We start from the raw sequence: 56,713 nt of genomic DNA on the forward strand, positions 1-56,713 counted from the left end.
AACCAGACTACGGTTTGCAACTGCACATGGGGACAAAGATTGTACTTTTTGGAAAAACATCCTCTGGTCTGATGAAACAAAAATATAACTGTTTGGCCATAACGACCATCATTATGTTTGGAGGAAAAAGGGGGAGGCTTGCAAGCCGAAGAACACCATCCCAACCGTGAAGCACGGGGGTGGCAGCATCATGTCGTGGGGGTGCTTTGCTGCAGGAGGGACTGGACAATGACTCCAAGCATACTTCCAAAGTTGTGGCAAAATGGCTTAAGGACAACCAAGTCAAGGTATTGGAGTGGCCATCACAAACCCTGACCTCAATCCTATAGAAAATTTGTAGGCAGAACTGAAAAAGTGTGTGCGAGCAAGGAGGCATACAAACCTGACTCCGTTACACCAGCTCTGTCAGGAGGAATGGGCCAAAATTCACCCAACTTATTCTGGGAAGCTTGTGGAAGGCTACCTGAAATGTTTGACCCAAGTTAAACAATTTAAAGGCAGTGCTACCAAATACTAATTGAGTGTATGTAAACTTCTGACCCACTGGGAATGTGATGAAATAAATAAAAGCTGAAATAAATCATTATCTCTACTATTATTATGGCATTTCACATTCTTAAAATAAAGTGGTGATCCTAACTGACCTAAGACAGTTTTTTACTAGGATTAAATGTCAGGAATTGTGAAAAACTGAGTTTAAATGTATTTGGCTAAGGTGTATCTAAACTTCTGACTTCAACTGTACATGTTGTGGCTGGGGAATAGGCATACATTATTGTTAATTATAGGCAGAGCACTGCTTATTCTCATCGGTCACAATTGTAGCTGAAAATAAAACAGCCTACTTTTTCAAATTCTTTTCACTCAAATAATAAATCAAAATCAGCATGTATTTATTGCATGTAAGGGTTTCTAATGGCATTAGATTTGCATAGTGGCATGTCTGGGAATTGTTTGGGAACAAATGGGTAAAAGGCCAAAATAATTGCATTTACTTGTTAGGCAACCAGCTGCAATTGGATTCTGAATTTGGTCAACATTTGGGCAGAACCAACATACAATTCAACTTGAGAATGTATGTACACTCAACTTTTCAATTTGAGAATTTATTCTACCTTATTTGCATATTTCTCAATGTACATTGCCTTTCGAGTGTATTGTAGTTACCACCCATGACTCTTATTTGTTAGCAACAGACACATGGTTGTTGTATTCAATGGATTTCAGTCCTGCAGCCTTCACCAAGTGAGTGTCTAAGTGAATATGTTATCTTTAAAATGAAACTCTTTATGACAAGGGTAAGTTATAAGGAATTGGCGACTATGCTACAGGACTGCTTAGCTAGTGCTGAATGGACTATGTTCCGGGACTCCGCCAATAGCATCGATGAGCTAACCACCTCTCTCACTGGCTTTCGATAGGAAATGCATCACTGACTTTGTCCCCACAGTGAAGGTTTGCTGCTTCCCCAATCAAAAGCCCTGGATTAACACTAAGGTTGGTGCTAAGCTAAAGGACAGGGCTACCGCACACAGGGCTATCGCAGTCAACCCAGAGGCTACGGCTGAGGACACGAACAAGTGCAAGAAGTTCTGCTACGACCTCCTCAGAGCCATCAAACAACCAAGAGTTCAATATATAGGAACAAGGTGAAATCCTATTACACAGGCTCAGACACCCGTCGCATGTGGCAGGGGCTACAGTAAATTATAGATTACAAAGGATGACCCAGCCGTAATATGCATAACGATGCTTCTTTACCAGACAAACTCAATGCATTTTATGAACGCTTCGACAAAAACAACACCAAGCCATGCATGAGGTTCCCCACCGATCCAGGGGACTGGGTGGTCTCGCTTTCCGGGGCCAACCTGAGTTAATTAGGTCAACACTTGCAAAGCAGCTGAGCCGGACGGAATTCCAGAGCGTGTTCTTTGAGCATGCGCAGAACAGCTGGCAGGTATATTCACTGTCATTTTCAAGCTCTTCTTGTCCCAGTCTGTAATCCCTACATCTCAAGCTGACCACCATCATTCCTGTTCCCAAGAACTTTAATGCTACCTGTCACAATGACTACCACCCTGTTGCACTCACATCTGTAATCATGAAGTGCTGGTTATGGCACACATCAACTTCATCATCCCAGGTGGTGAGGGTATGCAACATCACCTCTGCCACGCTGACCCTCAACACAGGGGCCCCACAGGGGTGTGTGCTTAGTCCCCGCCTGTACTACCTGTTCACCCATGACTGCATGGCCACGCACGATTCCAACACCATCATCAAGTTTGCTGACGACAACCTGGTAGGCCTGATCCCCGGTGACGAAGACAGCCTACAGGGAGGAGGCCAGTGACCTGGAAGTGTGGTGCCAGGACAACAGCCTCTCCCTCAATGTCAGTAGGACCAAGGAGTTGGTCGTGGACTACGGGAAATGGGGGGGGAGCAGGCCCCCATCCACATCGACAAGGTTGCAGTAGAGCGGGTCCAGAGCTTCAAGTTCCTCGGTGTCCAAATCAATAAGGACTTGAAGCTGCAATATGTAACTTTTTGGGCGACCCGACCAAATTCACATACAGTGCCTTCAAAAGTATTCATCCCCCTTGGTGTTTTTACTATATTGTTGCATTACAACCTGTAATTTAAATAGATTTTTATTTGGATTTCATGTAATGGACATACACAAAATAGTCCGAATTGGTGAAGTGAAATGAAAAAAATTACTTGTTTCATTAAATAAAAAATAAAAACTGAAAAGTGGTGCGTGCATATGTATTCACCCCCTTTGCTATGGAAGCCCCTAAATAAGATCTGGTGCAACCAATTACCTTCAGAAGTCACATAATTAGTTAAATAAAGTCCACCTGTGTGCAATCTAAGTGTCACATGATCTGTCACATGATCTCAGTATATATATACACCTGTTCTGAAAGGCCCCAATGCATAGTGCAAACTGTAAAGTTTGGTGGAGGAGGAATAATGATCTGGGGCTGTTTTTCATGGTTCGGGCTAGGACCCTTAGTTCCAGTTAAGGGAAATCTTAACGTTACAGCATACAATGATATTCTAGACAATTCTGTGTTTTTAACTTTGTGGCAACAGTTTGAGAAAGGTCATTTCCTGTTTCAGCATGACAATGCCCCATGCACAAAGCAAGGTCCATACAGAAATGGTATGTTGAGATCTGTGTGGAAGAACTTGACTGACCTGCACAGAGCACTGACCTCAACCCCATCAAACACCTTTGGGATGAATTGGAACGCCGACTGTGAGCCAGGCCTAATCACCCAACATCAGCGCCAGACCTCACTAATGCTCTTGTAAGGTGAATGAAAGCAAGTCCCCGCAGGAATGTTCCAGCATCTAGTGAAAAGCCTTCCCAGAAGATTGGAGGCTGTTTTCGCAGCAAAGGGTGGACCAACTCCATACTACGGGATTGGTGTCCCTAAACCGGGATAGTTGTTGCTGACGTGAGCTAATGTGATGTTGTGTCTTTGGCTATGCCGGATTAAGTGATATGACATGCTATTCTATAAAATCTTTTCTCCGTAATTAATATTACCCGATTGAGCTAATCATGTAAATGTAATTAACTAGAGAGTCGGGGCATCATGAAATAATATTTATAGAGCTGTTATCTTCCGAATAAACTCTTAAAGACCTAGTAATATTTTACATCAATAGCAGTCAATATTAATCGTCACCTTAATTCAGTCTCATCTGAAAGTTGTAAATTCTTGGTTATCTTCACGAACCCTGGCTAACAAGTTGAATCAGCAATACAAAATTGTGTTTAATTATTTATTTACTAAATACCTAACTAATCACACAGAATTACATACAGCATCTTATGCATTCTAAATTACCGCCCATTTGGAAAAGGAAAATGCAATAAATATTTACTCTGAGCTGTGCTTCGGTAGGTTGGTGGTAGATGGAAGGCCGTGTTGTCAAACCGAGTCCTTTGAAGAATGTCTCTGGTGGTCAATTGGATAAGTTGTAGTAACGTCGTTGTGTAGTAGACGGGATACTCTGTCTGTTCTATCCTAGCCCGAGTTTGCTGTTGCTAAGTCAACGGCTATGAGGTATCACTTCTGTAGTGAATAAGAGTTTAAAGTTTATACCATTCGCAACCAAAGCTCACGTTGAGGTTGGCTTAGTTCTGTAGTTGACATGTTAGTCCTTTTAACGCAGAGGTTGCAGACCTCACGTACTTGGAACAGGAGGTTACATTTTCGTCAAGGCTTTATATAGTGGAGCGAGAAGGGTGTTTCTGAAAAGTTTTATAACCCAGGTCTTTTCACAGGGGCGGGCCACTGATTGAGCAGAGCCCTAACCGTATGAAAACCCCAATCTCTCATTTGGAAGCTAAAATTACATTTAATCTCTTCACCAATAATTTTATATTCAAGCATTTCAATTGAACAACAATTCCATGTGACTCCGATAACTACAATGTGCAGACTTTCCACGGTAGAGTTTATGTCATCCTATCATTGATGAGAATGTCCCAGATGACAACCGAACTGACATCATATCGATTTGGTTGGATTACCCAAATATAGTTAATTTCCCCCCACCTTCTGATGTTCCCAGAATCTCTATGTTAACCAAGGGGTTTTCAAATTTCACATAAGTAGAGTAGAGAGAGGAAAAAGGGGGGAAGAGGTATTTCTGACTGTCATAAACCTATCCCCCAGGCCAACGTCATGACAGTGATTAGAATGGCGTTGCAAGTTTCAGCCAACTTTCCAGGACATAGCCATGTCTTATATGCTTCAATATTGTTTTGAAATTTGATTTGATTTGATTTATGGGCAGAAAGCTTACATTCTTGTTAATCTAACTGCACTTTCCAATTTACAGTAACTATTACAGTGAAAAAAAGACCATGTTATTGTTTGAGGAGAGTGCACAACAACAAAACACTTTTATCACGGCAACTGGTTTGATACATTCACCTCTGAAGGAAAATAATGTTCTTACATTCAGAAATCTTGCTCTGATTTGTCATCCTGAGGGTCCCAGAGATAATAGGTAGCATAGTTTTGTTTGTTTGTTCTAACTTTAAGCATCAGCTGTCAGAGCAGCTTATCGATCACTGTACCTGTACACAGCCAATCTGTAAATAGCACACCCAACTACCTCATCCCCATATTGTTATTTATCCTCTTGCTCTTTTGCACCCCATAATCTCTACTTGCACATCATCACTCCAGTGTTAATGCTATATTGTAATTATTTCACCTCTATGGCCTATTTATTGCCTTACCTCCTTACTCTTCTACATTTGCACACACTGTATATATAATTTTCCATTGTGTTATTGACTGTACGTTTGTTTATGTGTAACTCTGTGTTGTTTTTGTCGCACTGCTTTGCTTTATCTTGGCCAGGTCACAGTTGTAAATGAGAAGTTGGTCTCAACTGGCCTACCTGGTTAAATAAAGGTGTTCTCAACTAGCCTACCTGGTTAAATAAAATGAAATAAAATGAAATAAATACATAAAATGTAAAAAAGGATTACATTTTTATATTCAAATGTAGGAACTGGGTTCTGTAGTTTGAACCCCTGCTGTCTCTGTCTATATTCTCCTACATTAATTTCACATTTCCACAAACTTCAAAGTGTTTCCTTTCAAATGGTATGAATAATATGCAAAGCCTTACTTCAGGCCCTGAGTTACAGGCAGTTAGATTTGGGTATGTCATTTTATACAAAAATGTGAGAGAAAAAAAAGGGTACGATACTCAAGAGGTTTTAATTCCCATGATTTTTGGAATGAGATGTTCGACGAGCAGGTATCCACATACTTTGGTCACGTAATGTAGGAATGAATGGTGTCACGGTGATCGATGGCTTTGCACATTCATACATTCAACAGTCTTGTTCGGCATTGCAGCCCACAGTGCAGGCAACTGCCAGACTGAGTGATCTACAAATCACCTTGAATGACCTACAAATGACCTTGAGTGATCTACAAATCACCTTGCATCATAAATAAAGACTCATTATGATTTGTAGATCAGTCAGCCACAATTGACCCATGATACATCACGATTTTGATTCTCTAGACACTGCCATTGGGTGCGTTCCACAGACATGACAACTTGCTATAACACAGGATGTGGTTAGCTGATACTTAAAATACCTATCCAGGAGTTGTAAGTTCTAATGGTTCTTTCAAGACAGCTGGGAACTACGATTTTTTGGGGGAGTCAAATAATGAAGTCAGTGATCTTTGAAAAGATTGAAAGTCTGAGCTCTAGAATAATGCCAGAGTTTCCTATTTGGTATTCCGACCTGAATGACAGTTTTTTCCAGTCGGAGCTCATTTTTTCCTTAATTCCCAGTTGTCTTAAATTAACTGAGGTTGGAAGTCCGAGATTTCCGAGTTCCCAGTTGTTTTGAACGCGGCATGTGCATAGGAATGTGCTCATTGAATCTGTCAGTTTATTTCACAGTTGATGACGTTGCACGCAACCATTGGGTGATGGATGCAACCTCTGACCTTTGTGTGACGGAGTTGAACCGAATCTCGCGAGAGCTGAGGTATGCTAAACATTTGAGAACAAAGCTCCGTGAAATCAGCAGCATTTAGCGTTACGAACAGGTCCAAATCGCGCAAAAATAAAAGTAATTCGTTTACTTGAACACAAGATCACAAAAAGTTTTGTATTTTGCATGTTTCAAGATTCGTTCTGTTTCTCTGATCCTACCCTCTCATGTTCATGCTATTTCAGGAGGTATTGAGGCATATTTTTGCGTTCTAGTGGTTGTAACGGCGTTCTTCGTTTGTAGAAAGAGAGTCGGACCGAAATGCAGCGTGTAGGTTACTCATGACTTAAATGAAAGAATGCGTACATGAAATAACTCAATAACATGCAAAACAACAAACGGAACGTGAAACTAATTACAGCCTATCTGGTGACTATAACACAGAGACAGGACAAACACCCACGAAATACAACGCGAACTCAGGCTACCTAAATACGGTTCCCAATCAGAGACAACGATAAGCAGCTGACTCCAATTGAGAATCGCCTCAGGCAGCCAAGCCTAACTAGACACACCCCTAATCAACACAATCCCAATTACTACAAACCCCAATACGAAACACAACATATAAACCCATGTCACACCCTGGCTTACCCAAACATATACCAAAAACACAAAATATAATGACCAAGGCGTGACAGTGGTTATATAGGTACTCTGCCAAGCTGGGTAAATGAAATTTTAAAAAATGCAATCAGTACATGTTCAAAAACGTAATCAGCGTTATGTTAATAAGCGGACATCAACATGTTAATTATACAACCATGTTAAATATTGATGAATAGAAAAGGAATTAATGATTGATAGTTCAATATTGTATATATTAAATAATATCTGGAATAATAGTTGAATTTTCATTCCAGTAGATGGCAATGTCCCCATGCTGATCCAAGTCTGGGGTCTGAAGATTCAGAAACAAAAAAGTTTATGAACTTGAAATGCATCCTTGCATTGGTAGATGTGCTGTACATTGTTATAAACAGTAATGTTACACTGCTATAAACTGTTATTATCGCTGTTGTTGACTGTTATAGACACGAATAACATTATACTGTTATTACGTTGTTATAACAACAGACATACTGTGAAGGTCTTTATTTAAAAAATATATATATTTGGAAAGTTTACATCAATTGGACAGGCAGCACATGTATCTGTTTAATTATTACTTGATTCAAAATTTATGGACAGAAATGTTGGTTGAAATAAGGGAAGGGTGTAGTCTGTACAGTGCATTCAGAAAGTATTCAGATCCCTTCCCCTTTTCCACATTTTGTTATGTTACAGCCTTATTCTAAAATTGATTAAATAATTTTTTCCCTCATAATTCTATGCCCAATAACCTATAATGACCAAGCGAAAACATGTTTTTAGAAATTTTAGCAAATGTATTAAAAATGAAAAACAAAAATACCTTATTTACATAAGTATTCAGACCCTTTGTTATGAGACTCGAGATCAGGTGCGTCTTGTGTCCGTTGATCATCCTTGAGATGTTTCTACAACTTGATTGGAGTCCACCTGTGGTAAATTCAAATGATTGGATATGATTTGGAAAGGCACACACCTGTCTATATAAGGTCTCACAGTTGACAGTGCATGTCAGAGCAAAAACCAAGCCATGAGGTCTGTAGAGCTCTGAGACAGGATTGTGTCCAGGCACAGATATGAGGAAGGGTACGAAAAATTCTGCAGCATTGAAGTTCCCCAAGAACACAGTGGTCTCCATAATTCTTAAATGGAATAAGTTTGGAACCACGAAACCTCTGGCCGCCTGGCCAAACTGAGCAATCAGGGGAGAAGGGCCTTGGTCAGGGAGGTGACCAAGAACCTGATGGTCACTCTAACAGCTCGAGTTCTAATGTGGAGATGGAAAAACCTTCCAGAAGGACAACCATCTCTGCAGTACTCCACCAATCAGGCCTTTATGGTAGAGTGGCCAGACGGAAGCCACTCTTCAGTAAAAGGCACATGACAGCCCGCTTGGAGTTTGCCAAAAGGCACCTAAAGGATTCTCAGACCATGAGAAACAATATTCTCTGGTCTGATGAAACCAAGATTGAACTATTTGGCCTAAATGCCAATTGTAACGTCTGGAGGAAACCTGGCACAATCCCTACAGTAAAGCACGGTGGTGGCAGCATCATACTGTGGGGATGTTTTTCAGCGGCAGGGACTGGGAGACCAGTCGAGGGAAAGATGAACAGATCAAAGTACAGAGAGATCCTTGATGAAAACCTGCTCCAGAGCGCTCAGAACCTCAGACTGGGGCGAAAGTTTACCTTCCAACAGGACAACGACCCTAAGCACACAGCCAAGACAACACAGGAGTGTCTTCGGGACAAGTCTCTGAATGTCTTTGAGTGGCCCAGCCATCTCTGGAGAGACCTGAAAATCGCCATGCAGCGACACTCCCCATCCAAACTAACAGAGCTTGAGAGGATCTGCAGAAAAGAATGGGAGAAACTCCCCAAATACAGGTGTGCCAAGCTTGTAGTGTCATACCCGAGAAGACTTGAGTCTGTAATCGCTGCCAAAGATGCTTCAACAAAGTACTAAGTAAAGGGTCTAAATACTAATGTAAATGTGATATTTCTAAACACCAGTTTTTGCTTTGTCATTATGGTGTACTGTGTGTAGATTAATGAGGGGGAAAAAACGATTTAATCCATTTTAGAATAAGGTTGTAACGTAGCAAAATGTGGAAAAGGTCAAGGGGGTCTGAATACTTTCCAAATGCACTGTATTAACGAGTGATCTGCTACTGTATAATACAGGGTTGGTATAATGTAAAGTTAAAGTAAAATCATGACAAGCAAATCTTATTTTTTAACTCAGGTTTTATTCAAATAATATTTTTTGTTCTTCTATTAATTTAATTAAGAATTCATGTATACAGATTTGATTTATTAATGGTAACTAGGTTATCATGGCTATGTGTAATAGCATTGAGAACCCCTCTGGGACCAGAACTGACTTCACTATTACTGAACCGATATACTAACTATTATATCCCCAACTACACAGAGAGACAGCAATACATATCAAGACTGTTTCAAGGACAGCTTTTTTCCATCTACGTAACATTGCAAAAATCAGAAACTTTCTGTCCAAAAATTATGCAGAAAAATGTATCCATGCTTTTGTTACTTCTAGGTTAGACTACTGCAATGTTTTACTTTCCGGCTACCCGGATAAAGCACTAAATAAACTTCAGTTAGTGCTAAATACGGCTGCTAGAATCCTGACTAGAACCAAAAAATGTATCATATTACTCCAGTGCTAGCCTCACTACACTGGCTTCCTGTTAAGGCAAGGGCTGATTTCAAGGTTTTACTGCTAACCTACAAAGCATTACATGGGCTTGCTCCTACCTATCTTTCTGATTTGGTCCTGCCGTACATACCTACACGTACGCTACGGTCACAAGATGCAGGCTTCCTAATTGTCCCTAGAATTTCTAAGCAAACAGCTGGAGGCAGGGCTTTCTCCTATAGAGCTCCATTTTTATGGAATGGTCTCAGTCTCAACCTTTAAGTCTTTACTGAAGACTCATCTCTTCAGTGGGTCATATGATCGAGTGTAGTCTGGCCCAGGAGTGTGAAGGTGAACGGAAAGGCTCTGGAGCAACGAACCATCCTTGCTGTCTCTGCCTGGCCGGTTCCCCTCTCTCCACTGGGATTCTCTGCCTCTAACCCTATTACAGGGGCTGAGTCACTGGCTTACTGGTGCTCTTTAATGCCGTCCCTAGGAGGGGTGCGTCACTTGAGTGGGTTGAGTCACTGACGTGATCTTCCTGTCTGGGTTGGCCCCCCTCCTTTGGTTGTGCCGTGGCGGAGATCTTTGTGGGCTATACTCAGCCTTGTCTCAGGATGGTAAGTTGGTGGTTGAAGATATTCCTCTAGTGGTGTGGGGGCTGTGCTTTGGCAAAGTGGGTGGGGTTATAGCCTTCCTGTTTGGCCCTGTCCGGGGGTATGATCGGATGGGGCCACAGTGTCTCCTGACCCCTCCTGTCTCAGCCTCCAGTATTTATGCTGCAGTAGTTTATGTGTCGGGGGGCTAGTCTATTATCTCTGGATTACTTCAAATCAAATCAAATCAAATGTATTTATATAGCCCTTCTTACATCAGCTGATATCTCAACGTGCTGTACAGAAACCCAGACTAAAACCCCAAACAGCAAGCATTGCAGGTATAGAAGCACGGTGGCTAGGAAAAACTCCCTAGAAAGGTCTAAACCTAGGAAGAAACCTAGAAAGAAACCTAGAGAGGAACCAGGCTATGGGGGGTGGCCTGTCCTCTTCTGGCTGTGCCAGGTGGAGATTATAACAGAACATGGCCAAGATGTTCAAATGTTCACAGATGACCAGCAGGGTAAAATAATAATAATCTCAATGGTTGTAGATGGTGCAACAGGTCAGCACCTCAGGAGTAAATGTCAGTTGGCTTTCCATAGCCAATCATTAAGAGTATCTTTACCGCTCCTGCTGTCTCTAGAGAGTTGACAATAGCAGGTCTGAGACAAGGTAGCACATCCGGTGAACAGGTCAGTGTTCCATAGCCGCAGGCAGAATAGTTGAAACTGGAGCAGCAGCACAACCAGGTGGACTGGGGACAGCAAGGAGTCATCAGGCCAGGTAGTCCTGAAGCATGGTCCTAGGGCTGAGAGAGAGAGAGAGCATACTTAAATCCACACAGGACACTGGATACGACAGGAGAAATACTCCAGATATAACAGACTGACCCTAGCCCCCCGACACAAACTATTGCTGCATAAATACTGGAAGCTGAGACAGGAGGGGTCGGGAGACACTGTGGCCCTGCCTGACGACACCCCCGGACAGAGCCAAACAGGCAGGATATAACCGCACCTTCTTGAAGCACAGCCCCCACACCACTAGAGGGATATCTTCAACCACCAACTTACCATCCTGAGACCATCCTGAGACCATCCCGAGTATAGCCCACAAAGATCTCTGCCACGGCACAACCCAAGAGGGGGCGCCAACCCAGACAGGAAGATCACATCAGTGACTCAAACCACTCAAGGGACGCACATGGAAGAGCACCAGTAAGCCAGTTACTTAGCCCCTGTAATAGGGTTTGAGGCAGAGAATCCCAGTGGAGAGAGGAGAACCGGCCAGGCAGAGACAGCAAGGGCGGTTCGTTGCTCCAGTGCCTTTCTGGTCACCTTCACACTCCTGAGCCAGACTACACAACAACAAAGACTTAATGGTCAAGACCGAGTTTGCGTCTCTCACATGGATAGGCAGTCCATTTCATAAAAATGAAGCTCTATAGGAGAAAGCCCTGCCTCCAGGTATTTGCTTAGAAATTCTAGGAACGTGCGTCTTGTGAAAGTAGCGTATGTGTAGGTATGTATGGCAGGATCAAATCGGAAAGATAGGTAGGAGCAAGCCCATGTAATGCTTTATAGGCTAGCAGTAAAACCTTGAAATCAGCACCAGCCTGCACAGGAATCCAGAGTAGAGAGGCTACCACTGGAGTAATATGATCGATTTTTTTTGTTCTAGTCAAGATTCTTGCAGCCGTGTTTAGCACTAACTGAAGTGAATTAACAGTTGACAGTAGGGTTTCCTCCCAAAAATACCCTAATGATGCAAATCTTCATGGTATGACACCAGATCCTATTAGTACAGTCTCTGAGGATTCAAAATGTTCCTCTTTATTGGAGACAACTTATATAGAATTAACAATATGCTAGCAACACGAATGAAGACAGTTGGTGGGGAAAGAGAGAGAGAGAGAGAGAGAGAGAGAGAGAGAGAGAGAGAGAGAGAGAGGAAGCATGCCTAAGATCACACAGTACACCAGGTAAGACATCCAGTTCCTAGCCCCTAGGCACATAGGTTATTGCAGCATAAATATTGGGGACTGAGACAGTTGGAATGGGCCAATGTGAAAATGTTCTCTTCAAAACATGTTTAAATCGTGTTCTGTTAAGAGTTGACAGCAGTTATCTGCCGCAATTGTTGCACCCCCTATTACTAGCCTGTTCAACCTCTCCTTCGTATCGTCTGAGATCCCCAAAGATTGGAAAGCTGCCGCAGTCATCACCCTCTTCAAAGGGGGAGACACTCTAGACCCAAACTGTTACAGACCTATATATATTCTACCCTGCCTTTCTAAAGTCTTCGAATGCCAAGTTAACAAACCGATCACCGACCATTTCGAATCCCACCGTACTTTCTCCGCTATGCAATCTGGTTTCAGAGCTTTCAGAGTCATGGGTGCACCTCAGACACGCTCAAGGTCCTAAACGATATAACCGCCATCGATAAAATGCAATACTGTGCAGCCGTATTCATTCACCTGGCCAAGGCTTTCGACTCTGTCAATCACCACATTCTTATCGGCAGACTCAACAGCCTTGGTTTCTCAAATGACTGCCTCGCCTGGTTCACCGACTACTTCTCAGACATAGTTCAGTGTGTCAAATTGGAGGGCCTGTTGTCCGGACCTCTGGCAGTCTCTATGGGGGTGCCACAGGGTTCAATTCTCGGGCCGACTCTTTTCTCTGTCTACATCAATGATGTTGCTCTTGCTACTGGTGATTCTCTGATCCACCTCTACGCAGACGACCCTATTCTGTATACTTCCGGCCCTTCTTTGGACACTGTGGTAACTAACCTCCAGACGAGCTTCATTTAAGCATTTACATTTACGTCATTTAGCAGACGCTCTTATCCAGAGCGACTTACAAATTGGTGCATTCACCTTATGACATCCAGTGGAACAGTAGTGCATCTAAATCTTTTAAGGGGGGGTGAGAGGGATTACTTTATCCTATCCTAGGTATTCCTTAAAGAGGTGGGGTTTCAGGTGTCTCCGGAAGGTGGTGATTGACTCCGCTGTCCTAGCTTCAATGCCATACAACTCTCCTTCCGTGGCCTCCAACTGCTCTTAAATGCAAATTAACCTAAATGCATCCTCTTCAACCGATCGCTGCCCGCACCTGCTCACCCATCCAGCATCACTACTCTGGACGGTTCTGACTTAGAGTATGTGGACAATTACAAATACCTAGGTGTCTGGTTAGACTGTAAACTCTCCTTCCAGACTCACATTTAGCATCTCCAATTCAAAATTAAATCTAGAACTGGCTTCCTATTTCGCAACAAAGCATCCTTGACTCATGCTGCCAAACATACCCTCATAAAACTGACAACCCACCAATCCTTGACTTCGGCAATGTCCTTTTCAAAATAGCCTCCAACACTCTACTCAGCAAATTGGATGCAGTCTATCACAGTGCCATCCGTTTTGTCACCAAAGCCCCATATGCTACCCACCACTGCAACCTGTAGGCTCTCGTTGGCTGGTCCTCGCTTCCTATTTGTCGCCAAACCCACTGGCTCCAGGTTATCTATAAGTCTTTGCAAGGTAAAGCCCCACCTTATCTCAGCTCACTGGTCACCGTAGCAGCACCCACCCGTAGCACGCACTCCAGCAGGTATATTTCACTGGTCAACCCCAAAGCTTATTTCTCTTTGGCCACCTTCCTTCCAGTTCTCTGCTGCCAATGACTGGAACAAATGGCAAAAGTCACTGAAGCTTGAAACTCATGTCTCCCTCTCTAACTTTAAGCATCAGCTGTCAGAGCAGATCACAGATCATTGCACCTGTACATAGCCCATCTGTAAATAGCCCATCTCATCCCCATATTGTTTTTTTGCTCCTTTGCACCCCAGTATCTCTACTTGCGCATTCATCTTCTGCACATCTATCACTCCAGTGTTTAGTTTCTAAATTGTAATTACTTCGCCACTACGGTCTATTTATTGCCTTACCTCCCTAATCTTACCTCATTTGCACACACTGTATATCGATTTTTTTCTATTGTGTTATTGACTGTACACTTTTTTATTCCATGTGTAACTATGTGTTGTTGTTTGTGTCGCACTGCTTTGCTTTATCTTGGCCAGGTCGCAGTTGTAAATGAGAACTTGTTCTCAACTGGTCTACCTGGTTAAATAAAGGTGAAATAAAAAATAAATAGTTTAAAACGATTAAAAATTCCAGCAACAGTGATGTTATTGTTGTGTCATTATAGTAAAAAATATATACAGAAAATATATATTTGTTAATTTATTTCGTTAATATATTGTTCGTTTACATTTTTTTATAAATACATGTTTAAGTCACTTTAAACTATAAATCAGAAAAACATCTTGTAACAGTCGTGTTACATTTTTTCAGGGGGACTTTTATTTAGACATTTTGCCGAATGATCACGTGACCTTAATGTCGCTTGTTTCACATTGCCAGAGAACAGCGAGTTTTGTTACCGCTGATTCCATTGAGCTGATTCCCCCTTCACTACATTGCTAGGCTACATTATAACCTCGAATGGATACATCTGACGGGCATTACAGGCTACATTATAACCTCGAATGGATACATCTGACGGGCATTGCAGGAGGGACAAATAACGGTATTTCTATTGAAGGGAGTATTGGCAGATTATGAAATCTGACCATTGCATACAATATATGTATTTTATGGAATTTCCATTTGTTTGCAATGAAGACATCTCAGATGGAGAAGATAAACGGACACAGGAAAGAAGCGGTATAATATGCACTCTTGCAAGCATCTCTTAAATAACATAATTTCGGCGAAAATGGTCGCAGAACTTTTGAGTTTTCCTTTAACTCATCTTTCAAATATATTTTCCTGACACCATAAGCTACCCTGTTGCGATACTGAGCTATGGTAATGGGTGAAACAGTGGGCGTTCATAGCCAGGGCCATAGTCGATAGTTATAAGGCAATGAAAGGAAACGGCTTTGCATAAATCCTACACCAGGACTGCTGCGTGAAGATGAGAGGCTTGCCCTTCTACCAAGAGGACGATTACAATACATCCACTGGGCATGACCAAAACATTGATATGGGACCTTGAAATCCATGCCTGAATCTCTTTTGTCCTATCTGCCCTTGGAGGGGGCGAGATAGAGGAGACTTTCCTCTTTGACTCAATATAAAGGAGAAGAGAGCGTTCACATCTGAGAAATGGATAAACTCACCGTCATATCAGGATGTCTCTTTCTAGCAGCTGATATCTTTGCTATCGCCAGTATTGCCAATCCGGACTGGATCAACACAGGAGATGCAGCTGGTAAGTTAGGTGAGCTAATTTAACTTAATTGACTATTTACTTGACAGCCGTGCACACACCATCTGTCTACCGTTGGTGTCTAGGCTGCTACAGCTGACTGTCAATAATGTGCATTGACACACTATTCTTCTAGAAATTCACTTCACATTGGCCAAACTTTTTGAATCACACTTTTTCCAAATATAACACTTTGGCATTCTGGTGTCCTTCCTCTTGACAGGTCAAGGGAGCTCCAGAATGTACCGAGGCCTTATCTAAGACCTTCTAAATGTTGTGTTACACCTATAGCCTTCCTGCTCTCTTTCTCCCTACATCCACATCATCACTCTCCAAAATACAGCTGCTGATAAATGATCTGCCCTCTACTTTTCCGCCCCACCATGCTCCTATACCCCATGTCCCTTCAAGGCATATATGCCTTCCTGTACCAGCTACTCACCTCCGTTGACAAATAGTGTGTCAGACTGAGCGATGTGAAGTGAGTGCCACTTATCCAGCTATGCCCTTGGAGGTCTGTTCAGCTCTCCACTCACTCTCTGTCTGTTATATGCATCTGACACAGACCGACTGAGGCATTGGCATTTCATCTACAGTCACCAGTCTGAGGGCATGGTAAAGTGAAGTGCAGCAGCAAAGGTAGGCTACTGCTTTTTTGTTGTTGTTGCTACAGCTACAAAACAGGCTACTTGGAATGAGCTGGTGACCTTTAAGCTACAGCTGTAGTCAGCAGATTGTAGCTCTGTGCTGTGGCCTACTGCATAAACGATGGGGTGACATTTTCCCCTGGTTGGTGTGAGGTAGGAAGATGTAACTTATTGAGTCCTGTGTTTAGATTTTAACGGTATCATTTGTGATCATACTTTTTAATGTTTTTATACATCATGTACACCGGGACAAAGAATTAAAACATAGGAAGGACCAAACTAGAGATAATATCCCACTTCCCTCCCACAAGACCACCAACATCACATAATGATGATGAGGTTTTAAAACATGGTTATAACAATGTTATAACTGTCTTATGTACCCAGCACATTGAGAATTTATGCAAACCTGAAAATGTACAATTTATAGCCTACATTACACTGTTACAACAGTCCATTAGCATTCAGGTAGAACACACAATGCACAGAAGGAACAGAAACATGCTTGACTTCCCTTGTGAGACTTCCTCCTTTCATCCCACACAACAGAGAAGGTATGAAATCAAGCAGGGTTAAAAGCCTTTTGTTCCAGCCTAATTTGCCTGCTAGTAATTACCAGGTGGAGAGAAGCATTGTTTGTAAATGGAGATGTGTGGAGTCTTTCCTGATGAGGTCCGCTGGGAGGTAGAATTCTTTCAGATGAAGCACTCACAACTCAATTATCAAGGAAATTGCCTTGACTGGAAGGCCCTGTTTGTATATCTGAGGTCCAAACATATTGTTTTGTTCATGTGAAATGGGTAAATGCATAGACCTAGTTGTTCCTGCCAATTAAGTTAATTTGCCAGTCTAGCATTTTAGCAGCACCCAGATGTTGATGCTCATTGCTCACAGATAAGAAGATTGGAAAATGTTATTATAAATCCAAAAGTCTCTCTTTCATCCCCTGAACTTTATCCTGGAAAGTCAGCATCATGGTTTATTTGTTGACAGCAAACCTCTGTCCTCTCTAAGTAGTTATCCAGGAGGTGAATCTTTGAACAAGTTTATAGAGGTGTGTGAGTTATACTAACGTGCCTCCTGGTTGTTACACAGGTATTCTGTAGTGAAGTCTGTAACAGCAGGGGACTGACTGGGGCTGCATGGGGAAGTGTTTACTAACTACAGACATTGGCCCACAATCACACACAGTCACACACACCTCCCTGTGTCTCAAAGCCCTGGCTATCAGACAAGCCGGATGTGTTACGCATCTAAAACAGTCCCAATAATTAGAAATGGCCTCCAAGAGTGCCAAGGAACAAAAAGTAGCATTTAGATCATTGACAAGCTATGGAATGGGTGTGTAAGCTTGCTAAAGAGAGGGAAATATTGTGTCATGACAGGATATAGTTAGAATAATAGTAGAGAGAATGATTTATTTCAGCTTTTATTTCTTTCAGCACATTCCCAGTGGGTCAGAAGTTTACATGCACTCAATTAGTATTTGGTAACATTGCCTTTAAATTGTTTAACTTGGGTCAAATGTTTCGGGTAGCCTTCCACAAGCTTCCCACAATAATTTTGTCCCATTCCTCTTGACAGAGCTGGTGTAACTGAGTCAGGTTTGTATGCTTCCTTGCTCGCACACACTTTTTCAGTTCTGCCCACACATTTTCTATAGGATTGAGGTGGCCGCTCCAATATCTTGACTTTGTTGTCCTTTAGCCATTGTTCCACAACTTTGGAAGTATGCTTGGGGTCATTGTCCATTTGGAAGACCCATTTGCGACTAAGCATTAACTTCCTAACTGATGTCTTGAGATGTTGCTCCAATATATCCACATACTTTTCCTTGCTCATGAAGCCATCTGTTTTGTGAAGTGCACCAGTCCCTCCTGCAGCAGCAAAGCACCCCCACAACATGATGCTTAGGTTATGTTATGTTATGTTAGGTTACGATATAGGACTCGTTTTACTGTGGATATAGATACTTTTGTACCTGTTTCCTCCAGCATCTTCACAAGGTCCTTTGCTGTTGTTCTGGGATTGATTTGCACTTTTCGCACCAAAGTACATTCATATCTAGGAGACAGAACGTGTCTCCTTCCTGAGCGGTATGATGGCTGCGTGGTCCCATGGTGTTTATACTTGCGTACTATTGTTTGTACAGATGAACGTGGTAGCTTCAGGCGTTTGGAAATTGCTCCCAAGGATGAACCAGACTTGTGGAGGTCTACAATTTATTTTCTGAGGTCTTGGCTGATTTCTTTTGATTTTCCCATGATGTCAAGCAGAGAGGCACTGCGTTTGAAGGTAGGCCTTGAAATACATCCACAGGTACACCTCCAATTGACTCAAATGATGTCAATTAGTCTATCAGAAGCTTCTAAAGCCATGACATAATTTTCTGGAATTTTCCAAGCTGTTTAAAGGCACAGTAAACTTCTGACCCACTAGAAATGTGGTACAGTGAATTATAAGTTAAATAATCTGTCTGTAAACAATTGTTGGAAAAATTACAATTGTTGAAACAATTGTTGGAAAAATTTACCGACTTGCCAAAACTATAGTTTGTTAACAAGAAATTTGTGGAGTGGTTTAAAAATGAGTTTGAATGACTCCAACCTAAGCGTATGTAAACTTCAAACTTCAACTGTATCTAAACTAATGAAAGGGTTTATCTTCCAAACAAATCAGCTAAAGTAAAAAAAACACCATTGATGGGAAGTTTTCCACTCAGATCTCTGTCCGGTACTATAACATGATCTGTATCAGGGCTGTTCATATATTATTCATCTTCCATTCATTTGTGATTCTGGTCATTGGGAAGCAAACTGGACCACTAGAATGAGTGAGGAAACATGACACATTAGTTTAGTTTAGTAATGATTAATTATATTCATTAGGATGCTATGTCAATAGCCATGGCATAACAGCTGTGGTCAACGTTACATACATTTACACTAGGCCTGCATGTGTGTCTTGACATCACAGGCGGCTGGTGGCGCCTTAATTGGGGAGGATTTTCTTATAGTAATGGCTGGAACTGAATAAATGGAATATAGAATACATCAAAGAGATGGTTTCTATGTGTTTGATAACATTCCATTCAAGCCATTATTATGAGCCGTCCTCCCCTCAGGAGCCTCCTGTGCTTTACATACTGAACACCGAATGGCAAATCACTAAATTGCTATTACTAAGCCTCAGTGCTGGCATCTAAGGACAAAGTTCCAATCTTTGGCAGCATACTCACATCAAGGGCAGTATACTATGTCCTTAAACCTTTGAGGGATGCTCATCATATAAGTCCATACTCATTCTCTCCTTCCCCTCCCCTCCCCTCTTTAGTGATGTACAGTATGTTCTTGTTTCAGAGCCATAATGGGGTATTTGTAAGTCTCAGCAGGACTGGACCGATCTGTCCAATTACTAAATTCCTCTCCATCCATCTCTCTAATCCAATAGATAAAAAATGGTTGTGCCAAGGCCACTGTTAGTTCCTCTCTCCTCTAGCCGCTCTTTCTCCATCCTCTGTTCTTCTCTCCGCTCTGCCAAAGCCTCTGTTCCTCTCTCTGCTTCGTCCCGAGCCACTGGAAATGACAAGGTGCTGGCAAACTGCTCGCCTCATGAGAAACAATGATTTAATTTTACATTTCTCTCTTAAAAATCTATACTGGTGAATTGTCCTTAATAGATGACGAGGGGGTTGAGTGTTGCTGAGTTGACATACAGTGGCAAGTCAAAGTATGTGAACCATTTGGAATTACCTGGATTTCTGAATAAATTGGTCATACAATTTGATCTGATCTTCTTTAAGTCACAACAATAGATAAACACAGTTTGTTTAAACTAATAACACACAATCAATCATACGTTTTCACGACTATATAGAACATACCGTGTAAACATTCACAGTGTAGGGTGGAAAAGTATGTGAACCCTTGGATTTAATAACTGGTTGACCCTCCTTTGGCAGCAATAAACTCAACCAAACATTTTCGGTAGTTGCGGATCAGACCTGTACAACAGTCAGGAGGAATTTTGGACCGTTCATCTTTACAAAACTGTTTCAGTTCAGCAATATTCTTAGGATGCCTGGTGTGAACCGCTCACAAGGTCATGCCACAGCATTTTAAATGGGGTTGAGGTCAGGACTCTGACTGGGCCACTCCAGGAGGCGTATTTTCTTCTGTTGAAGCCATTCTGTTATTCATTTGACTTTTACTTACTGTGTTTTGCGTCGTTGTCCTGTTGCATCATCTAACTTCTGTTGAGCTTCAATTGGCGGACAGATAACCTTACATTCTCCTGCAAAATGTCTTGATAAATTTAATTCATTTTCCCGTCGATGATAGCAAGCTGTCCAGGCCCTGAGGCAGCAAAACAGCCCCAAAACATGATGCTCCCTCCACCATACTTTACAGTTGGGATGAGGTTTTGATGTTGGTGTGCTGTGCCTTTTTTCCCCACCAATAGTGTTCTGTGCTCCTTCCAAACAACTCCACAGAATGTCCACAGAATATTTTGCCAGAAGTGCTGTGGAACATCCAGGTGCTCTTTTGCGAACTTCAGACGTGCAGCAATGTTTTTTTCTGGACAGCAGTGGCTTCTTCTGTGGTGTCCTCCCAGGAACACCATTCTGGTTTAGTGTTTTAGGTATCGTAGTCTCGTCAACAGAGATGCTAGCATGTTCCATAGATTTCTGTAAGTCTTTAGCTGACACTCTAGGATTCTTCTTAACCTCATTGAGCATTATGCGCTATGCTCTTGCAATCTTCTTTGCAGGACGGCTACTCCTAGGGAGAGTAGCAACAGTGGACGGATGAACATCCAGGCTTTTAGAGATACTTTTGTAACCCTTCCCAGCTTTATGCAGGCCAACAATTCTTAATCTTAGGTCTTCTGAGATCTCTTTTGTTCGAGGCATGGTTCAGATCAGGCAATGCTTCTTGTGAATAGCAAACTCAAATTTTGTGAGTGTTTTTTATAGGGCAGGGCAGCTCTAACCAACATCTCTAATCTCATCTCATTGATTGGACTCAAGGTTAGCTGACTCCTGATTCCAATGAGCTTTTGGAGAAGTCATTAGCCTAGGGGTTCACATACTTCTCAAACCTACACTGTGAATGTTTAAATCATGTATTCAATATAGACAAGAAAAATACAATAATATGTGTGTTATTAGTTTAAGCACACTGTGTTCGTCTACTGTTGTGACTAAGATGAAGATCAGATCAAATTTTATGACCAATTTATTCAGAAATCCAGGTAATTCCAAAGGGTTCACATACTGTTTCTTGCCACTGTATTCTGAGTTGGGTCAGGGACAGACAGGAAGGGTGGAGTTCGTATACGATCTTGTTGTTGTCGAAAGCGTTATGTCTTCAGCAGGCCTAACTAACTGACATAATTGGACCCACCAGGCTTTGGGGCAGGAGAGCAGAGGCTCTTAGGCAGTGAGTTACTTTCTGATGTAAGGCCTCTCTTCCCTCTCTCTCCTTTATCTTATCTCTCTCTGTGGTGTCAGGGGCTCTGGTCCTGAGCCATCTGAGTCTTACGCCATTGATTGATTCCTCAGGGACCCCTGGCATTGGTTCAGGGCCTAGGAGTCCCACTCTTCAGCCTTGTCATTATACCAACCCTCCTTGAGCTCTACTTTGTGTGGTCACAGGGGACTGGAAGTGGAAACTGGTGTCACCAGGGAGGTCATTAGTCCAGTCGTGATGTAATGCCGTCATGCCTCATACAGATCTTAGCTTATCTAATGGTGACACCATCACAAGTTGAGGGATATTTCATAACTGATGCAATCTGCTGCTCTGGGTTATGCTTCTTCTAATAAAACAATATGTACATCTTGTGGTGGGACAGCACAGTTGACCAGCGAGAGTATGCTATGTGTGTGATGAAAGATACTCTCCCTCTGTGTGTCTATATGATTAAGCACTCTCTCTGTAGGTGCTCTGACAGCAGGACTGCTGGTCGTGTGTGATCTAACCCTGACTGATCTCTGTCTCTCTCTCCCTAGGTTCCCTGACAGTAGGCCTGGTGCGGCAGTGCCAGACCATCCACGGTCGTGACCGGACCTGTATCCCCCCGCGGCTGCCCCCAGAGTGGGTCACCACCCTCTTCTTCATCATCCTGGGCATCATCTCCCTCACGTTGACCTGCGGCCTGCTAGTGTTATCACACTGGTACCGTGAAGCCACTCGTTACGCCCGCTGGATTGCCTTCACTGGGAGTATGTTTCATTTGGACTTATTTAACGGTTATTCAACCAGGCTGGTCAATGGAGAACCAGTTCTTGTTTACAGTGACGGCAAAGAGACAAAAACCACAATAGGATAAATACAGAAACTAGCCAACAACCCTTTCATTCATGAGTGGGGCCAGACATAACCCCCCATTATCCCCTATGTGGGCTCTGGTTAAAGTAGTACAGACTAGGGAATATCCATTAGTTGGCCTACAGCTTCAAAGCACCTTAAGATTCTTGTTATATCACTAATGGATGTTAGCGAATGGATTTGAGATTAATGTCACTTGGGTTTCATTTTAGGAAAAGCTTTTGTGTGGTAACTGTGTCTGTGCTGAGTGGCTCCTTGAACACGTAGGCTACAGTAAATGGGTCTGTTGCTATTTTAAGAGGGAAAGAGACCATGGGGCTGCTATTAGCAGACCTAAAATCAGTAGGAGGGATTTTAGTGGTCCAAGGGATATGACGGAATAACATTCTTAGTTATTATTATACTCCGATAGGTTATTTTAGCTGAATCATTATTGGGCAAAAATGACCTTGAGGTATAATAATAAAGTAATGACAATGTAATATGACAATGTAAATTGTTGAGCGCTCATGTGTAAAGATATATATTGTTAAATATCTATGGTCTATTTTGATATTATGGTCTATTTTGATATCAGAGGGGTGAGTAATGTCTGAATTAGTTTATTCTGGGAGTTATTGATCATAATGACTAGACATAACTGTGTGGTTTTAGGTATTCAGACTATTCACACTACATGATAACATGACATACAGTATGTCACTTAGATCAGGCTACAATGCCGATGAAAACGCAATATAGAATTTAGCCTGACATTGTGTACACTGTTGCTGCCTATTTTTTCAATGTTGTAAGAGATATTGCTCCCTAAATTGTATGCACTGTGAATAGTGTTTTTAAGACGACTGTGTTTCTAAAATGTTTTCTCTCTCCTCCACAGTGATCCTGTTTTGTATGGCGGCTCTTATATTTCCTATAGGATTTTACATCGATGAGGTTGGGGGACAACCTTATAAACTACCCAACAACACAGTGGTGGGGTCCTCATATGTACTCTTTGTTCTATCTATATTTTTCACTATAGTGGGACTACTGTTTGCAGGAAAGGTCTGCTTGCCTGGGTGACATATTGGACACTTAAGTGTCCCGCTTGCGTCGCCTCATTAGCTAGCTTTTGAGGTGGCACCATCGGCTAAGACGCTTAAGGAGGGCGGCTACGTGTGTTTTGTAAGGCAGAGGTCCTGAGTTCACGCCAGGTATGGGCCAAATCGCGAGGAAGTGGTACTGGCTAAGCAAGCAGCGTGACAGCATGACGTTTGAAAATGGATGCCTGGAAGGGAAAAATAGGAACTGTGAGAAACACACTTTCTCTGTGTTTGTGGAACTCTCTGATGCACCTTTGGATGACAGGTCTCTACAGCCCCTAGCCCTGGTCCCATAAGACAGGTAGTAGGCACTAGCTTTTCTGTGGTCATAGATATGGGAGGAATGGACACCTATCCAGTCCCTTCACAGATCAGTGAACACAGAAGTTTTGTTCCACGAATAGAGTGCCTTTTCGGGTAGTGTACCTTTTTATTTCACCTAATTTTAACATTTTGTCATAAAAAGCACGTTTTAACGTCATAAGAAATATGTTTCTCCAACTCCTTTTGAAAAAAAAATATTTAAAAAGGAATCATTTCACCATATTTAAACGAGAGTTCAGTTGACGTAACAGGGTTGACCTTAAACCTGAGCGACATGAATCACTAATCAAATGAAATAAATAATAAATCTTCAGAAATCACTTTGTCAAAGCAACAAATGTTATTAGGGCTTTACATTGGTTATGAACACTTGGGGAAAGTTGGGGATGTTAAGTGGGTTAAAATCTTTAAGTCGGACAAAAATGACATGGGACATGCCAAAATGATCACAATTCAGGATAAGACCCAGATGCACAGTTCGAATCACAGATATTTATTAACAAAACGGGGCAGGCAGACGACAGGTCAAGGGCAGGCAGAGGTCGGTAATCCAGGGCAGAGACAGTAAGGTACAGAACGGCAGGCAGGGTCAGGGCAGGCAGAGGGGTCAAAACTGGAAAAACAAGAAAAACGGGGTAGACAGAAAACAGGAGTATGGGGAAAACACGCTAGTAGGCTTGACGAGACAAGACGAACTGGCAACAGACAAACAGAAAACACAGGTATGAATGCACAGGGGATAATGGGGAAGATGGGGAAACACCTGGAGGGGCTGGATACAAGCACAAGACAGGTGAAAAAAAAATCTGAAAATTGGGATTTTCTGAGAAAACCAATGTATTTTAATTTAAAACACACTACAAATATTTTTTTAAATGTTTAGTTAGAGTGTAGATGTATATAGTGCCTTCATACCTCTTGATTTATTCCACATTTTGTTGTTACATACAGCCTGAATTCAAAATGGATACACACAATAGCCCATAATGACGAAGTGAAAACATGTTTTTAGAATTTTTTGCAAATTCATATAAAATGTCATTACAGAAATATATATTTTACAGAAGTATTCACACACCTGAGTCAATACTTTCTAGAAGCACCTTTGTCAGCTGTGAGTTTTTCTGGGTAAGTCTCTAAGAGCTTGCCATACCTGGATCGTGCAACTTTTTCCCATTATTCTTTTGAAAATTCTTCAAGCTCAGTCAAATTGGTCCTTGACACATCATACTAAAATGAGTGTCTCGGATTTACGTAAAGAATAATACAAAATGCTCTGAGACCAGGTTGGTTATAGAGCAGCAAAGCACAGTTCAGAGCCAGCTACTGGCAAGCAGGGACAAGGTTGGGCTGCTGAGAAGGTTACCTCTCTCTCCCACTGGCCCACTGTTGATAAAGGTCAAGCAGCAGTCATTCAAAAGCCTTTCTGCTCTGACCTTCCCTCCACGCACAGCACAGCACACCACTGCTATTATCAGCCCTGCGGAACACTTAAATCTTGGATTATTATTTTTGTTGTGTCCTGTATGTAGGCTGCTGTGTCCTTGGCTGGGATTAATTCCATTTGCGTCTTGCCAGCTATGCACCTTTTAAAAGCTTATTTATTTCAGCGTCCACGGAGATCACATTCACAGTAAGCACGGCATAGGTCTGCTCAATCAGAAATGTAGGGCAGGGCCCCTTCTGATTTGAGCCCCACCTGTTTAGCAAACATTTTTGCTGTTGCCTGTTTTGCATGTTATTTTGGCATTAATATGTGTCACATATCAGTTTGCAATGTAAAAAAAAAATCATTGAGTTAATAACGCCACATACAAACATGGTCTCTTTTTTGTTTTCTTGAGTAAGGCAGCTCCAAAATGCTGGTGTTTCAGTCTAGCTCAGTGCTTTCTGTGGTGGGGCAGCCAGCGAAAAATAAAGAGAGTAGGGGTTTGTAATGTTTGCTAGTTGCGCCGTGATTGGCTCAGTGTTCTGTCACTCATGGGAACACTACGTCGCCGCAAAATCTGAATAGGGGAGCTCGAACATTTAAGCCCCTTGGGTGCTGCCATGGAGTTACATTATACGTGCCATCCAAGAAGGCTCAAGGTCATTGGCCACAGATAAAATTACGTTATATCTACCGTAGCTTTGATTGGACTGATCAGGTCAACATCATACTTTCAAAATCTTAGCTAGCAAGCATGAATCACATCGAACATCTACTGGCAAATCCTTTTCAATCCTTGTCATATGAAGAGAAATTATAGATAAAAAGTATCGGTGCTCATCGGATATTGGACATAAACATTACACAACAAGTTGGAAATCGCAAATTCAACATTGAGTGGTTTGGAAGGAATCAGTGGCTAACTGCAAGTGTTGCAAAGCAATCACTAGCCTGCTATTCAGTGGAGAGGGTGTGTGGTCCATGTCTGGGTTTAAGGGTCTCTTTTACAAGCTTAAAAGGATAAACATTCACATGCAACACCATGGACTAGAAAAGGTTGAATACATTGGCCATGCTGTTAATCCAGCATGACTTTGCCACATTCAAAACAACTGGGAAGATGCGTTTTGAACGGTCATCCAACTCGGAATTCCAAGTCAGGAACTCAGGCCTCTTTCTAGAGCTCCAACCTGAAGATCACTGATGTCATAATTCAACCTTGTTTTTTCCCTCTGAGTTCCCAGTTGTCTTGAAAACCCCATAAATCCAAAGAATGACAGGTTTTGATGACAAAATTTGCCCACAAGAAAGACCACCAACACCACCTTCCTGTTCATGTAAGCACAGCACAACAAAGTGAGTCCAAATGTCTTGTATGCTGCTGCATAAATGATGTAATATACCAGGGAGATATGTAGACTGTTGCTAAGAAAGTAATACTAACTGTATGTTGTGTAGTAAACTGTTAGTAGCCCATGTGCCTCACCCTAATAATTTGGTCCCTTTCCCCCTCATAACTTAGACTACTGTTGTGACTTGGTGGTGCACATGTAGCCTATAGCCTGTTTTAGAGAAATTCCATCATCGAATATTGTAAGAGTTTTCATTGTCTGCTTATATGCCTCCTTTATTCCCTTTGTTTATCCTACAGTTCTGACTTGGTGTACAGGGAGAATACTGTAAGAACAGGTTCTGAATTCTGTCGCTGCACATTTCAAAAGTGCTGAACAAATTGTTATATTGACTACGTCCGTTTTAGCATGCTCATTTGGTATTTTATTAGGATCCCCATTAGCTGTTGCAAAAGCAGCTGCTACTCTTCCTGGGGTCCACACAAAACATGAAACATGACATAATACAGAACATTAATAGACAAGAACAGCTCAAAGACAGAATTACAGTTGAAGTCTGAAGTTTACATACACCTTATCCAAATACATTTCAACTCCGTTATTCACAATTACTGACATATAATCCTAGTAAAAATTCCCTGTCTTAGGTCAGTTAGGATCACCACTTTATTTTAAGAATGTGAAATGTCAGAATAGTAGAGAGAATTATTTATTTCAGCTTTCATTTCTTTCATCACATTTCCAGTGGGTCAGAAGTTTTACATACACTCAATTAGTATTTGGTAGCATTGCCTTTAAATTGTTTAACTTGGGTCAAATGTAGCCTTCCACAAGCTTCCCAGAATAAGTTGGGTGAATTTTGGCCCATTCCTCCTGACAGAGTTGGTATAACTGAGTCAGGTTTGTAGGCCTCCTTGCTCGCACATGCTTTTTTAGTTCTGCCCACAAATTTTACTCGTTTTACTGTGGATATAGATACTTTTGTACCCGTTTCCTCCAGCATCTTCACATGGTCGTTTGCTGTTGTTCTGGGATTGATTTGCACTTTTCGTACCAAAGTACGTTCATCTCTAGGAGACAGAACGCGTCTCCTTCCTAAGCGGTATGACGGCTGCGTGGTCCCATGGTGTTCATACTTGCGTACTATTATTTGTACAGATGAACATGGTACCTTCAGGCGTTTCGAAATTGCTCCCAAGGATGAACCAGACTTGTGGTCTACAATTTTTCTTGGCTGATTGGCTGATTTCTTTGGATTTTCCCATGATGTCAAGCAAAGAGGCACTGAATTTGAAGGTAGGTCTTGAAATACATCCACAGGTACACCTCCAATAGGCTAATTGACATAATTTGAGTCAATCAGAAGCTTCTAAAGCCATGACATAATTTTCTGGAATTTTCAAAGCTGTTCAAAGGCACAGTCAACTTAGTGTATGTTAACTTCTGACCCACTGGAACTGTGATACAGTGAATTATGAGTGAAATAATCTGTCTGTAAACAATTGTTGGAAAAATGACTTGTGTCATGCACAAAGTAAATGTCCTAACCGACTTGCCAAAAGTATAGTTTGTTAACAAGAAATTTGTGGTGGTTGAAAAACGAGTTTTAATGACTCCAACCTAAGTGTATGTAAACTGCCGACTTCAACTGTACATACATTTCTTAAAAAGGTACACGTAGCCTACATATCAATGCATACACACAAACTATCTAGGTCAAACAGGGGAGAGGCGTTGTGTTGTGAGGTGTTGCTTTATCCTTTTAAAAAAACAAAACAGGTTCTGTTTATTTGAGCAATACGAGATGGAACAGAGTTCCATGCAATAATGGCTCTAAATAATACTGTACGTTTTCTTGAATTTGTTCTGGATTTGGGGTCTGTGAAAAGACCCCTGATGGCATGTCTGGTGGGGTAAGTGTGTGTCAGAGCTTTGTGTATGTTGACTATGCAAACAATTGGGGATTTTCGACACGTTAATGTTTCTTATAAAAATAAGTGATGCAGTCAGTCTCTCCTCAACTCTTAGCTAAGAGAGACTGGCATGCATAGTATTTATATCAGGCCTCTGATTACAATGAAGAGCAATATTTGTCGCTCTGTTCTGGGCTGCAGCTTAACTAGGTCTTTCCTTGCAGCACTGGACCACACAATAATCAAGATTAGACAAAACTAGAGCCTGCAGAACTTGATTTCTGGAGTGTGGTGTCAAAACAATCAGAGCATCTCTTTATTACGGCCAGATCTCTCCCCATCTTTACAACCATTGAATCGATATGTTTTGACTATGACAGTTTACAATCTAAGGTAACGCCAAGTCATTTAGTCTCCTAATTTCTTAATCAGAATTACAGATCACCTCTTATCCACTCATCACTCCCTAATGCCATAGTTTGTACATCTCAATTGTTAGTAGAAACCACCTTTGTTTAGGCAAGTCAGCCATGTCAGATATGTTTTTTTTTTAAACCGGCAGTAAATGAGGCTGAATGAACTGTTTTTCTGCCAGACAAGGCTCCGCTGATACCACTGCTACATCTGGCTAAAGATTCACTTGAGATGCACCCTCAGTCTGCTCTGAGCATTTCTACTATGGCTTTTGCTTTGAGTACATCCACTCATGATACATACTTCTTTCCTATAGCCCTTCACTTGCCCAAGTTCTAAAATGAAACCCCTTGACCGCTAACAGCCATTCAGAGTGACTTGTGGTTGAGGCCTGTAGTTCTAGTACGTTTAATTTCTCATCCTATAGGACCACAATAATACAATTTGGTATTTGGGGGCATTTGTCAATTGAAATGTAGTGACTTATCACACCAAAAGATGGCACTAAATCTCAACTGTTTTGCCCATAGACTAAACCACATGGCATTTTGGATGAAAAAAAAAATACTTAAAGAACAATTATTCCAGAGAGAACTTAATTTGTAGTGCCAGATACGAGCACATACAAATCATTAGAAAATTAAAGGTACAGTTCAGGGCCAGTTGGTTATCCAGTTCTTGTGACATCTGCCTCTTGGGTTAGGTTACAACATGGAGAGGCCAGCCGTGGCCTTGTGGTCCGTGCTGCAGGGTGGCTAGGCGGGCAGCTAGCAGCAGCAGCAGGCCAGTGAGGACCTCCAGGCAGAAGGAGAGCCAGGCCAGGCCGAGGGACCAGCCGAAAGAGGTGCTGACCACCTGGGCCAAACGCTCAGCCCCCACCAGCCTCTCAGTCTCAGCCATCGCCTGTTGGGAGTAACTGATGTACAGGCTGACACCAGAGAGGGTCAGAACACCTGAGGAAACACACACACACATAATTTGATGTAGCTGGGGTTCACTTTGAAGCATGTCAGCAAACCTGGGGAGACAATAACAGTAAGTCATTGCTAATATACCAAAGGCGCACACAAGCAGTTGGAGAGGGAGATTGAACATTATTTTCATGTAAGCACAAGTATGTACAAGTGCTAACAGGGTACACTTGGCTTGGAGAGAAGGATCGCCTGAAAGGCGGTAGCATTGGAGGACAATGACGCCACAGTCACTTAGACAGCTTCTTACACATAAAAGAGTAGGATCAAAAGGACAGCCAGCGAAAGAGAAGAACACTTGAATGTTGTATTTGGTTTTGTCTTTACAACCCACATATCACAATGAGAGAAACAAGAAGTAGACTGAAGCATGCACCATCTGATGATATCGGAGTTTAAGAGCCATCAGAGTCCTGTTATGTTGCCATGGAGGAAACTCCTGTCTTTGGTTCCGGCGGAATAGGAAAAGTCAATAAACTATAACGTCTTTGTATCCAGCTCCCTGCACCCAGCAGCCCAAATCACCACGTATTGCTGGCAGGGGGGCTAGGTGGGCATAATTTGAATTTATCCCTATGTCACCCAAGGGTGTCAAGAGCTAAGAGGGAGGAAGGAGTAGAAGGTGTGTGAGTGAGAGAGTCAGTTATTATTGAGTTGACCTACAATCCTCAAATGGACCATCAGACAGCCTTATTTTTCCCTCAGACTCCATCTACACTGGACTGACTGGCGACTAATACAAAGATACTCATAAAATTCCAGAAAACCAGAGCCATCAAGCCAGGAACATTAGAAAGAACATCAGTGACAATTACACAGAGGGCTTATTCACACAGGACTGAAATAATAAAAGTGATCCGAATGACTTACAATGAGAAAACCAGAGACAGCACCACAGGGAGTATAATCAACTACCTATCAGCCTGCTCAATGATTGGTGGATATGGTTGCTGGCTACGACAGAGACATCGTTTGTTAGCAGAAATGAACAGGAAATTGAAATAAACAAGTTCTGGATATTCCCTATTGACACGGACCCCAGATGACAGAGGCTCGCCTCGTAAGAGACTGCTCCTGATTACTTACGAGGTGTGGTAGCCTTGTGGTTCGTACGAGGCTAGAGGTGTGGTAGTCTTGTGGTTCGTATGTGGCTAGAGGTGTGGTAGTCTTGTGGTTCGTACGTGGTTAGAGGTGTGGGTCTCTCAGACACTTATAGATTCCAAGCATCACCCAGGTGGAGTCTACACTTTCGCTGGTGGATGTTCCAGCCTACCGACAGAGGATGAGTAGTTGTGAACTTCAGAGACAGAGATGCCTGATAAAGAGCTCCAGTCCTGCTTGTCTGACTGATGTTTCTCCCTACCTGGCTGTACCATCGATGCCATCTCCACTCAAGCTATTCCTTTATTTAACTGCATTCTCATCTAGCCATAGTTATGACCTGTTAAATCTACTCAGCTCCGTTCAGAATCACTAGAAGCAGCAGACAAGGAAATCCAATTTCACCTTTGCTATTCTTACTCATGGAACCCCTGGCTCAGGCAATTCATCAATCGAAGGAAATAACACAAATTTCCCCAAAATCTACTGATCACTTAATATCATTACACGCTCGATTATACACTGCTCAAAAAAATAAGGGAACACTAAAATAACACATCCTAGATCTGAATGAATGAAATATTCTTATTAAATACTTTTTTCTTTACATAGTTGAATGTGCTGACAACAAAATCACACAAAAAGTATCAATGGAAATCAAATTTATCAACCCATGGAGGTCTGGATTTGGAGTCACCACACTACAGGCTGATCCAACATTGATGTAAATGTCCTTAAAACAAGTCAAAATGAGGCTCAGTAGTGTGTGTGGCCTCCACGTGCCTGTATGACCTCCCTACAACGCCTGGGCATGCTCCTGATGAGGTGGCGGATGGTCTCCTGAGGGATCTCCTCCCAGACCTGGACTAAAGCATCCGCCAACTCCTGGACAGTCTGTGGTGCAACGTGGCTGGTGGATGGAGCGAGACATGATGTCCCAGATGTGCTCAATTGGATTCAGGTCTGGGGAACGGGCGGGCCAGTCCATAGCATCAATGCCTTCCTCTTGCAGGAACTGCTGACACACTCCAGCCACATGAGGTCTAGCATTGTCTTGCATTAGGAGGAACCCAGGGCCAACCGCACCAGCATATGGTCTCACAAGGGGTCTGAGGATCTCATCTCGGTACTTAATGGCAGTCAGGCTACCTCTGGCGAACAGATGGAGGGCTGTGCATCCCCCCAAAGAAATGCCACACCATGACTGACCCACCGCCAAACCGGTCATGCTGGAGGATGTTGCAGGCAGCAGAACGTTCTCCACGGCGTCTCCAGACTGTCACGTCTGTCACATGTGCTCAGTGTGAACCTGCTTTCATCTGTGAGGAGCACAGGGCACCAGTGGCAAATTTTCCAATCTTGGTGTTCTCTGGCAAATGCCAAATGTCCTGCATGGTGTTGGGCTGTAAGCACAACCCCCACCTATGGACGTCGGGACCTCATACCACCCTCATGGAGTCTGTTTCTGTTTCATTTTGCAGGGCTCTGGCAGTGCTCCTCCTGCTCCTCCTTGCACAAAGGCGGAGGTAGCGGTCCTGCTGCTGGGTTGTTTCCCTCCTACGGCCTCCTCCACGTCTCCTGATGTACTGGCCTGTCTCCCGGTAGCGCCTCCATGCTCTGGACACTACGCCGACAGACACAGCAAACCTTCTTGCCACAGCTCGCATTGATGTGCCATCCTGGATGAGCTGCACTACCTAAGCCACTTGTGTGGGTTGTAGACTCAGTCTCATGCTACCACTAGAGTGAAAGCACCGCCAGCATTCAAAAGTGACCAAAACATCAGCCAGTAAGCATAGGAACTGAGAAGTGGTCTGCGGTCACCACCTGCAGAACCACTCCTTTATTGGGGGTGTCTTGCTAATTGCCTATAATTTCCACCTGTTGTCTATTCCATTTGCACAACAGCATGTGAAATGTATTGTCAATCAGTGTTGCTTCCTAAGTGGACAGTTTGATTTCACAGAAGTGCGATTGACTTGGATTTACATTGTGTTGTTTAAGTGTTCCCTTTATTTTTTTGAGCAGTGTATATTTTACTATATCTAGACAAAGTAGCTCTATGGCTCCCAAACACTGAATGTATCTATGATATGCAATGCTTCATCTCAAGCTATAAAAAGATATCTAACCAAATCATCCCTACTGCCTCTCAAGACGCCGATGGTGGACTCCATCTCTACTTAAGTAATACCAATTGTTTCCCAATTTAAATAATTGGGAGTAGATATAGTTCCTTCCTCAGATTAAACCCTTGCCAGAAACTTTAACAGAACGCTCAAATCAATTCAATCCGACCTCAGTAAATGAAATAATATTTCAGTTGTTTTAACTGGCAGAATATCTATTATCAAAATGAATATATTGACACGGCTGAATTTCTGTAGTTCAATGATACCCATTGACCTGGAAGAGGTGGTCTACACTGAGATATCCAGTTATCCCTTAATGTAAACTAGAGAAGATTAGTTCTGCAAAATGGCAACCATCTCACTCTCTCCCATTTAACCAGTGGGAGGGGGGTGTTGGCGGGTGTATGGTTACTAACGGGAGGAATGCGTCGGGGTTGTCCTTGTATGCATTTCTTTGATAGTTTTTCTTTTACACCTGTAATCCCCCCCCCCCGCTGTCTAAGGGGTGTACTTGTACATCAATCTGACTCAAGCTACAGAAAAAAAACAGATAGAGTCCTACCCTATGAGCTGTTCTGGCTCGGGCAACCAATGCTCGTCCAAGGCTACTTACTGCTGCAGAAGCACTTTGGGTCAGTCTGACCCGGAGTCCCTCTTCCTGAGGGGATTGAAAGGACCTTTGTGTTGTGAGGCTTTAGGGCCCCCTTAGCCATAAAGCTCACTGATGGTGGTGTGTATTTAACATTTTTATTAAGCCCATGGAATTTGTTGAATTGAGCATTTGGCAGATGAGACAAGACCCTCACATAAACACAAAGAGACAAGTTTTCCAGTAAATTGGAGACGTTTACAAGAAAACATGCTTGATGGAGGAATTAAAGAAGATAAAATCAAAGATAAGAATGACCGGGAGAAGACAAAAGAAGGATGGAGAGAAGGCACAAACACAACAGCGCCACACGTAGAGTGACCACAACAGAGAGAGGAAGACACAAGGCACACAGACCAAATTCACAAGGAATCAGTAGAAAGCCAAATCACTGAACAAAAATATAAAACACAACATGTAAAGTGTTGGTCTCATGCTTCATGATCTGAAATAAAAGATCCAAGAAATGTTTCATATACACAAGAAGCATATTTGTTACAATACCTGTCAGTGAGCACTTCTCCTTTGCCAAGATAATCCATCCACCTGACAGGTGGCACATCAAGAAGCGGATTAAACATCATGATCATTACACAGGTGCACCTTGTGCCAGGGACAATAAAAGGCCACTAAAATGTGAAGTTTTGTCACACAACATAAAGCCACAGATGTGAAGTTTGAGGCAGGCATGTTCATTTCTCTACTATAAGCTACCTCCAACTTCGTTTTAGTGAATTTAGCAGTACGCCCAACCGGCCTCAAAACCGCAGACTACATGTTTGGCGTCGTGCAGGCGAGCGGTTTTCTGATGTCAACATTGTGAACAGAGTGCCCCATGGTGGCAGTGGGTTTATGGTATGAGCAGGCATAAGCTACGGACAATGAACACAACTGCATTTTATTGATGGCAGTATGAATGCACAGAGATACCGTGAAGAGATCCTGAGGTCCATTGTCGTGCTATTCATCCCCACCATTACCTCATGTTTCATCATAATAATGCACAGCCCCAAGTCGCAAGGATCTTTATACAATTCCCGAAAGCTGAAAATGTCCCAGTTCTTCCATGGCCTGCATTCTCACCAGACATGTCACCCATTGAGCACGTTTGGGATGCTCTGGATCGACAGCGTGTTCCAGTTCTCGCCAATATCCAGCAACTTCGCACAGCCAATGAAGAGGAGTGGGACAACATTCCACAATCCATAGCCAGATCACCTCTATATCATCATTCATTGAATCAGATGGCTCATTCATCACAAAATCCACTGATATTGCCAACTCCTTTAATATTTTTTTTCATTGGCAAGATTAGCAAATTTAGGCATGACATGCCAGCAACAAATGCTGACACTACACATCCAAGTATATCTGACCAAATTATGAAAGACAAGCATTGTAATTTTGAATTCCGTAAAGTAAAATATTGTTTATCAACAATGACAAGCCACCGGGGTCTGACAACTCGGATGGAATATTACTGAGGATAATAGCAGATGAAATTGCCACTCCTATTTGCCATATATTTAATTTAAGCCTACTAGAAAGTGTGTTCCCTCCTACCTGGAGGGAACACAAGTTATTCCCCTACCTAAGAATAGTAAAAAACTTAACTGGCTCAAATAGCCGACCAATCAGCCTGTTACCAAGACTTAATAAACTTTTGGAAAAAATGTTGTTTGACCAGATACAATGCTATTTTACAGTAAACAAATTGACAAGACTTTCAGCACGCTTATAGGGAAGGCCATTCAACAAGCACAGCACTTACAAATGACTGACGACTGGCTGAGAGAAAATAATGGGGGGAGCTGTTTTGTTAGATTCAGTGCGGCTTTTGACATTATCAATCAAAGTCTGTTGCTGTAAAAACGTATGCGTTATGGCTTTACACCCAATGCTGTATGGTGGATAAAGAGTTGCCTGTCTAACAGAATAGAGGATGTTCTTTAATGGAAGCCCCTCCAACAAAACCCAGGTAGAATCAGGAATTCCCCAGGGCAGCTGTCTAGGCCACTTACTTTTTTCAATCTTTACTAAACATGCTTTCAGCAAAGCAGCAGGGTAGCCTAGTGGTTAGAGTGTTGGACTAGTAACCGAAAGGTTGCAAATTCAAATCCCCGAGCTGACAAGGTACAAATCTGTCATTCTGCCCCTGAACAGGCAGTTAACACACTGTTCCTAGGCCGTCATTGAAAATAAGAATTTGTTCTTAACTGACTTTAAAAGGTTTAACTTTTTTTTTTTTTAAGTGTGTGCTGATGACGCAACACTATACACGTCAGCTACCACAGCGACTGAAATGACTGCAACACTTAAAAAAGAGCTGCAGTTTCAGAATGGGTGAAACTACAGTCCTAAATATTTCTAAAACTAAAAGCATTGTATTTGGGACATAATTCACTAAACCTCAACTAAATATTGTAATGAATAATGTGGAAAGACCAAACTGCTTGGAGTAACCCTGGATTGTAAACTGCTATGGTCAAAACAAATTTATACAACAGTAGCTAGGATGGGGAGAAGTCGGTCTATAATAAAGCGCATTCTAAACAGCACTATCCACAAGGCAGGTCCTACAGGCCCTAGTTTTCTTGCACCTGGACTACTGTTCAGTCGTGTGTTCAGGTGCCACAAAGAGGGACTTGCAATTGTCTCAGAACAGGACAGCACGGCTAATATTAATAATATGCATGTCAATCTCGCCTGGCTCAAAGTGGAGGAGAGATTGACTTCATCACTACTTGTATTTGTGAGAGGTATTGACATGTTGAATGCACCGAGCTGTCTGTCTGAACTACTGGCACAACTCGGACACCCATGCATACACCACAAGACATGCCACCAGAGGTCTCTTCATAGTCCCCAAGTCCAGAACAGACTATGGGAGGCGCACAGTACTACATGGAATTCTATTCCACACCAAGTAACTCATTGCTAGCAGTAAAATTAGATTTACAAAACAGATACACCTTATGGAACAGCAGGGACTGTGAAGCAACACAAACATCGACAGATGCACACAAACACACGCACTATACACACACGTACACATGGATTTTATGTAATAGATATGTGGTAGTAGAGGCCTGAGGGCACACATTTAAAATGTTGTATAATCTGTTATGACTGTATTGTAATGTTTTTAAAATGTATTACTGCCTTAATTTCGCTGGACCCCAGGAAGAGTAGCTTCTGCGAAGGCAGCAGCTAATGGGGATCCATAATAAATACAAATAGGAAGGAGGTGTCATACTGCATGAGGCAAATGGTGGTCACACCAGATACTGACCAGTTCTGATCCACGCCCCTACTTAAAAAAAAGGTATATGACCAATAGATGCATATCAGTATTCCCAGTCAAGTGAAATCCATAGATTAGTGTCTAATGAAGGTATTTCAATTGAGTGATTTCCTTATTTGAACTGTAATCAGTTGAAATTGTTGCATGTTGCGTTTATATTTTTTGTTCAGTGTAATTCCAGCCTTGATTCCATTTCACACATTGCCATGTGCTGTTGATTAGGTCTGAAGGCATTTAGAGTCTTGTTCCTTAACTCAGTTCTCCTGCATCACAAGGCTTTCTTTATCAGGGTTATTCTAGGCCTAACTGGCAGTGTCACGGGGAGAGAAAGGGCACCAGTAGAGTTAGAATTAGTAGAATCTAGAATGTTCCTTCCACTCATTCAAATTGTGTGGGGACGCCCATCGGTCAAGAGCGGAGTGTTGGCTGAAGCTGCTGCATTGGTCACACTTGATTAAGTAAAACAGTAAACAACGCTCTACCCTCAAGTTCATAATCTATTAGGCCCCTTTTCTGACCAGAGTTAAGCGCACGTAAAACTAACGTAATTCCCATTTTAGGCACTTCTCTCGCTATGTGTATTCTGACCTTGAATCTAAGCAGGAGAACAGCATGAGTATTCTGACCTTGAACCTAAGCAGGATAGCAGCATGCTATTCACCCGCTATTTGTTCGGTGTGGAAATCTAAGAAATGAAGTTGTAACGGAGGTGTGTCTACAGATAAACCTTAGTCTGACCTTGGTTTAGTCGCCTCATTATTCCACTTTTACGCGCGAGGACTCCATGAATAAGGTCGAGCGAACCTGCCCGTTCCAAGAGGAAAAAAGCATATACTTTATTTTTTGCTTGGAGACGAATGTGAAACCAGCTATACGGAAGCAAACTGAAACTCAACATGACATGTAATGCGGCCCCTTTTCCACAGTGAAAGAGGCTACAAATAGCTGTGCCGTTGTTACGAATTTTAAATGTGCCCGCATAATTTGCGTGGATGAAATTTGGACAACCAAACTATAGGCTTCTGTAGGGCCGAACCTGCAGAGTTAATGCATGCTCATTATAATGTCTTAATTATAGCCTATGCCCGGGCTTTTCTCATGTTTTATTTTACAATGTGTGTAATGTTAAATATCAGCACTATCGGGGAGCCACCGTCAGTAATACCCACATACATTTATAACTCACTTCAGGGTTAGTTTTCTTCCATTTGTAGCTTATATTTTGCATCATTCCGTTTCCCTTTCATTCCTCTGTCACGTTCGTGTAATTGTTCCTGATGGTCGCTAGCATTTGTGGCTCATATTAGGCTAACGTTGTGCAATCATTTGGGTCACGTAGCCTTTTTGAATCATTGAGTAAATCATACCACACGTATCAGGTTAAGCCTGGAACCTTGCGCACGGTTCACGACGAGTGGACCGTTATGTTTCATGATTAGTGAGAATTAAGGTAAATTCATAGGACTATTGATCAAACCCTATTGTACACTTTTTTCCACCTTTGAATATTTTATGGATTATACTTGAATATGACAATTTTCAGGATTAATCAAACCACTTTTTTTATTCATCAATATATGTAGTGCGTAAAGGCTCTCTAACCGGTTTATGATTCCTAACCCTAAAATATACCTTATTAATCTACAAGATCAGAGTATTTTTTATATCTACCAGTTGGTGCTGAAACGGAGACGCATAGAGACGCATAGATGGCATTCTTTCATTGATCCCTATTTTCTGAACCCATTCTCTCGATGTATTCAGTATTCTAGTCTTTCGATAAAATTATAATTAAAAGGTATACAATATTTAAAGGGATGGCTTAAGATACATGTACTGAAAAGTTGTTTTACATTTATTCAGCGCGCGCAAGGGAACCACGCCTGCAAATCCCGTTATGCAGCTTCACAAGGTAAATCTGAATACCAACTACTGAGAAGTGCGTCGGAAAGGCGTGTGCAATAGTAATTTCCTAAATCAGAATCGGGCCCCTAAAGAATGAGGTGCTAAATCCTGGTAATGTTGTCCAACGATGAAAAGGAAAACACTTTCCAGTGTGTTGTCCAATTAATTGATATTCCTCTCAGAGGACATACAGTACTGTGTACTTGCACTTTCCATAGAGAAGGTCTTTACAACTCTAGCGCCAAGTGACTCTCGATAACGATAATAAAGGATATACTGTACGGTTGAGAAGGTAATCCTCATAACTGGATTGGTAATCAACAGGCTAGGCAGGGGTGCCATCAAGCCATCTGTGGTCTGTTCCTTTCTCTCCACCCCCCTCACTATTACACAAATGACTTATTTCAGTGGATATAACCAAATCATTGCTCTCCTCAGCAGCCCCCTTTCATCAAAATGAAATTAGGAAGTGAAAGTGTTTAAAAGCAGAGGGATATTGCAGTGTTGGCCATCCCCAAAGATCAGTAACAGATATACTAATCCCGGTAATCCATCTACTATCTGGGAGGCAAACAAACTAACGTTTCCACTAAGTACAGGAGAGAGATGTAGGGCTGAATAGACTTTTTCTTTTTTTCCTACTGTATTATTGACTGTATGCTTTGTTCATTCCATGTGTAACTCTGTGTTGTTGTATGTGTCGAACTGCTATGCTTTATCTTGGCCAGGTCGCAGTTGCAAATGAGAACTTGTTCTCAACTAGCTTACCTGGTTAAATAAAGGTGAAATAAATAAATACAATTTAAAAAGATGGACTGGCGGGCAGTGGAGAGAACATCCATCTTAAAATATTCTTCCTCTGTGGTCAAATCAAACCCATTGGTATCAGTCTAGCTCCAACCACATGGAGATAGTTTAGTGTGTGTGGAGACTGACATTGTGGTAAATAACATTGCCGACAATAACAAGACCTTTCCAAGTCGTTCTGTGATGCAGAGCCAGATGGTGTGAGACCTTCTGTATCTGTGCTCCAATTAACCACACCACCACCCTCTCACTTCAACTGTGAAACTACAGGGGTGAATCTCAATGATCTAAAATTACCCTGATGCCTCCAATTGTCCTCCTTTGTACGATTGAGATGCACACAACTCTAAGTGAATGGGCTGGCTCTAAAGCAGTCTTTCCCAACTCCAGTCCTCGAGCACACCCAACAGCACATATTCACCTAAAACTCACCTAAATCAACTCATTGAGGGCTTGATGATTAGTTGACTAGTTGAATCAGGTGTGCTTGTCCAGGGCTTCATCAAAAATGTGTACTGTTGGGGTTACTTGGTACAGGAGTTGGGAAACATTGCTCTAAAGCAGAGGTTGGCAAATCCAGTCCTCAAGGGCCTGATTGGTATCACTTGTTCTCCATCCCTAGCAAACACAACTGATTAATCAAATTGCATTCTAAACTGAAGATCATGATTAGCTGATTATTGGAGTCAGGTGTGTTAGCTGTGGCAAAACTGACACCAATCAGGCCCTCAAGGAATTGCCCACCCCTGTTCTAAAGACTTTATGGATGGGAGTATGTTGCATAGGAGTGCATTTGGACATGTAGGAGTCAGGGAACCTTGCCCTTGTCCCAGATCTCCTTGTGCTATCATGTCAACTTCGTGTCATGCCAAACATAACAATGAGTAACAAGGCGTTGGCATGGTAGCACAAACAGAGTAGCACTAAGACTAGGAGTTAGGGCCCTAAGGATGAGTGATGATGGATGACACACTTACTGCAGAGGATGAGATAGGAGGCGGTGCCAGTGAGGAGGGTGGGGCTCCGGGCCAGGGAACTGATCAATCCACAGATGCCTCCGAACACCAGCAGGACCAGGCTTAGAGGCAATAGGACCACAATCGCACTGTGCATGTCTGGGGAAACAAACAGACACACAATATTCCAACCATAGGAGCACTTCTATCACCAACACTTGAGACACAGATTGCAGCTTCATCAATAAGAGAATCTATTCAAAAAGGCAATAGCTGTAAATGTTTTATTCTATAATGTCTTGTTTAATAAGGTGATCACGGACAGGTAACTCACTCAACATGTGCATCTCAGGTTCAGAGTAGTTGGGGGAGTTAAATGTGTAAGAATACACCTTCTGACCTGAAAAGATGGATAAACACATTCAAAGGACCAAATGGATTATCCACAGATTTGATTCAGTTTTCATTGTGACAATAAAACAGTGTCTTGCTACAGGAAAAATTACAACAAATAATCCTAACTGATACTATAAAAGGCATCCATCTAAGAAAGACATTGGTTTCAAATGACTTCATCCAAATGCATAGGAATGCATACCTTCATAAGTTATCCACAATCCGGAATGGGAATCCGAAACGTCTGTATCGGTCCGGTTGGTTCTGTTCACCTCAATAATGTACCAGTAGTCGCTTCCGATCGCCGTAGCCAGGAACGCGAAACTGAGGATACCGAAGATGCCAGCGGTGATCACCAGAGAACTAAAGGACAGCTTCATCTCGCTTGATTGATGTAAAGTACAGTATTTGCTCAGATAATAAAAAAAACGTGTGCATCGAGTCAACCCCCAACCGGTATAGGGACTGGTAACATGCCCTATTTGTACGCACTGTTTCTGTGGTTGACTAGAAGGGTTAATGCCAGTAAAAGGCGAAAGTACTATAGAGTATAGTTAAATTAAGTAAATTATCACAACTAATCAAAATCATCTCCACTGGTAATCTTTATTTCCATGTCTTCAGGATGGCGCGCTTTCCCGGTATATCCTGCAAATTCACCGCCCAACAGAGATTAAACAACGAAGTTACGAGGTTGAGGCGTGAACCATTACTGATGATGGTTGACCACTACGCTGAGGGATAACATTTTTTTTTCTGAGCAGCAGCAGAGTACAAGCAGGCGGGTCCTTTTATTTTATGTGCACCAGGCGCACAAGTCTCTCGCTCTCCCTTTTACGCATGGCTATTACGCACATCTACTAGTGCACAACACCAACATATTGTAGCGATCCGCAATGCTTAGGGTGTTTGCCTTTCACTCCAGCGACCCGGGTTAGCTTCTCTACCCCAACATTCACTACAATTTGTCAGCAGGTTTAACAGCAGATCCTCACATTCCAAGTTTATATAATCAGTTCTAACAAATGAACACAATATATGATAAACGTATCTTCAGATAATACATTTTTTAACTCAAAGATATGCCTGTATTTACAGTGCATTTGTAAAGTATTCACACCCCTTGACTTTTTCCACATTTGGTTAAGTTACAGCTTCATTCTAAAATGTATTCAATCAATTGTTTTCATCAATCTACACACAATACCCCATAATGACAACAAGGTTTTACATCAATTTTTTCATGAATTTTTACAAAATTACATAAGTATTCAGACCCTTTGCTATGAGACTCGAAATTGAGCTCAGGTGCATCCTGTTTCCATTGATCAACCTTGAGATGTTTATACAACTTGATTGAAGTCCACCTGTAGCAAATTAAATTAAATGTACATGATTTGGAAAGGCACACACACACACACACACACACCTGTTTATATAAAGGTCCCACAGTTGGCTGTGCATGTCAGAGCAAAAACCAAGACATGAGGTCGAAGGAATTGCCCGTAGAGCTTCGAGACAGGATTGTGTCGAGGCACAGATCTGGGGAAGGGTACCAAACAATTCTGCAGCGTGGAAGAAGGTTGGAACCACCAAAACTCATCCTAGAGCTGGCGACCCGTCCAAACTGAGCAATCAGAGAGGTGACCAAGAACCCAATGATCACTGACAGAGCTCCAGAGTCTCTCTGTGGAGATGGGGGAACCTTCCAGAAGGACAACCATCTCTGCAGCACTCCACCAATCAGGCATTTATGGTAGTGGTCAGACGGAAGCCACTCCTCAGTAAAAAAGGCACATGACAGCCCACTTGGAGTTTGCCAAAAGGCACCTAAAGACTCTCAGACACTGAGAAACAAGATTCTCTGATCTGAGGAAATCCAGATTTAATTATTTGGCCTAAATGCCAAGGATCATATCTGGAGGAAACCTGGCATCATCCCTACGGTGAAGCATGGTGGTGGCAGTATCATGTTGTGGGGATGTTTTTCAGAGGCAGGGACTGGGAGACTGGTCAGGATCGAGGGAAAAATTAACAGAGCAAAGTACAGAGAGATCTTTGATGAAAACCTGCTCTAGAGCGCTCAGGACCTCAGACTGGGGGCGAAGGTTCACCTTACAACAGGACAACGATCCTAAGCACACAGCCAAGACAATGCAGGAGTGGCTTCGGGACAAGTCTATGTACTTGAGTGGCCCAACCAGAGGCTGGACTTGAACACGATCAAACATCTCTGGAGAGACCTGGAAATAGATATGCAGCGACATTCCCCATCCAACCTGACAGAGCTAGAGGTGATCTGCAGAGAAGAATGGTATGTCAAACTTGTAGCGTCATACCCAAGAAGACTCAAGGCTGTAATTGCTGCCAAAGGTGCATCAACAAAGTACTGAGTAACGGGTCTGAATACTTATGTAATGTCAGCTTTTTAAAATAATTTGCATAAAAATCTAAACCTGTTTTTGCTTTGTCATTATGGGGTATTGTGTGTACATTGATGAGGGGGGAAATGATTTAGTACATTTTACAATAAGGCTGTAACGTAACAAAATGTGGAATAAGTCAAGGGGTCTGAATACTTTCCAAATTGACATTATACGAGACGTTTGACCTCAATGTCACCTGATGCATGTTCTTCTGCATTATGATTTTTCTAGCCAAGTTGCAGGCTGTTAAGAAATAACATTCTCAGCATTAGTATAGACCTATTTTTGAACCTGTGACTTTTCAGTTACTGGCCCAATGCTCTAACATGTGTTATTTTTATTGTAATGTAAAAGTATTTCAGTGTTTATAATGACTTTAAGAACCTGTAATAATACTCTAAGACCAATAAACTAAACTACAATACGGTTCAAAATATATATACTAATATGCAGAAATCGCTAGGCTATCTCCTGGTAAAAAAAAAAAAATGATTTCACCTTTATTTAACCAGGTAGGCTAGTTGAGAACAAGTTCCCATTTGCAACTGCGACCTGGCCAAGAAATAAAAGCAGTGTGACACAGACAACAACAGAGTTACACATGGAGTAAACAATTAACAAGCCAATAACACAATAAGTCAATGACACAGAAATAAAGAAAGTCTATATACAGTGTGTGCAAAAGGCATGAGGTAGGCTTGGATTGCGTCCTACCTGACAGGTCGCTCCTACCAGGTGGCGTGGCGAGAATCTGTCTCCTCACCACGTGCTCTCACCACTGGTGTCCCCCAGGGCTCTGTTCTAGGCCCTCTCCTATTCTCGCTATACACCAAGTCACTTGGCTCTGTCATAACCTCACATGGTCTCTCCTATCATTGCTATGCAGACGACACACAATGAATCTTCTCCTTTCCCCCTTCTGATGACCAGGTGGCGAATCGCATCTCTGCATGTCTGGCAGACATATCAGTGTGGATGACGGATCACCACCTCAAGCTGAATCTCGGCAAGACGGAGCTGCTCTTCCTCCCGGGGAAGGACTGCCCGTTCCATGATCTCGCCATCACGGTTGACAACTCCATTGTGTCCTCCTCCCAGAGCGCTAAGAACCTTGGCGTGATCCTGGACAACACCCTGTCATTCTCAACTAACATCAAGGCGGTGGCCCGTTCCTGTAGGTTCATGCTCTACAACATCCGCAGAGTACGACCCTGCCTCACACAGGAAGCGGCGCAGGTCCTAATCCAGGCACTTGTCATCTCCCGTCTGGATTACTGCAACTCGCTGTTGGCTGGGCTCCCTGCCTGTGCCATTAAACCCCTACAACTCATCCAGAACGCCGCAGCCCGTCTGGTGTTCAACCTTCCCAAGTTCTCTTACGTCACCCCGCTCCTCCGCTCTCTCCACTGGCTTCCAGTTGAAGCTCGCATCCGCTACAAGACCATGGTGCTTGCCTACGGAGCTGTGAGGGGAACGGCACCTCAGTACCTCCAGGCTCTGATCAGGCCCTACACCCAAACAAGGGCACTGCGTTCATCCACCTCTGGCCTGCTCGCCTCCCTACCACTGAGGAAGTACAGTTCCCGCTCAGCCCAGTCAAAACTGTTCGCTGCTCTGGCCCCCCAATGGTGGAACAAACTCCCTCACGACGCCAGGACAGCGGAGTCAATCACCACCTTCCGGAGACACCTGAAACCCCACCTCTTTAAGGAATACCTAGGATAGGATAAAGTAATCCTTCTCACCCCCCTTAAAAGATTTAGATGCACTATTGTAAAGTGGCTGTTCCACTGGATGTCATAAGGTGAATGCACCAATTTGTAAGTCGCTCTGGATAAGAGCGTCTGCTAAATGACTTAAATGTAATGTAAATGCAATAAATAGGCCATAGAAGCAAATAATGTCAATTTAGCAGATTAACACTGGAGTGATAAATGAGCAGATGATGATGTGCAAGTAGAGATACTGGTGTGCAAAAGAGCAGAAAAATAAATAAAATAAAAACAGTATGGGGATGAGGTAGGTAGATTGGGTGGGCTATTTACCGATGGACTATGTACAGCTGCAGCGATCGGTTAGCTGATCAGATAGTTGATGTTTAAAGTTGGTGAGGGAAATAAAAGTCTCCAACTTCAGCGATTTTTGCAATTCGTTCCAGTCACTGGCAGCAGAGAACTGTAAGGAAAGGCGACCAAATGAGGTGTTGGCTTTGGGGATGATAAGTGAGATATACAGTGGGGAGAACAAGTATTTGATAACCTGCAAAATCGGCAGTGTTTCCTACTTACAAAGCATATAGAGGTCTGTAATTTTTATCATAGGAACACTTCAACTGTGAGAGACAGAATCTAAAACAAAAATCCAGAAAATCACATTGTATGATTTTTAAGTAATTAATTTGCATTTTATTGCATGACATAAGTATTTGATACATCAGAAAAGCAGAACTTAATATTTGGTACAGGAACCTTTTTTTGCAATTAAAGAGATCATACGTTTCCTGTAGTTCTTGACCAGGTTTGCACACACTGCAGCAGGGATTTTGGCCCACTCCTCCATACAGACCTTCTCCAGATCCTTCAGGTTTCGGGGCTGTCGCTGGGCAATACGGACTTTCAGCTCCCTCCAAAGATTTTCTATTGGGTTCAGGTCTGGAGACTGGCTAGGCCACTCCAGGACCTTGAAATGCTTCTTACGGAGCCACTCCTTAGTTGCCCTGGCTGTGTGTTTCGGGCCGTTGTCATGCTGGAAGACCCAGCCACGACCCATCTTCAATGCTCTTACGTTGGCCAAGATCTCGCGATACATGGCCCCATCCATCCTCCCCTCATTACGGTGCAGTCGTCCTGTCCCCTTTGCAGAAAAGCATCCCCAAAGAATGATATTTCCACCTCCAAGCTTCACGGTTGGGATGGTGTTCTTGGGGTTGTACTCATCCTTCTTCTTCCTCCAAACACGGCGAGTGGAGTTTAGACCAAAAAGCTCTATTTTTGTCTCATCAGACCACATGACCTTCTCCCATTCCTCCTCTGGATCATCCAGATGGTCATTGGCAAAATTCAGACGGGCCTGGACATGCGCTGGCTTGAGCAGGGGGACCATGCGTGCGCTGCAGGATTTTAATCCATGACGGCGTAGTGTGTTACTAATGGTTTTCTTTGAGAATGTGGTCCCAGCTCTCTTCAGGTCATTGACCAGGTCCTGCCATGTAGTTCTGGGTTGATCCCTCACCTTCCTCATGATCATTGATGCCCCATGGGGTGAGATCTTGCATGGAGCCCCAGACCGAGGGTGATTGACCGTCATCTTGAACTTCTTCCATTTTTCTAATAATTGCGCCTACAGTTGTTGCCTTCTCACCAAGCTGCTTGCCTATTGTCCTGTAGCCCATCCCAGCCTTGTGCAGGTCTACAATTTTATCCCTGATGTCCTTACATAGCTCTCTGGTCTTGGCCATTGTGGAGAGGTTGGAGTCTGTTTGATTGAGTGTGTGGACAGGTGTCTTTTATACAGGTAACGAGTTCAAACAAGTGCAGTTAATACAGGTAATGAGTGGAGAACAGGAGGGCTTCTTAAAGGAAAACTAACAGGTCTGTGAGAGCCGGAAGTCTTACTGGTTGGTAGGTGATCAAATACTTATGTCATGCAATAAAATGCTAATTAATTACTTAAAAATCATACAATGTGATTTTCTGGATTTTTGTTTTAGATTCCGTCTTTCACAGTTGAAGTGTACCTATGATAAAAAAATTACAGACCTCTACATGCTTTGTAAGTAGGAAAACCTGCAAAATCAGCAGTGTATCAAATACTTGTTCTCCCCACTGTACCTGCTGGAATGTGTGCTACGGGTGGGTGTTGTTATCGTGACCAGTGAACTGAGATAAGGCGGAGCTTTACCTAGCATAGACTTATAGATGACCTGGAGCCAGTGGGTCTGGCGACGAATATGTAGCGAGGGCCAGCCGACTAGAGCATACAGGTCGCAGTGGTGGGTGGTATAAGGTGATTTGGTAACAAAATGGATGGCACTGTGATAGACTGCATCCAGTTTGCTGAGTAGAGTGTTGGAAGCTATTTTGTAGATGACATCATCGAAGTCGAGGATCGGTAGGATAGTCAGTTTTACAAGGGTAAGTTTGGCGGCGTGAGTGAAGGAGGCTTTGTTGCGAATAGTTAACTTAATTTCAGTTTGTGACGAAAACAAGCAAAAGTGTAGAGAATCATTGTACCAGCAAAACCCTAGTGACGCAGCGTTTTAAGGCACTGCATCGCACTGCTTGAGGCATCACTACAGACCCGGGTTTGATCCCAGGCTATGTCACAATCGGCCGTGACCGGGAGACCCACGAGGTGCCGCATAATTGGGCCAGCGTCGTCTGGGTTAAGGGAGTGGTTGGCCGGCTGGGATTTTCTTGTCTCATCGCACTCTAGCGGCTCCTTGTGGCGGGCCGGGCGCCTGCAAGCTGACGGTACGGTGTTTCCTCTGACACGGTGCTGTTCAGTAACCCAAAATATAGTATTTTCAGCTAGTGTACAAAACAAAGTAAAACCAAAACTTAAGAACGGGAAACATGAAAATAGCACACACAAAACAGATCTACCACTTCTTAGACTTGCTTTCAATGAGAATGACAATTTATAACTCACGTTTCGATTTCAATTTGGTCAGGTCGCCCAAAACGTTACAGATTGTAGCTACACTGTTTTAACCAGTATTTTTCAGTTACCAGCTCTAGTGATGGGGAAACAAAGCTTCCTGAAGCATTGAGGCCTTTGAGCCAAATGTGTCAAAAATAGGTAAATTAGACACTGATCAACAGTGTACATAATAGTGGCTCCTGCTGGTCAAAAGAATTTAGAGCAGCCAAATTATTATAGATTCAGAGTTTCTAAACCCAGAGTTGCAACATCGAGACTTCCGGGAACGCTTGCGAAATAGACCAAACATACCAGGCCGCTCCACGCTCCAGCCAAACTCGATCCACTCCAGCTCCACTCCGAGACAATGTCTTAAGTAGTAGAACATGTTATTATTCCAACCTCGTGAAAGCGACAAACTGACATGTTAAAAACAACTTTATATCAAAGGAGTACCTTCATTTTGTCCACAAAGTTGATGACTAAAGTGACTTATTAGGAATTTTCAAATGTGAATTCTCTATGGGGCCATCAATGGGAATTGTCTTTCTCAGTCATGATTCAGTTAAACTGCAGTACCTAAGTACTAATGTAAGTGCAGTCAAAAGCCTGCTTCCAGACCAGAACCCTGGCCCATTAGCTCGCCAACATCAGCACAACAGGCAAAACGGTTTCCAATTGTTACCACTGCCACAAAGCCAAAATCTTAAATTCATGAAAACATTTGCTTTTTGGTTGTGTGCTGAGTGATTAACCAAAATGTTGGTTATTTTTTGGGTTTTAATTAAACAACTAATTGACCGACGTCATTACATTTAGTAGATTTTTTTTCTATGAGCTCAATGTGCATATCGCAGTTTCTTTAGAGCAGAGATTGCTAACCCTGTTCTTGTAATGCCTGGGTTTTGCGCTACCTGACCCAATGCATAGTGCCAACTGTACAGTTTGATGGAAGAGAAATAATGGTGTGGGGCTGTTCTTCATGGTTCAGACTAGGCTCCTTACCAGTAAAGGAAATTCTCAATGCTACAGCATACAATTACATTCTAGACAATTATGTGCTTCCAACATTGTGGCAACAGTTTGGGGAAGGCCCTTTCCTGTTTCAGCATGACAATGCACAAAGCGAGGTCCATATAGAAATGGTTTGTAGAGATCTGTGTGGAAGAACTTGACTGGCCTGCACAGAGCCCTGACCCCATTGAACAACTTTGGGTTGAATTGGAATGCCGACTGCGAGCCAGGCCTAATCACCCAACATCAGTGCCCAACCTCACTAATGCTCATGGCTGAATGGAAGCAAGTCCCCGCAGCAATGTTTTAACATCTAGTGGGAAGCCTTCCCAGAAGAGTGGAAGCTGTTATTGCAGCAATGGGGGGGACCAAAACCATATTAATGGCTATGATTTTGGAATGAGATGTTCAACAAGCAGGTGTCAACATACTTTTGGTCATGTAGTGTATCTCTACCTGAAAATACATGATCTAAAGCCTTGTTCACATTGGCAGTTTGAAGTGACTCGATTTGTTTTTAAAAAATTGCTTATTCGATTTGAATCTCTTCTTTTTCCTTCAGTCTGAACAGCCAAAAAGCCCATGGAATCAGATATGGGCTATGGGGCGGCAGGGTAGCCTAGTGGTTAGAGCGTTGGACTAGTAACCGGAAGGTTGCAAGTTCAAACCACTGAGCTGACAAGGTGCAAAGCTGTCGTTCTGCCCCTGAACAGGCAGTTAACCCACTGTTCCTAGGCCGTCATTGTAAATAAGAAGTTGTTCTTAACTGACTTGCCTAGTTAAATAAAGGTAAAAAAATATATATATATATACATTTCAAGTCACATTTCCCGCCTTGGTAGGTGGTTTGATGTCATATACAAATCTGATTGCGACTTGTGTCTGAATGGTCAAATCTGATTTATTTGCCCTGAAATGGTTTTTAGATTTTTTTGGCATATCTTGTTGCTTGCTAGCTAATTTGTTGACAGTTTGACAAGAACATGTGAAAGCTAACTAGGTTATTAATAACTTACAAATGAGTGAATTTGCTAAACAGTTGGACTAGTAACCGGAAGGTTGCAAGTTCAAACCACTGAGCTGAGCTGACAACTGCTGTGGTTAGCCAAGTTGGATCATCTTATCCTTTTAGGCTTTAAAAGTGTTCTTACACTGTGATTTTGAACATTCAAAGTAATCAGGAAACATCCATGAAGTCGGAAGTCTGAGATTTCCCAGTTCCAAGTTGTTTTGAACATGACAAAAGATGCCAGAGTTTCCGACTTGGATGACCAATCAAAATGATTTACCTCGCTTTCCCCCTCCCCAGAGTTCCCAGTTGTCTTGAACAAACCAAAGTCAGAGATTTCCAAGTTCCCAGTTCTTTTGGCACAACATCAGTGTTGCCAACTCTTGCTGTCCTAAGTCACTAAATAACGTCCTCACCTAATTTGCATAATTGGCCATGTGCATGTAATTGTGAAGGACGCTGTAGGAGAGAGGAATAACGTCGTGGGAGAGACAAAAAGTTTGTAAAAAAACACCCTAAATATGTTTAGAACTACAAATAAACTTTCTTCTGTCGATTCTTGTTTTTTTATGTCACAATTCCAACTCTCCTCCTTTATCTGGGCTTGGGGCCGGCAAAAGTGACCCAAAAGAGACACTCAGGCGGGGTTACTTAGTTGTTTATTAGATTTTTTTGTTTCCTTCAATTGTTTTTTTAACCTTATGTTCCACTTAGGAGCCTACAATAAGTCACAGTAAAACATTAACATTTTTTACATTTTCTTTGTATACAATCTACATTAACAATCTAAATGGACCAAAAAGAGACAATAGAAAACTGTCAATGGCAATGTGAGAAAATTATGGTAACTAGTCTGGCCCTAATTCAGGTTAATTGTTTTTTTCCCCCAGACCCCCCTCCACACACGCACAGGCTGTGCTGGCTCACAGAAAGAGTGGGTCGTCGTCATTTTGGCAAGGCTCTCTATGGCAGGTTCAGCAACCGAGGGAGCTGACTTAAATGAGTAAGCAGCTGATGTGTCAAAAAGCTGCAAAACATTATCAGTGCTCATAGTAAGCCTCACCAGACAGCTTCAGTACATATCAAATGTACAGGATGGAGTTAAGGGTCTGCAAGGACATGCGATTTCTAAGTTTGCTACGTGGCAAGAACAACACAGACACAGCAGCCATGGCAAGTTCTTGAAACGGGTTGATATCAGCTGCATCCCTGAACTTCCAAATCTCACTCCAGATTCCCAGTGTGTTTTGTGTCTCATTCCATTTACTAGATGGATGGCACGCCATTGCTGGACAATCTTGTCTATCTTTGCAGGGGAGAAGCCAAGGAGCTTGGCTATTTTTTCTATTCCTCCAGGGCTCTTATTGTGCTTTAGAGTTTCCTCCACATTGAAAACTGACATGTACTGCAATGCTTAGATTTTGTCCGGAAATCTCACGCTCAACTCATTAGTGAGGGAGATGATGAAGGCTACACACCGCTTTCGGACATTGTTTTCATCCTCAGGCGCAAGGTGGAGCACAGCTGCCTTTGACTCAAAGAGGTAACCAAGGTACGGTTTGGGACTGATGTATCCATCTATTGGCCCTTGGAGTACATCAAAATTTGCCAGTGGATTCAGCACCCTGCTGCTCACAGACTTGATCAGGCTAACCAAGCTGTCAAGTAGCTTAAGAGGATCTACTTGCTCTCTCTCAAAAGCCTTGATGGCCAACTGTACCTCACCCAGCATTGACTTCAAAAAATCAGATACAATATGTTTTGAGGATCACTGTACATGGAGTATAAACCCTCAGCCCTGTAGCAGTGTTCACTGGACTTGGTAACTGCAAAATGCAGCCTAAGCTCCTCCCACTGGTCCAAAATGCTTGAAACCGCGGGTTCAATGGAGCCAACATGTGGCACACACACCTTGGTTATCTGTAAAGGTTTCTCCCCACAGTTGATGGTCTCATATATGGCCTTGTAGGCCTCCCTATGCTTTGGAGACACTGAAAACCAGTTTTAGTCTCTCGTACTCTGGTACTCCACACTACGGGGGAGGGTGTCATTGGAAGCATGACTTACAGCAAGCTGCAGAGAGTGGCACACAGCGAATAAGAACCAGATATTTGAGGCCATACTCCTCCTTCAGCACTTTATTTACCCCATTGTTAATCCCCGTCATAACAGAGGCATTGTCAGTCCCTATCTCCAGGAGTTTCTCCTTTTTAAGACAACACTTCGAGGAAAGCCACAACAGCATGGGCTATAGATTTGACATCTCCTCCCTCCAACTCAACAAGCCCCAGAAATGTTGATACAATTGTTTGCTTGGTGTCACTAAAGTACCTTATCACAACCCCCAGGTACTTAGAAACACTTACATCTGTGGACTCATCGAGGAGGAGGCTGAAACGCTGGTCACCCACATCGGCGACCAACTTTTTCAGAAAGTATGGTGCTAGAACACCATTAATCATTTCTGTGCACTTTGTCCTGTGCATTTTGAAGTGGGTAGTAGCAGTGGAGTCTGAGAAAGCAGCTCTACATGCTTCTCCAATGTGATCACATGCCAGCATGGAACGGTGTTCAGCGATAGCTAATGCCATGGTGGCCTCAGCATTTTTTGCAGAGTCAATTTTTTTAAACCATAAATGGCAGCTTGTTTTGGGTGGAACTGTTATAAGGCTTTGCCTTTTGAGTATGTTTTTGAGATGTCAATACATGGCTTCAACCAGCCTTTTAATTCAGGGTTTGATTCCCACTCCTTTCTGTATTTTTGAGTGTACAGTTTAGACATGAGCTAGCTAGCTAGATGTTTAGCTTATGTCACAGAGATGCACACACAGTGGACAAGGTGAGTAAGTGACTGAGGCTGTATGAGTCAAATGCATTGATTTATTTTAGACAAAGAACATTTTGCATCCTGCCCTGGGCGGGATCAGCCAGCAGAGGATGGGGCTCAAGGCAGCACCCGTGGCTCATTGAGAAGAGTAAGAACGATATGTGCTTTCACGTCAGAGTCTCAAAGTCTCCAATAACACCAGAAAAAGTCGCTAGATTTGTTGCTAGTCGATTTAAAAAAAATGTGTCGCTAAGTTGGCAACACTGCACAACATTACTAGTTACATGTTTCTGGCGGCATTCTTTCGTTCACGTTACACACATTGAAATAAAGGACACAAAGAACCAATTTAGGGTTCTTTAGCGATAAATTGTCCAACAACTCACTCTGGGTCATCTTCTGGATCCCAGTCCGGGCCAGAGTATATGTGAGCGGAGCGAGAAGCGAAGCTTGCCCAATTTTACTGGAGTGCGGAGCGAGAGACCCAAAGGCTGGAGTGTCGGCCTTCTCGCCAATTCCAATTGTGCTCACATCACAAGCTCAGGACATGCCAGGCCCCGCATGCGTTTGTAGTCTATGTGTGTGGTGCTGTAGACCCTTGCTTCAGCTACTGTCATGGAGTTAGCTAGATATTTTCATAAAGAAATTGATAAAACACACATGTGCAAAATTAAGGTGACTTACAAAGATGAGGACCGAGAGGAAGAAAGGGATGTTTGACTAAAATATAATCATTTTAAACCTTGCTTACATTTGTATACGATCATGTGTCGATCATGTGTCTCTCTATTATGCGTGGGAATACTTGGGAACAGATTTCTTAAATTAAAATCACTGAGCTGATTTCCTGGTGTTTTTGTAGTCTTTTATGTCCAACAATGAAAATTCCACAAAGGTTTTTTAGTTGTTGCTCGGAATACTTGGGGGGTCAAATAAAACCACCAACAGCCAAATTCAGCCCGGGGGCCGCCAGTTGGAGAACCCGGCCCTAGACCCACTTCAATTTCCATACCACCCCAATAGATCCACAGTCGATGCAATCGCCATCACAATGAAAGCTGCCCTATCCCATATGGACAAGAGGAATAGCTATGTAAGAATGCTGTTCATTGACTACAGTTCAGCCTTCAACACCATAGTACCCTCCAAGCTCATTATTAAGCTTGGGGCCAGGGTCTGAACCCCACCCTGTGCAACTGGGTCCTGGACTTTCTGACTGGGGCCGCCCCTAGGTGGTGAAGGCATGAAACAACACCTCCACTACGCTGATCCTCAAACAAAGGGACTCCACAAGGGTGCATGCTCAGCCCAATCATCAAGTTTGCAGACGATACAACTGTACTAGGCCTGATTACCAACAAGATACAGCCTACAGTGAGGAGGAGGTGAGGGCCCTGGCGGAAAATAACCTCTTCCTCAAAGTCAACAAAACGAAGGAGCTGATCATGGACTTCAGGCAGCAGAAGGAGCACACTCCCATCTACATCGATGGGACCGCAGAGGAAATGGTGACAAGCTTAAAGTTCCTCGGCATACACATCACTGACAATCTTAAAATGGTCCACCCACACAGTGTGGTGAAGGCACAACAGCGCCTCTAACTTCAGGAGGCTGAAGAAATTCAGCTTTGCACCTAAGACCCTCAAAAACTTTTACAGATTCACCATTGAGAGCATCCTGTCGGGCTGTACTACCCCCTGGGCAGCAACTGCACTGCCCTCAACCGCAGGGCTCTCCAAAGAGTGATGCCGTCTGCCCAACGCATCACAGGTGGCACACTGTCTGTCCTCTAGCACACCTACAGCAACCGATGTCACAGGAAGGCCAAAAAGATCTTCAACATCAATCAACATCAACCATCCGAGCCACGGTATGTTCACCCCTCTATCATCCAGAAGGTGAGGTCAGTAAAGGTGAATCAAAGCTGGGACCGAGAGACTGAAAAACATCTTAAGGCCATCCGACTGTTAAATAGCCATCACTATATGGCCATTAAATAACACAGCAGCATTTAAAATTAATGTAGAGGCTATATTTAGAGGCCTGTGAGCTAAGATCTCTTTAAGGGGAGGCCTATAATAAATAAATATTATAAAACACAAATAAAGTTCTAAAATATTTCCATTGTGTGATAGCCTAAATTGCAATGCCTACAAGTTGAAGGCCTATTTTTTTATTTGGATAGGCCTAAATGAAACATTGAATTATTAATTACTAAAGACCTTTGGGTAATTATGATACTCTTGAATACACACATGGATTTCAATAAACACATGAATAAGACTGTTCCATTCTCTTTGATTTAGTTCCTATTGCCACTCAGACAAATGACAGAATGGATGTCAGACTGACTGAACTGAATGAAGGATAATTTAAATGTTCAAACATGTTAGAATGATGAGTTGCCCACATCAAGCATGCTCTGCACTTGATTTGGCTAGTAGGCAAATGGGCCTAGATTAGAGTATAATGACTATAGCTGCATGCCTTCAGAAGGGGATCTTCTGAGGCTGAGGGGTACTTTTCCAAAGGCTCATGGTGCTGCATGGAGATCACAAGCTCTTCACCTGGGCAGCAGTGTCACAATTGAGAGATTAGCCTATACGGAGACTACCTCAGACCACTGTGAACAGTTATTGAGAGATTAGCCTATACGGAGACTACCTCAGACCACTGTGAACAGTTATTGAGAGATTAGCCTATACGGAGACTACCTCAGACCACTGTGAACAGTTATTGAGAGATTAGCCTATACGGAGACTACCTCAGACCACTGTGAACAGTTATTGAGAGATTAGCCTATACGGAGACTACCTCAGACCACTGTGAACAGTTATTGAGAGATTAGCCTATACGGAGACTACCTCAGACCACTGTGAACAGTTATTGAGAGATTAGCCTATACGGAGACTACCTCAGACCACTGTGAACAGTTATTGAGAGATTAGCCTATACGGAGACTACCTCAGACCACTGTGAACAGTTATTGAGAGATTAGCCTATACGGAGACTACCTCAGACCACTGTGAACAGTTATTGAGAGATTAGCCTATACGGAGACTACCTCAGACCACTGTGAACAGTTATTGAGAGATTAGCCTATACGGAGACTACCTCAGACCACTGTGAACAGTTATTGAGAGATTAGCCTATACGGAGACTACCTCAGACCACTGTGAACAGTTATTGAGAGATTAGCCTATACGGAGACTACCTCAGACCACTGTGAACAGTTATTGAGAGATTAGCCTATACGGAGACTACCTCAGACCACTGTGAACAGTTATTGAGAGATTAGCCTATACGGAGACTACCTCAGACCACTGTGAACAGTTATTGAGAGATTAGCCTATACGGAGACTACCTCAGACCACTGTGAAC

At 42.7% G+C, this 56,713-nt stretch overlaps 2 protein-coding genes across 3 annotated transcripts; one reads left to right on the forward strand and one right to left on the reverse strand.

Annotated features, from left to right (window-relative positions):
• The first annotated feature begins 14,849 nt into the window (after window positions 1-14,849).
• Window positions 14,850-24,406, forward strand: LOC115144255 (uncharacterized protein C16orf52 homolog B). Of its 2 annotated transcripts, none has more exons than XM_029685149.1 (3): window positions 14,850-15,710; window positions 22,359-22,571; window positions 23,558-24,406. In XM_029685149.1, the coding sequence occupies exons 1-3, from the start codon at window positions 15,596-15,598 to the stop codon at window positions 23,740-23,742; spliced, it is 513 nt and encodes a 170-aa protein (XP_029541009.1). In that variant the 5' UTR covers window positions 14,850-15,595; the 3' UTR covers window positions 23,743-24,406. The 2 variants fall into 2 exon arrangements, with proteins under 2 accessions (XP_029541009.1, XP_029541010.1); XM_029685150.1 differs by having other exon boundaries at window positions 14,850-15,701.
• A 2,862-nt stretch (window positions 24,407-27,268) lies between these two features.
• Window positions 27,269-42,136, reverse strand: tmem235b (transmembrane protein 235b). Its single transcript, XM_029685147.2, has 4 exons — window positions 41,618-42,136; window positions 41,354-41,419; window positions 41,041-41,178; window positions 27,269-30,147 (listed from the first exon to the last, which is right to left on the reverse strand). The coding sequence occupies exons 1-4, from the start codon at window positions 41,793-41,795 to the stop codon at window positions 29,894-29,896; spliced, it is 636 nt and encodes a 211-aa protein (XP_029541007.1). The 5' UTR covers window positions 41,796-42,136; the 3' UTR covers window positions 27,269-29,893.
• Between the last annotated feature and the right edge of the window lie 14,577 nt (window positions 42,137-56,713).

Source organism: Oncorhynchus nerka, linkage group LG16 (assembly GCF_034236695.1).
Source record: "Oncorhynchus nerka isolate Pitt River linkage group LG16, Oner_Uvic_2.0, whole genome shotgun sequence".
NCBI classification, from domain to species: Eukaryota; Metazoa; Chordata; class Actinopteri; order Salmoniformes; family Salmonidae; genus Oncorhynchus; species Oncorhynchus nerka.

What these genes read in the sequence shown, in the direction of transcription:
- LOC115144255 (XM_029685149.1), top strand. Translation starts at nt 15,596, where the DNA reads ATGGATAAACTCACCGTCATATCAGGATGTCTCTTTCTAGCAGCTGAT. An exon ending in AGATGCAGCTGGTAAGTTAG is followed by an intron (nt 15,711 to 22,358) that starts GTGAGCTAATTT and finishes CTCTCTCCCTAG; the next exon opens with GTTCCCTGACAGTAGGCCTG. An exon ending in CTGGATTGCCTTCACTGGGA is followed by an intron (nt 22,572 to 23,557) that starts GTATGTTTCATT and finishes TCTCCTCCACAG; the next exon opens with TGATCCTGTTTTGTATGGCG.
- tmem235b (XM_029685147.2), bottom strand. Translation starts at nt 41,795, where the DNA reads ATGAAGCTGTCCTTTAGTTCTCTGGTGATCACCGCTGGCATCTTCGGT. An exon ending in ATTGTGGATAACTTATGAAG is followed by an intron (nt 41,420 to 41,617) that starts GTATGCATTCCT and finishes CCATCTTTTCAG; the next exon opens with GTCAGAAGGTGTATTCTTAC. An exon ending in CTCCTATCTCATCCTCTGCA is followed by an intron (nt 30,148 to 41,040) that starts GTAAGTGTGTCA and finishes GTGTTTCCTCAG; the next exon opens with GTGTTCTGACCCTCTCTGGT.